Source organism: Numenius arquata, chromosome 12 (assembly GCF_964106895.1).
Source record: "Numenius arquata chromosome 12, bNumArq3.hap1.1, whole genome shotgun sequence".
NCBI classification, from domain to species: Eukaryota; Metazoa; Chordata; class Aves; order Charadriiformes; family Scolopacidae; genus Numenius; species Numenius arquata.
In genome coordinates, this window is record NC_133587.1 from 4,053,720 (window position 1) to 4,123,316 (window position 69,597).

Consider the following 69,597-nt stretch of genomic DNA (forward strand, 5'->3'; position numbering starts at 1 on the left):
TCCGTGACTTGGGCAGTGTGGTTAGGGCCCTTGCCAGTGAAGACTGAGGCAAAGAAGTCATTCAGTAGCTCAGCCTTATCCATATCCTGGGTGACCAGGTCTCCCGATTCCTTCCGGAGGGGACCCACAGCTTCCCTCGTCTTATTTTTATTTTCCTGAAGACCCTCAGGATGAGTAATTACACCCATGACAAATGGTGAGCAAAGACGTGAAAGCAGATCTTGAAAATCTTGATTGTAGAAAACCTCCTGAAGGGCAGGAAGCACCTCCCAAGGAGAAGCAAGGGGACGCTTCAGAAAGACCCCTGCCAGGGAACACGTTTCACAGCAGAATTTCCACGGCATGTTCTCCGACGTCAGGCTGTGTTTTTGTTTCCTGCGTGTGACAGACAGCCATTAAACCTGCCGTGACGCAGCGCAGGCGGCTCATCGCCACTGTAAGGAGCGGCTGTGACACACCTGGCACTGCTCTGCCCCGTCACACACGGCACAAGTGCTGCCAATTCTTAACTCGCCTCCGTCTCGGCAGCAGCTCCAAGCATGGGAAGCATTAAAAACCCTGCCAGCGGACTGATGGATATTTAGGGGTAGGAGCAGGATCTGGGGGTCAAACTCTTCCCCAGGATTCAATCAGCCTCGGGCTCCCAGCAGGCTCCCCACAGCACCCTGTTTTCCCATGGTGTCCCGATTTTCTTTGGTAACTTGAGTGAATCCCAGTGCAAGAAAATCCCTTCAGCTTCAGAGAGCGTTTCTCACACACGGAACTGCTACCGAGATCCTCGCAGCCGCCTCCCCGTTCTGGAAAGGCGGTGAATGGGATTAAGCCCAGGGTTTTGCAGCATTTACGGTGCTCCTCTCCTCATCAGAGGCGCAGAGAAATCTTCTGATGGACGTGAGTAGAAGCCAGTGGCCAAGTCATTAACCTAAGAGTAGGGGAGTCATCAACCCTATTCAGCAGGGAAGTTAGGAAATGGCAAGGGCACTCTTAAAATCAGCCAAATAAAAGGCAAGACATCGCCCCATATAGATACTTTCTTGCTAAAACTATTAATAAACATTGCACATTGCGTCAATCTCTGAAGGTCAAAGCAATCTTTTTTCCCTAGTGGAAGCTCTTAAAAGAGTTTTTTCGAGCTGCATTTTATGCCTAAATGTGTTTCTTTAATGAGTGCAATTTTACATCTGCTCAGGTAAAACGGGTTGTTGTACATTTGCTTTCTTCCACGGTTTTGTTATACCCATTTGGCTGACAACGCCGAGCCAAAAGAAATGAAAGAAGCTGGGATATCAAAATGGAGTTCCTGAAAGCATTTGTCTTCATAATAAATTAAAAATAAACAGGCATATGAAGCAGTGTGCTTCAGTACCTGTTTACTGAGATTTCACCGTATGCCTTTCCCCAATACACAAAAACACTTAACTAATATTAAAAAAACTTAATTCTTCTGCTAGACAAGCCATTTGCTTCCAACTATAACATGCAACGGAAAAACAAGATGGCTGTGACACAGACGCCCTGCTCCAGAGCCTCTTAACAAAGGTATCCCACGGCTGGGACATGGAGCAGGGAGTCAGGAATAATAAATACAGCCCAGGCCTGCAAGCGGGAGCCACTGGTGGAAACCTCTCTAAAAAACTCCGGTACGCAGTAAATTCAGTCTTACAAAGTGGCTTGTATCTCTGCTGGCAATGAGAGGGCAGCGGAGAGAGCGATAGACGAGAAAAATTCAAACGAGCTCACCCGTGAATATAATGTTAATTATGAAATATTATTGCCGCAAAGTGCCAAGAGAGGCCTGACAAGAGCAGGGCCACCACGCTGAGGCCTGCACAGCACTGAGGGACGGCCTGCCGTGCCCACACTCAAAATGTTCATTATTATTATTATCAGGATGATGATAAAGGCTCCAGGGGAGCCCAAGGGATAAGTCTGGGGGGCTGTGCAGTAGGCCGGTGGAGCAGGTGCCATGGAGGGCCAGGTCAGACCTGGCCAGGCCCTGCCGCGGCACCCACCGCCATTTCCCCCGTGACCCTAGCAACCGCCCCCTTAGCAACGCCGGGCCACGCCCCCGGACACACAGCCACGCCCCTTCCGCATAACCACGCCCTCTCGGTCACGCCCCTCCGCCTGGGGCGTCGCGCTCCCTCCAGCTGTCACGTGGCCGCGTTGCCTAGCAGCGCCGTAGCCATGGCAACGCCCGTACACAGGCGGCCGGTGCAGGCCGCGGCCGGTCGCGCAGGCGGGAAGGGGGACGGGTAAGAGCGGCCGTCGGGGACGATGGGGGGACACCGACACCCCTAAACGGCCTTGGGGGACCGGCCGGAGGGACAGAGGCCACGGTGAGAGGTGCAGAGCCGGCCTGGCCCACCGCGCTGCCGCCCCCGAGGCCTTAGGCCTCCTTGCACTGCCCTGAAGCAATGGGATGGGGGCGAGGGAGTGAAAAGGGGGGAGGAGGGAAAACCCTGACAGAAAATAATCATTTTGAGTCTAGGGGCTGCTGGGCCCCACGCTGCTGAGCACCGCGGTGCGCCAGCCAGGAAGGTGCTAGTGCTGTTGCAGTGTCTAGACCTCAAAGGAAACCCCAAATCTGTGTGTGGGGAAGGCAGGGCACGTGGAGCCACAGCGGGCCACACCACGTCAGCTGACACGGGTCTCAGTGAGAGCTGCCACCCTGGGGTGGGCAGGTGTGGTGAGGAGAGGTGTCCGGGTATGTCCCTAACAGGGCAACAGGTCCCGTCCCCAAAAAGGAGCTTCCTTTTGGTCTCTTTTTACATAAATGTATTGTCTGCATAATGCTGGGCAACAGTTATGCAGTGTTTCAGCCCAGTGCTGACAGCAGGGAGACATCTCTGTGATGCCCTTTCCCAGGACACTGAACCGTGGAGGTGTCAGGATTCAAAAGGTAATTCCCCAATGATTTTGAACCAGGCTGTGTTCCTCAATCTGTGATTTCTCCCAAGCCTTGCTGTGGAAAAAAGATAATTTTAAAAATGTATCCGTATTTCAGGCCTATTTCTTCAGTGGCCATGAGAAACTGGACTTGTGGTGGTTAAAACCAAATGCCTGCTCTTGGGGTTGTTCTCAAGAAGAGTGAGCATCGTCTGAGTCAACCAACGGGCCCTTGAGGTTGCCTGTGGTTGGCTCCGGCAATGTGTTAGTTACAGAGGCTTTCTAGAGAGCTTTGCTTTGCTGGGTTTGTTGGTTGGGTTTTTTTTTTTTTTGAGTCGTATCATGTTTTATTTAGGAGATGTACTTCCTATAAAGGATTCTCAAAATAGAAGGGGCTTTTTACTGTCAAGAGCAACATCACAAAAACTGGATATCTGCAGCCGTCGTCTCATACCCTATTCCCTTTGTATTATTGGTAATTACGTAGTGTTAAAAGAACCTTAAGAAGATGATGTAGGAAGACACAATCTCTGCTCCCAAAACCTACTGTTCTGAGTTGCAGAAACAACAGAGTGAATGGCAGGTGGCAAATGACAGGCCGGGGAGAATCTCTAATTCTATCAATTTAATGAGTTCTTTCCTTATCAGCGTCAGCCCTTGTCCAGATCTGCTAAGTGGCTTTTCTTGATGACTATGAATTAGTGTGTGGCAGCTCCTTTTGTTACACAACTGACCAGATTTTCGACAGTTCAATCTCTGAAGAGCTGCGCTGTTTCCAAAGCGTGGCTGCTAAAGTGAGCGTGCAGATGGCAGCTGAGCTCTTCTGAAAAATCAAGCCTCGTGCAGGGCCAGATTGCGAGGCCACAGGGCCTCCACCCACCCAGGCAATACCCAGGGCCTCTCAGGGTGCCTCCAAGAAGTTTTCACCCTGAGACTTCCCGGGGTGGAAAGCCAGCTGCGGGAGCCAAGGCAGCCATGATGCTCGCACTGCTCAGATTGAGCTTGTGTGGCCACATCCACACTGAAGCAGCAATGATCCAGACTGTCTTGGGAGGTGGAATATGTGATGCAGTGTTTGGGGATAAATCCACCTTCCCTTCATTTGCAAAAGTGTTTTCCATCTGGGAGTGCAGAAGCAATCCTTGTTCTCCGCTTGTCTGCCCAGGGAATGGATCTAGCCCAGGAAAGGCATCTATGGGTGTAACTTAGCCCCAGGTCTTCCTGCTCTAAAGCTCTTTGATAACTTTTAGAGTGATGTAGAACAAGGACCTCACTTGTCTCATTTCTATCATCGTGAAAACCAATGTTGTTTTACTTTGGACCACATGAATACCAGGGGCTGACCTCCTCTTGATAAACTGCATAAGTGCTAAACCTCAACATGCAACCATTATAGAGCTTTAACCCACATGAAGGCCACTTCCATCAGCAAAGAGAAACCTTGAAACTAAAAAACCAAACTGCAGGTGGACTTTGTTTATTAGGCAAAGGTAATTTTTTTTTTCAGCAGATTTGGAACCGAGTTGTATTTTATAAACTGCACATTTAAAACGTGACTATATTTATTCCTATTTGTCTTGTCCATAACATTTTCTTAGTGATGAAAAAGCTGTTTCTTGCTTCACTGCAGAAGTTGGGAAATAAAGCCATGTTTTGCATGGAAGATAGAGGCTCACAGCATGTTTCACGTGCATGGGGACAGGTGGGGCAGATGCCACTGAAGCAAGGGACATTTTGAACCACACAGCTGAGTGGGGGGTTTTCCCCTCTGAGACTCATCCCTGTGATGCTTCGGTGACACTTAGCAGGAAAATGGATGTCAGTTTTGCAGCAGGAGTTGACAGCACTGATGCATTGCTCTGTTTGGAGAGTTAAGACATATGAACAAGCTGCTAGATCTGCACTGGCTCTGATTAAATTAAGTCCTGTGGAGTCAGTCTCCTGAATTTCTGTTTGTGAGGAACAAATAGCACGGAGGTGAAAGCCTGCGTTTTGTTACAGGCTCAGCAATATAACATTTTAATCAACCATTTATGAGCAAGCCTTATGAATAACTATTTTACTCTGAGTTTGGATTTGTTTAAGGGCACCGATAGAAATTTAAGATTTTTTTGGCTTTGTGTAGCTACTGAACTGAATTTAGAGAATTGTCTAGGTTGGAAGGGAGCTTTCAGATCTTCTAATCCAACCATCAACCTAATTTAACTGCTTAAAAACTATAGATTAGCTGAAAATAATCTGAGCTACATGTCCTATACAATAAAAGAAGCACGGACATAGACTCCATGCAGAAATACACAGGCACCTTCACTGAAAGTATGCCAAATATATATATATATATATATATATACACACACGCAAATGTGTACACAGGTTCTGTAGGTGAATCCGTACGCGCGTTGTTTGTGCGTGCAGTAATTTTTAAGTGTATTCAAAACCGTAGCGAATGGCTAGGTAGAACTGAAAGTGTTTTCATTCGCAGTCCGTCGCTATCACGCCGATCACGCATGGCTGTGCACATGCAGCCTTCTTAGAAACCGCCTCCTGCAGCTCCCTGTTGAGGCGAAGAGGTGGTGTGCTGGTGCCTTTGAACCTCCCCACCACATCAAGAGCGAGAAGGAAAACAACACACCAAGGGCCTCGATAAACATGGATTATCTTGTTTACTGTAACCGCTTCAAAATGGCAAAGGCAGCCTTGAGTTCTGCAGAAGTCAAGTACTTTGCCCTGTTTCTATAATAAGGGCTTCTCACGCCTCGCCTCCTCCCCGCATGATGTGTCGTGGGACAAACAGGACTCCCGGTAGGTGGGGGCCTTCACCCAACAGCTCGGTAAGACTTCAAAAGTTTCGGTTCCTGAACAGGTTTTGTAACACCACCACCCTGAAGCAAGAGATTAGGAGACAGTTTGGCCCCATCTAGTCATGAGCCACCCGAGGCTTCAAATAGAGCTCTCCCGAGTCGCTCATGGCAGCGTGTGGTGCTGCTCCTCCTGCAGCAGAGGAAGCAGAACCGGTTCATGGTGTATTAAACCAGGAGAAAGACGTACCCTTCGATATGTCTGGCATCCCGCTTGCAGAGTCCAATGTCATCCTTGAAACCACTTCCTCCTTCTCGTCAGCAGCATCCTGTGTGATTTCCTGCATTGTTTTGTAAGAGCAGTACAAATGAAAGGATTCCTCATTTATAGAAAGCCATTTTCTGTCTTTAGCAGCTTTTCTTTTAAATTCGCTTACAAAACCCCTCTTTAAAGCATTTTTTTTCTAACAGGTTTTCTTTTTCCTTTGGGTTTTTTTCTTTTTTTTTTTTCCTTCTGTTTTTTTCTCTGGAATTCGGATTATTTCTCTCTACAGTCAAAATCCCTTTCCTGGCTTTTTGTTGGTTTGTTTTGTTGGTTTGTTGTGGTTTTTTAATACCATTATTTTTAACATAGAAACCCCAAAATTCACTATTTCTGTTACAAAATATGTTTTCTGTGATACAGCACAGCAAAGTTTTTATTGGATACATGAGCTAATTTTTCACTAAAATCACTTACTGATCTTAATAACTACAAACATCTTGGGCTTTATTTCAAAACGAAATTAATTTCCTTTCCATCCTCATCCAAAATCCACTGTGAAGAGCGGAGTAATTTGCACGCACCGTGCACCATTCCTACTATTGTTAGGATATCGCTCCCTCCCACAGGCACGTAAAGCTGCTTACTCAGTGCTTAAGTCCAAATTCTAATACTACTTTGATGGATCCTAAATTGAGGGAAGTTGGCATCTTCTGGCAGCTCCTGAAACTGAGCTTTGGCAGAAATTTAACCTCCTTTACACTCAATTAGATTCTTTTAGTCTCACTAAAACTGCCACCCACCTTCTATTGTGTGTTATAAACCTTCCAAACACCCTAAACTTTCTTCTTTTGTATTAATATGTAAATTAAATCAATTTACCTTCCTGCTAGGCATGTTCATCTGAGTACAAGTCAATCTAAGGAGAAGCCAGTGGAGGCAAAGGCAGACTGCTGAGACTCCACCATATCCTTCTGCTCTGAACATGCTATTCTCTGTGTCTTGTTGGCTTGTCTGCTTAGAGTCAAACCAATTTACTCCATCTCTTTTGTTATTAAGAACGTTGTCAATGAAATAAACCCGAGGATGTGTGTAGCATAGGCAAAGTCGAAGGCTTGTTAGCACTGTGTGCACCAAACGCATTTGTTGCTCCTGACCAACAGCATTTCCTGTGATAAGAATAGCTTCTGGTTACCACAGGCTGTCACATATTTATGCACAAATTCCAGTTTCTGAGAACTAAACAAGTAAGCCTTGGGCTGCCCTTCGTGTGAAACTTGGCAGGTTTGGTTCACACGGCTTGGTGAAAAACAATCATCTTGGCTCTCATCGTTCGTCCATGGGTTTGGACTTATTCTCCAGCAGGTCTTTCAGCTCCGGAAGGCACCTTGCCACATTTCAGCCATAATATCTGTGTTTAATCCACCTTTAGTATAATTTTTACCTGCAGCCATTAGCTGCCTTTTGTTAATCTGCAGTCAGCTATGTTTTACACCTAGGGCTGAAACCAGGCTCTAGACTTCAGGTTTTATTCTAGCATACTGGTATGACTCTAAGAAACCCGTTTCGGTAGCAACAAGCTAAATTCAACGGTAGTTTCTGTTTTACACAGACTTTTTTCAGAAGTTGTTGACCTAACCCTGCCTGTCTGGGCTTCTCTGTTGTGACGACATCCTAAATGTGAGACCCCTGTGTTTGTGCGGCCGTCTTTTATTCAAGAGCTGTGGTTTCTCAACGTCGGGATTCTGGCCAGTGCTCCCCGTGCTACAGGTACACGGCAGCAGCAGTGAGGAGCGTAAAAACTCTCTGAGTCCCAATTTTAGTATGGATGCCAATGTTTGAAAACTTTAGTCTGCTAATTACTCTTTGTGGCCTCAGTAAAATTAGGATTGTGCCACTCGGGATCTTCCCAGGCCTCTTACAAGGATCAGCTGGTCAATGTATGTGGAAGGTTAGAACGTATATGATGCTTTTTGAACAACAGATGTATTGGGATTTCTTGATTGCCCAAGTATTTGATGTCCAGCGGCTTGTACCTTCTCCATCGCTTTCAGCCAGAAGTAATCAGCACACGCAAGGCAGTGTCTAGCATATTTGCTCTTTTTATACTTGGCAAGGTCGTGGCAGCCTTTTGTGGCTTTGACTCATGCCCTCAGCTCACACTGCAGCTGGGATGGCCACTGGTGACCTCGGCGTTTGGACTGAGATTGAACCGCAGTTCCAGGAACGCTGCCTGGCCCGGCTTCCCCGCTGATGTGAACTGGGGCTGCTCCAGCTCCTCACTGGAGCTGGGCTGACTTACTCCGGCCAGTGCCTGGCCACCTGGTTCTTTCCCTAGATTTGGGGTTGTTTTAGGTCACAGACTGCCTTGGGATTGAGGAGGGCCATGAATCTCTCAAGATGCACTTGACAAGCTGATATGGCCACAGCTACTAAAACAAAACACAAGCCACGGCGGATTTTCCCTGTGATCCCTGAACATTTGCAATCTGCCTGTTTTACTGTGCAGGTGATATTATTGGTGAAATCATCCCCTGTTAAGTTGTGTTTCTGCTGCAGGTGTTCCGCTTCCACCCAGAGACGGCTTTTCTCAGAACCTGAAAACATCGTTCTTTAGTCAAACGAATTGGACTTTGAATCTCGTGAAGTGGCAGGGACTAAGTACACTGTGTTTGTAACGCCCCATCTGTCTTCTCTGAAGCTGTGCAGAGCACAGCCAGAGGACCTTTGGGCTCATCTAAAAACATTACACTCGAATGAAACCTGAACTAAAAATAGTAATTACTGGAAAACAAAGGGGACAACCTGACCCCACAGTTGGCAGTATTAGTGCAACAGCAGTGATATGTAATTGTCTGCATATTTCTAAACTACGCTTGAGAACAGCTTCCAGTAGCTTCCAAGCAGAGATGCACGCACAGCTCTGGCAGATGGTTTCTCCTGACAGGAGAGAGGGCTCCTCGGACTATCCAGGCCCCATCCCAAATACAGACCAGGCTGCTTGGCATATTGCACCTCAACTGCCTGCAAAAGCTCTCGAGTGGACCAGACCTGACTCTTTTCCCTGGCAGCAGAGGATTTGAACAAAGCAGTGAAGCTCTAAATAACCTTGATAAAATGAGACTGGGTCATGGTGCCCTTTGCGGTGGTAGAAATCCCAGCATTAGGTCATGGTCTTGTATTATTAGGCAGTGAACAGATGTCCTGCAATCAGTGTGGAGAAAACAGGAATAGTATGAGAAATGAGAAAGATTTGAACTTGCTAGAGTTAAAGGACAGGTCAGCAAGCTGCGTATGTTCTAAGCCTGAAAGCAATACTTTTATTTACTGGCCATAATAAAGAAAATACTGGTACCGTAAATTAGTACTAATGTCAGTGAGATCTCTTCTAGCCACTCACTTGGCCAGATGGCCTTTATATTTTTTTCTGTAAATTATACCAGGTAACTCAAGAAACCTCTGTCTTCATATACAAATATAATTCTCCTGTCTTCTTCCTCTTTTTTTTCCCTTTTAGGTTGCTTTGCAATTCTCAGCTGAAATAAAGATGACTTCAAGAGAGGGAGATTCACATGCACAGAGGACTATTCCCAAACCAAAAGCATCCCTCTGCTTAACACAGCCTGAGAAAGGCCAGGTATCCGGTATTTGCTGAGCCCATGCTGAGAAAATGAAAACCGTGCTGGCCTCCCACATCTTCATGATGGATAACAGTTTACTTCAGAGAAGCCAAGCCAAGCGTAGACAAAGAGAAAAGGCAGAGGCCAGGGTCTTCAGGCTGCTCCGAGCTGCAGAAGCCCACAATCACCTCGAAAGCTGTGACTCCGCTGTCAGGAGCCGGGGGTAAGTTCACCACTCACCTGATCTCTCAGCGGGGATCAGGCTGTAGCAGTGAGGGGCAGGGCTAATGAACACAGTGCATCAGACTTGTTCAGCCTATCCCAAAATGTCACTTTTCAGATGTTCTCTCTATGATTAGAACCAGGAAGAGCAGAAATAAAAATGGCATTTCTTTTTCTTCCACGTGTTCAAGTTTCTCCACTGGTTTTCATGGGGGGCACCCTCTAATCTGTGCTGTGAAATGGAATTAAGCTGAGGGAAAGCGTTTCAACAATTATCATAGATGTTTGCATGTTGCAAAATTCTCTTGCCTTACATTCGAGAAGACATGAAATTTGAAATGAAAGTTTGTACCACAATTCTATGGTCCTTTATACCAGGTTTGAGCACTACTGGATCATTTAGCAGGACAAATTCAATCCAGATCATGCCTGGGCACACAATTACGTTTCTGTTGAATTAGCCAGAGCACATAATACGGCGTTTATGCTGGCTTTATGCCGGGAGCAGGAAGAAAGACAATATCTAATCTGGCATAAAGCCTACCAATACAGACTTAATGTCATAACTTTTTGAACAATTTTGAATGGGATCAGTGCTTTGGGTTGTGTGGTCTAGCATTTTGTATGTAGGAGCCCTAGAGCCAGATTTCCTGTATCACCAACCCGTGACCATTTTTGCAGTGTTTAAAGTGTTTGTTTCTCCATAAAATTTTCTCTGGTGATGCCTCCAAACATGAGCCTCTTGTCCCATTGGAGTTTTTTGTTGTAGTCCATTATAGTGCTGTACTGTATGTAACAGTCAGGACCAGCCTTTCACCGTTGCTCCCAAGGTTCTGCAGAATTGTATGTGCATATAATTGTGTGTAGATTTTGTAATACAAATATCAGAGTTGTTTGTTCGACTGGCCCAATGGATGCACACTAGCTGTCATTTGCTTGCGTGGTTACTATACTGTTGCCCATGCAGCCATGGGAACTGTCAGCGCCGACCTCTCGATCCATCTTTCTAACGGTCATTAGTGGCGTCTGATTTCTGAAGGGACCTATCTTCTGCATTTCTCCATAATACGGAGCTCGGGCTGGAAAAGACTATGCTTGTTCTCATTCACAGAAGGTGCTGTTTTCTAAGAAAACCGACACAGTGCCAGGCTGTCATTCACTGAGGAACTTAGAATAATCTACCCTCTGAGCTGTTTTACCTGCTGACACTTCTCATCCAGTCAGTTTTAGCAAAGTAATCCTTCCAATTTACAGCTACAGGCTGGAGTTTCTCTGTGTAGTCTTTGGGAGAAAACCCATTCTGGAAAAGTTGCTTATTTTAGAACCCACAGCTTCAAGGAAGATATTTTTCCCTAATCCCAAACTAAATGATATCATACTTGGCTAGTGCTGTAACCATGGTACTGAAGTTATTTATGACTCTGAAATTAATGCTATAGTTAGCAACATTGGAACAGGGTTTCTCCTATGCTACTGTCCAACTGCCTCCCTCCCCCAGCCCGAGGCTATACTGGAAAGCAAGACAGAGCGTCTCCAGAGGGTCTTTAACTCGCAGTAAACAATGTCAGCCTTTGCTGATTTCCAAAACTTGGCAACACACAAGTGGATATGCACAAAGATGCATCTTCTAAGCAAAACAAAGCACTTGGCTATGTTTTTATTGATCTTATTTTGTTAGGAGATTTATTTGGTTTTGTTTATTTTAGTTCTTAAAGTAAATGTTAATTTCCGTGAAAGGACCTGGAACTCCAGTGTGCAGAGCCAGGACGGGCAGGAGGAGGGAGAGCTCGGTTCTACACTACTCATCAGCTCCAACATTAGGGAATCACCGTGAGGGCAGAGAGGAGAGGTCAGCTTTTACGCCTGGGACACTCTGCGAAAGTCAGCTCATAGAAATGGGTATATACAAGATATCTGGGAACCAATCCAACGTTATTCCAGTCTGATCCCTCTGCAAAGATCCCAGAGAAGGTTGGGAAGAATCCAGTAAAGTAGAGAACAGAGGAAACACAGAAAACCACACATTGCTGAATCCCTCCTGGTCAAAGATCAGGCAGCTCTCTGTTTCCATGGTGGAGATCACTGGGAGAAAAGCTCACGGCCGCATCCTGAGGTTCAGCCGCCAGCGTAGTGACCCAGGCAGCCCTGCTCTTCCAGGGGACTCGCACCAGCAGCAGTAGCTTCTGCATGCCTTACACAACAGATCACCTCTCCAGTCAGGGAATGAAGAGAAGACTGCAATAAAAACATTGCGAGTAGAAAAATAAAGGATGAAACATAAAAAGAAGAAAATAGAGGACAAAGGAGAACCGGGCAGAGAGCACCCAGTAGTGTGAAGAAGTGATGGGGTGGGATGCAGGGGTACAAAGGCAGATACAGCATAGCACTTTTGGTTGCTCATGTCACTACCATGCCTCCATTTGATATAACACTCTGATTTCATGTCAGTCCTGCTACCTGCATTAACCTTTTAATGCCTGCCTTTGAACACCAGTTGACACAGCAGTTGAATTCTGCTCAACCCCAGAATAATGAAGAGCCAAATCCCTACCCCCTGCTTTAGGGCTTTTCAGGTACTCTGGCCTTAGGCCCAATCTGATTTACAGCTAAAGTTGATGGAAGAAACTTTCAAGGCCTTCACTGAGAGGTAGATAAGGCATTCTGGGAAAATTTACTGGGGGAGAATGCAGCTTTTATTTGGGGTTTCAGTTTTATTTTGGTTTACGGTCTGAACTTCTAATTCCCAGGACCACGATTCTCCCATTGCCTTCATGGGATTTATATTGGAGTCACTTGACCAGGTTTTGCTATGTCTAACGTGTCTTTATTTTTTGCTTTTCTAATTTTTTCTTCTTTTGACCACAGGCAAAGGAAATAAATCATCTGATATCCTGCCAGCAAACTGCCAGAGGCGCTTTGAGACTGGAGGCGTTTCTCCTGCCCCGAAAGAGCATTAAAAAAAAAAAAAAAAAAGTAAAAAGTCGGCCGATAACTTGGACAGGGTTCAGGTATGTTTGTGCACATACCAGCAGTTAAACTGATTTCTTCTACTATCTTATCTGTCCATTTCTGGTTTTAAAGGGGAGGAAGTTTGGCAGGCAAGTTACTCTTGGAATGCACTCAGTAAACCATGGGCAAGAGAAGTGAAGAGCATAAATAGAAATAACCATAGGTACAGCAGCTGGGAGCCTGACTGCTGGCTTCTATTCCTGGCTTTACCCATGACTCACTTGGTGACCTTAGAAAACCACTTCACCTCTCCCTGCTCCAGCTTTCTCACAGGCAAAATCACCCATTTCACTGGTCACCCCAGGCAGAGGCACCCTGTGTCTCCCAGCTGGGTGTCTTTGGAGGAAAAGCCTTGTCCTACTCCCCCTGACAGCCCCTTGCCGTCGCACCCCGCAGGATTGGGGCATCGCAGACGTGGCGCCTCTCTCCTCGAGGGGAGCTGACAACTTCAACTGAGTGGATTTTGGGAAGCTTTTTGAGATCTTCAAGGAGAGGAAAAGCACTATAACAAAATGTTGCTAATTATAGCATGACAGCATACAACACATTCCTGCTCTGGACAGAACTCTGCTATCAGCCAACTTAATTATACATTACCTTTGCCCAGTTGCCTCCTTATTAACTGTGGCCAAAGCACTGAGCAAAGCCAATTTGCTGCTTGCTCTCCATTTCTCCTTATTCAAGACCAAATCCTTGACAGCAACAGCTAGACCGTGAGACTGTTGCGCTGGGCTGTGTCTGTTCCCCACCTGCCCCCCTCACTCCCCCCCCAGCAGCTGTAAACATGTCTCTCCACTTTACTCCTGCCAGCCTGGAGCAGATTCCTGGGATGTTAATGCCAGATACAGCCCTGGCCTTGGCTGGGCAGTCCCCTGGCTGGAGCAGGATGGAGTTGCTGGGAATCTGTGAACACCCTGGAATGGGCTACTGGAAAAGCAGAGCCCGTTCTTGCAGGAAAAGCTTGTTAGTGATCCTTGAGAGCCTCCCGTGCTGGTCGGAGCGGTGTCCCTCCATACATCCCAGCCCCGTGGCTCAAGCCATGGTGCAGGGAGGGTCAAAGGTTTGGTGTTAGCAGGAAAGTTGCAGTAAAAGCCACAGAGCCCACATACACAGTTAGCCCGTTTGCGCATCAGGACAAGCAGCAGCACAAAGGCATCCTGGATCAATCTAATTTCTGTAGAAAAACAGGAAACTGCCCCTCCCTTCGCCAAAACAGAGGAAGAGCTGCATGGCCTGTATCTATGTCACCGAGAAAAGGGGTAGGGGAAGGAGCAAAGGGCTCCCTTCATCTCATCCGGGAGCATGTCAGAAAGAGGATGCCTCAGTCAATTTGTTCTAGGGATACTTTTAAGTCTGTGCCCAGCACAGGTCTTGGAAAACGGAAAGTGAGATGATGTCTGCTCCGACAGGGCTCAGACCTCTCCTCACACCCATTTCCAGCAGGAGAAGCAGATGGGGGGTTTGCTACAAGCAGCAGGGCAGGGGTGCCTCCCCCAGACACCCTGGGCTGCAGGGATTTCATACGGGGCCTCCATTTCAAATTCAGTTTGAGCTCGTGGCAGCCAAACCCCAGTGCTATCTGATGGTTGTTCAGTGACCTGGAGGAAATGAATCCTTACATGCGAGCCCACCAGCCTTCCCCTCCTCCTCCAGCAGTCACAGCAGGGAAAGCCGAGATTGATTCAAGACTGAGGGAAAAAATAAACCCTTTCCCTTCAGAAACAGTGCCTTCCACACTGGACCCAGCATTTTAAGGCAGGGTGAGGTTCTTATTTGTGACACTTATACTTCTGTAATGAAAAATACCTTAAGAGTGCAGGGATGTCAAATAATATCTTCCCTCTGTCCCACATCCATTACAGAAAGAAGACAGTCAAGTGAGAAAGCATCTACAGTCCTTCTTTTTGTCTTTATTTCCCTGGACTGAGGTGAATCTACTACTGACCGATGTAACTTGGGAAGTAGCATCTAAGCCAACGTTTCCTCAGCGCACAGCACCGTGTTCTCCTTTACACCATCATCTCACATCACTGTTGTGTTAAAGAGGAGTCACATAAAGGCAATACTAGAAGATGAAAGAGGTGAAAAATTAATTAAAAGACACTGAAACTTTGAGGAACTCTTTGGAATAATTGAAGACAGCTGATGGATTGGGACAGAGGACCAGGAGTAGCCAGATATTTCAGGTACTGAGTTAATTAAATTCTTTCCCAACCTGTGCAACAGCTTCAGCTGCAGTAGATGGGCCTTCAGAGCCAGAGGAATGGGCAGGTTGGCCATATGAGCTGGCCCAGGATCTCTTACTAATATAAATTCTGCAAAATTCTGTTTGCTCTGGAATTGCATGCACATAAATCAAACCATAATCAAAGCTTTACCCATTTCAGTATCACCTGATCAATTAGAAATGGGGATTGTATGGCGTTAAGCCAAAAATCACACACTAAAATTGTTGTTCTGCAGATAGAAGTTGTTCTCAGCTTAGCATATAAGTGAGAAACCTCAAACCCACGAGCAGGTTTTCCTGACAATGAGCCCTGGGCCTTGCTATGTTAAAACAGAAATATCCGAATGCTGTTTGTTCACACAGTCATAACCATCATTTTCTTTGTCTGCCGTCTTGTAGCCAGCAGGTCATGTACGCTTGTGTTTAGATGTGTCCACAGAGGAATCCAACCTGCAAATAAAGAACTGCAACAGACGTTGTGGTTTTGTTATTACTGCTCAAGACTGAGATTGTGTGAGAAAAACACTTTCCAGTTCAGATGGAGGAAATGGAAAGCACAAAGATTCATTACTTTGCTATTCAACAGAACAGATTTCTAATGAATCATGTCTACCAAACAATTTAGAGATGAGGAAGTGATGGAGAGATGCTTTTCATGCAAATAGAATAAAAATCAGAGAATACAGTTCTCAGGCTAGATTGCGCAACCAAGAATATCTTTACCTTCCCCTCTTGTGCAAAGTATGTTCTTTTCATTATAGACACTTGACCTCGACTTCACAAACCTTCTCCTCAAATCCACTCTTCCCACCTCTAATCATGTACATCACCTTCCCCCTGCAGCCAAAGAGCAGTGAATTTCCACTCATTCTCCATCATACCAGCAGGAGCTTTTCTGCCTGCCTGTGGACTTCTGTGCAGAGCCCAGACCAAACCGGGCTCGTTTTTATAGGTGGAAGGTCTCCAAAGTGCCTTCCAACTCCTACATTTTAAAAAGTCAGAGATGCTTTTGAACTATCACGTAGGTTGGAACAGACTGGATTTGGTCCAGTTTTTCCCACTGTCCATCTTATGACCGAGGAAAGGGCACAGCTCTCCACATCTCCTCTGCCTGCCTTCATTTCAGCCAAAAGTAACCAGAAGAGTCCAGCCACCTCAGTTTTGTCCTTATTGTCACCCCTTCCAACTTCTTTCTGACGTACTTCTTAACAACTCTTCAGCCGTCTCTCAAACAGCGCTTAGAGCTTGAGGGAAAGTCTGTAGAAGACTTTCCCTGATGAAGACCGTAGCGGTACTGTGGATTAGTTCCCCCAAGGCCCTGCCACCTTTTACGCCCCAGCAGCAGAGCTGATAAATCACAGTGATTCCTTCAAGGAGGACATCTCTACAATACCAAAGGCAGGGTTTGGGGCTGTGCTCCTCTTCATCCCATCCTGGAGCACCAGCACTATCCCTTTTGGCTAAGACTTCTGCAAAGCTCCTTCTCCCTGCCCGCCCCCTCCCAGCTTGGCACTAAAAAGCAAACAAACGGCTCCTTGCGCTGCAAAATTTGCTGAGTCTGGCTTTCAACGGGCTGGCGTCTCTTGGGGGACTGACCTGGGTGCCTGCGAGGGCACAAATTCTGACTGAAGCTTTTCCCACGGTTTGGGCGTCAGTCAAATGTCCGATCCGTGTGGATTCTCTACTGTCTAATAAGGTCTGACAGCATGCGTTGGTCTTTCTCACAGTTGCAGCCCTGGCGGGGTCATTCTTCACCCAGCTGTTTGTAAATGCAGGGACGGAGCTCTGTACCTCTCTCACTTTTGGATAAAACTGGCCAAAGGGTTAAAAAGTTTTTAAAGAGAAGAATTTGGAAGAATATGAGTGTGCTGATATACAATGTGATTGCGTAAGCTCCGCTACATTAGGAAATCAAAATAATCGACCCTTTTCCCTCTAAATGTGGTAGAATTTATAGTCGTATCGCTCCTGCTAGTGCAAAAGCCCCTTTTAAACTTTGCTCTACAACTTGCAGGGAGCCACACTCCAGAACTTCAAATTCTTGCTTTATCTTCAAGCTAGAGTACAGGAGAGACAATCTTTACACTTCAGACCCTTCTGTGAGAAAAACGTGACCCCATCCAGAACGACTCTTAAGTCAGCACGTGAGCAGTCACGGGGAGCCAGGGAGATAGGCAGGTTTGTAGCACACCTCAGGTAGAGATCGGTATGGGAAATGTGGCCCTTACGTTCCCTGGGCCTTAAAAGAGTCAAGAGGCTATGAAGGTGCCTGGGTATTTCTCAAAAGGGAATAAATTAGCTGTAGTGGGACTGCACAGCCCAAACCAGGTATTCTGCAAAGACAGCTCTACTCTGAGCCCCACAGGGGTGATTTCTGCCCCGCAGCAGGGCTGCTCCCCGGGGCAGCTCTGCCTCCTGCACCCACACGTGCCAGCTCTTCGCACACACTCACCTCGCCGTGTCCTCGGGCTGCCCTCGGCAGGCAGGAGATGCATATTCAGGGACAGGATGAACACGACCCTTACAATCTCAGCTCTGACAAGCGCTTCCTGTGGGGTGACAGAACAGAGTTGTTTCTCCTGTAACTCCCACTTGGGCTGTAGTAGCTCAAGTGCTGTCACTTCCTCAGAGCTCCAGTCCCAGGTGCATCTTTTTTGGTCGTTCCAGTCAAACTACCCTCTGCTGCTTGGAAAGCGTTAAAAGGCCCAGGTGGCTGGTGGAAGAAAGAAGCTTTTCTAAAGCAAAACATCTCACCAGCCTCCACGCATCCCGTTTCATTACCTGCCAGCCTCCTGAGGAGCACACAAACTGGAAACACCCTGGGAGGGAGTATCAGCGAGGCTGATACTGCAGAGTGCTTTGGAGGTGGGTATTGAGCAACCGTTGACAGGATTTCTCCATCAAATGGTGCTTTGTGGACCCGTGGGGAGCCTCGCTGTATCTCAGCCCTGACATGGGCTGACTCCTCACAGATATTCATCAAAAGAGGCTTCCTGCTCCCCAGCATCCTCCCTGGAGTCAGAATCGTAGAAACGTTTAGGTTGGAGAAGATCTTTAAGATCATGGAGTCCAACTGTTAACCCAGCACTGCCAAGTCCACCACTAAACCATGTTCCTCAGCACCACGTCTACATGATTTTTAAATACTTCCAGGGATGGCATCTCAACCACTTCCCTGGGCAGCCTGTTCCAATGCTTGACAACCATTTCAGTGAAGATTTTTTTTCCTAATATCAATCCTAAACCTTCCCTGGCACAACTTGAGGCCGTTTCCTCTTGTTCTATTGTCTTTTACTTGGGAGAAGAGACCGACCTCCACCTCGCTACACCCTCCTTTCAGGTAGTTGTTACTAGAGCTCTCAATGAGGAGGAAAACAAGCTTTTCAGGCGTTTGTTTTCTGTTATACTCAGTTCATTGCTGCCCGTGCTCTCCGGGCAGAGGTCACTCCTGCTCACTCAGCACCAGAAAATTAGAGCCAAAGCCCATCGACGGCCCAAGGCACGCGCTCTCCTTTCGGAAACGCCTCTCGGGTACCAAAGGGAGGTGGCACCAGCACCCAACAGGATGGTTCCCCGGCTGCCCGAGAGCTCCTGTGCTGGAGCTGCTGTGCGACGGGCAGCGGAGACGGCCCTTCCCCTCCCTCCCCGCCGGCAGCCGGGGCCCGGGGCCGGGGCACCCGCCGCTCTCCCGGCGGAGTCGGGCGGCACCTGCGGGCGGTCCCCGCTACTGCAGCCGGGCGTGAGGGATGGAAACCCGCCGGAGAGGGAGGGCACAGGCTGGGAAAGGGTTTGGGTGGGATAGCCCAGGGGTGCGTTAACAGCTTGGGGCGCAGCCGGAGAGGATGCTGCGGGACCGGCACAGGGTGGAGGGAGTCCCCAGCCGGCGCCTCTGCCACCGACTGTCACCATTTAGCACAGAAACGGCTCAAGCAAGGTTGTCGTTTGCTTCCTCGGTGCCTCTGAAGCGTGGGCAGGACCCTTCTTGCCGTTCCCAGGAGCTCCTGCTCCCATCCCTCCTTCCTAGCACAAGCTGGCACTGGGGGAAAGCGGCTTCCAACCTCAAAGCCGAATTCGGAGCAGCGTTCCTGGCTATTTATTAGCACATTTGCCATGGCCAGAAAAGATGCGTTTCCCTCCCGAGTGTGTGTATTTAAAGAGGAGGTGTCTAGGCCGAGCTGTGGCACTGTGAGCACCAACTGCTGTGAGTTTGGCTATTCATTGACAGCACTACTTTGCAGGTGATTTGGGAGCTCCAAATTTTTCTCCCAATCCACACTTTCTTTTTTAAAAAGTGACTTCTTTTAAACCAAACACTCATGGTCTTTTCACCACCCGAAGGGACAGGCTGGCTCCGGAATCACGTGGAATCACAAGTCCAAATGTTCACGGGGATTTCTCAAAAATCCCAAACACAGGTTACAAAGCGGTTCCTGAAGATGTGGGAGCTTTTCCGGGCGTTTGTGAGCTTCCAGCTAAATGAACCGCTGAAGCAAATCGGAGGGACCGGCGGCCGGGTCACACGGCAGGAGGGAGCAGCCTGGCAGCCACGGCTCCGCACCGGAGCTGCTCCGAAGATTTGGAAAAGTTGCAAAGGGAGGAAAAACCCTGCTTCGACCGTTGAGGTCCTTGGGCAGATCCTCCCTGGGCACGCGCCTTGTAGCTCCCGCTGGAGTGAGCCGGATGAGTAAAAAAGAGGAAAATCCGGAGGATCGAGCAGGTTGAAATGGTGGGAGGCCCTGTGCGATCCCCCCCGCACGGCTGGGGGTCGGGGTTGGTGTTTTCAGCCGAGCAGTCACATGTAGGGGCCTATTTTAAACGCGTTCCCCACGTAGCAGAGTGCACGTCGCAAGGATTGAAATAGACGGTGGTTTGATCATTGTCTCTCCCAGGGAAATGGTTTTTAATGAGGTTTTAAATAATAAAGTGGGATAATTTCCCCGGCTGGCAAGATCATGAAATTTTTATGCCTCCTTTCTCTCCCAAAGTTTTATCACCCTTTATTTTTAGCGACGCATAATCCCCGTTTTGGAAAAAAAAAAAAAAAAAAAAAAAAAAAGCAGAAAACCCACTGATTTAGGGAAAGCCGCTCCTCGGCAGGGACTCTCAGCCAGGAGCAGCTCCACGGGCTGCCCTGTCCCACGCTGCAGGGACGGGCCAGGACCCTACAGGGGCAGAGGGGACATCCAGTGCTGGTGCAGGGTGCCAGTACTGGGTACTGGTGGAGGGACCAGTACTGGGTGCAAGGTGCTGGTACTGGGTGCTGGCACAGGGCACCAGTACCAAGACCAGGCTGGATGGGGCTTTGAGCAACCTGGTCTGGTGGGAGGTGTTCCTGCCCAGGGCAGGGGGGTGGAATGAGATGATCTTTAAGGTCCTTTTGAACCCAAACCATTCTATGATTCTATACTGGTACTGGTGCTGGGTGCATGTAATAGGTGCTGCTGCAGAGTGCCAGTGCTGCGTGCCCATACTGGGAACTAGTACTGGGTGCCAGTACTGGGTGCATGGTGCTGGTGCCTGGTGCTGGTGCAGGGTGCCAGTACTGGGTGTATGTTGCTGCTACTGGGTGCCAGGACTGGGTGCTTGGTGCTGGTTCTGGGTGTATGTAGTAGGTGCTGGTGCTGGTGCTGGGTGCCCATAATGGGTGCTCATCCTGTGTCCCCATACTGGGTGCCCATACTGGGTGCCCATCCTGCGTCCCCATGCTGGGTGCCCATACTGGGTGCCCATCCTGTGTCCCCATACTGGGTGCTGGTGCTGGGTGCCTATCCTGCATCCCCATATTGGGTGCCCATCCTCCATCCCCATACTGGGTGCCCATACTGGGTGCCGGTGCTGGGTGCCCATCCTCCATCCCCATACTGGGTGCCCATACTGGGTGCCCATCCTGCGTCCCCATACTGGGTGCTGGTGCTGGGTGCCTACCCTGCGTCCCCATACTGGGTGCCCATCCTGTGTCCCCATGCTGGGTGCCTATCCTGCGTTCCCATACTGGGTGCCCATACTGGGTGCCGGTGCTGGGCTCTGTATGTATGTATGTATGTGTGTGTGCGTGTGTGTGTGTGTGTGTTTTGACGTGAGGAAGTGCCAAAGCTGCAATTGCTTTAGGAAGTCAATCGCAGGGGCCGGGGGACGCCTGCGCAGTGCAGCCGCGCCGCTCCGCTCCGCTCCCGCTGCCTCTCCCTCTCCCTCCGGTGCCGAGCCCGGAGGCAGCGCAGAGGCGGCGGCCGGGGGGGCGGCAGGGGCAGCGGCGGCCGCGGACGGCGCTGCGCGGCGGCGGCGCGGATGCCCGGCCCGTGAGTACCCCGCGTCCCGGCCCCGGGGCCGCCCCCGCCCGCGGGATGCCGCGGGGCGAGGAAGGGGCGGGAGGGGGGGGGGGGGGGGGGGGGGGAGTGGACGGACGGACACATACGGACACGGGCCCATCGCCTCCCCATCGCCTCCCCCCTTCCCTCGGCCGGTGCACAGCCTCCCTCCCCGCGGGCTGCGGGCGGACCCCGGTCACCCGGGCGGACACCGCTTCGTACGGCCCCCCCCCCTCATCGCCCCCCTTTGCAGGCTCCCCTCTGCATGCGCCCCCCGCCCCTGGGCATCCTCCCTTTTCCACGCTTTCACCACCCACCCCCCCACCCCCCCCCCCCGCCCCGCCCCGGACACGCACCGAGCACCGGGGAGCGCCGGGGTTGATGGAGAGGTCGGGCTGTGTGTGTGTGTGTGTGTATGTGTGTCTGGCTGTGCGTCCGTGTGTCCGGCAGCCGCCTGTCACCAGCCCCATGTGCGAGGGCTGGGGAGGTGGTGTTGGGGGGGGGGGGGGGGAACGGCGAGATGGCCCGTGGCGACCCGCCGATGGGGCGGGGGGGAGCCCGAGCACCGAGCGGGGAGGGGGGCCCTCCCCGCCGCATCACCCCGGGGAAGGGCAGGGCTCCTGCGAGGAGGAGAAGGAGGGGAAGGATGGAGGGGGAAGGAGGGGGGCACCCTCCAGCCGCAGGGCGGGCTGCAGCGGGGTTTACCCAGCCTAAGAGGGGGGGATCTTGCAGGGAGGATCCCCCTCTGGAGGCCTCCCCGGCCCAGGGCTGCCCCAGCCCTCCCTGCACCCACAGGTGGGTGCCAGGACGACGCTGGAGCATCCGTGCACCGGCTCGGCCATGGAGGCTCCCTCCCTGTGCGCCCCCAGTGCCCCCCATGCAGGGGGGTACCATGCCTCGTCATCGCAGAGAGCAGCAGCGATGGGGAGCCCCAACCTGACCGGCCGGGGCTCAGGGAGGTTGGCTGAGGTCAGGGTGATGGCGGGCTCCGGATCCCGCCGGCTCCTCCGGCAGCGGCACGGCCAGAGGGTTGGTCAGAGTGACCTGGCTCGGTGGTGGCCAGGACGCGGCTCTCCCCCGTAGGGACGTGACATCCCACCGTCGCCCAACACCAGCCCCTCACATGGGCAGCGTCGTGGGATGCTGCGACTCGTTGCCACGTCCCCGCGGCCGAGGGATGGAGAGGGCCAGGCGCGGCCACCGGAGCTGCTCCGCCTGTGGATCGCGGTGCGTCTCTGGGCACGGAGAGGTTCCCCCGGGAAGTTCCCTCTCCCCGCCGCTTCCATGAGGCTGCTCTGGCGCGGATCCATGGCCTTATTTAAGAATCTAAACAAAAAGTGTTAAGTGAGTGGGAGGGATTTCCCTGCTGCGAGGGGAGTTCATTCCCCTCTGGATGCGTCTCCACCATCCCCGTCGATAAGAGACGCTCATCCCATCTCATGCTGGATGAGCGGAGCCCGTGGCGTTTTCTGGCCTGGTGGATATCGTTTTCTTTGGGAAAACGGGTCACCCCAGTGGGCACATATTTCAGAATATCTCCCAAGGGAGAGCGCCACATCAGATTTCCCTACAAGGATTTTAGCTCCTCCGCGTCAGCCCTTCCCCACAAATGACTCAAGCCACTAATCAAAATACAGTCGTGTTCTTGAGCAATTAAACAAACTCCACCTCATAAGATTATAGTGGAGAAGCAGGAATTTAGTGACATGAATATATCTCAATCGGGGTGTGGGTGCCCATTTTGATATTGTTATTAAAAAAAAAACAAAGAAGGAACTGAAGGCAGATAATCAGATAATGCAACTCAAATCCAGAGAGGGTAAGGGAGAAAAATATCTTGGCAGAGTAATTAATGCTGGGTCTGCCCGAGATGCGGGAGCAGCACATCTCTGCCACCTCCCGAGGTGCATCCTCTCCTGGCTTTGCTTATCTTTGGTTGTCATCTCACTTTTTTAGGCTGGACTTGGGCTACAGCATCTTCAGTTTCCACCGGGCTCGTGCAAAGGGGGTGGGCGAGCTCAGGGCTCTTCCCTGTGAGCAACAGGTCCGGCGTGGCAAAGCAGCCACCGTGTCTCTCCTCGACCTCTGCAGAGCACAGGATCCAGCTTCTGTGGCTTTTCCTCTTTTTTTTTTTTTTTTTCCCCCGAATTTTTATCCTCTGGATAAAATTATTTTGGCAACTGAGCTCAAGAGGAGGTAAGAGCCACGCTCGGTGCCTCTCCTGAGCCACCCCGAGGGGTGCCCTGCCTTTCTCTTCCCGCTCCTCCTGCTCCTTGGGCTGGTTTCTTCCACCAACCCCCCCCAAGCCATGCCCGAGCACCCCAAAAGCAGAGCGGCCGTGGCAGGACGAGGCCAGCAGGCATCGCCGCCTTCGTGCCACCGCGCCACACGCTCTCGGGGTTCGGCGCTCCGGGCTCTCGCCTGGAATAACAGCGGCTTCCGGGTGAGCCGGTGCCCGCAGCCCCCGCCGAGACTTCCTATTACTCAGTTCCTTAATCGTCTCTGCACATCTCTCCATGAGTAAAGCTCTTCGGAGAGGGGTGGGTCTAAAGGCAGTTGTTTATATATGTTATTTCATAGTTAGCTCTTAATTTGGGGGGGGAAGGAAAGATACTGGGCGTTATCACCTGTTATTTTCGTCCCCCAATGTGTTACAGCACGGTTTTCGCCCGTGGGGAGGACAGGGTGGGGGAAGAGTGTCCGACATCTTCTGTGGTGTAAGAGGGGAAGAGACCAAACCCGCCGGCTCGCGGGGACTCCAGTAACCCCATCGCAGACTGGGAAGCTGTTCTGTGGTGGCCGTCACCACCCCTGCTCCAGCCGGCTCAGGGAACGGGCATCCAGCCCCATAAGCATCTCCCTTTTCGTACCGTCCTGCACCCAGCACCACACGAGCCTCCTCCAGCTCGTTTCCATCAGCCCTGGCCTCGGCCAGCCCATTTCTTTCCCCAGCTGCTTCACCACAGGTTGCCCCGTGCAACACCTGGGGGGGTGACCTGCAGAACGTCCCAAATCCTTGTTTCCGTGGCCGAGCGACTGCAGCGTTGAGCCGCGACAGATAACTCCCCCGGCCAGCTCTCCCTGCCGTGCCCGTGAGTTTCAGGACACTCGTAACTTCTCGCAGGGATCGGATGCCTTAAATGCCGCTGTGCACGTGCTGCAGGAGCCGCCGGCCCCGCCGTCCTGCTGGGGCCAAGCTGCGGCCGTGCTAGTCTGCGAGCCACGGGGCAAGTTCCCTGCAAAGCCCCCTGGCCCGCCTGGGCTCTGTGTGGGACCTGGGGACACGGGAACCCGGTGGCTTTGGGGTAAAACTCTAGCGAAGGCAAAATCCTGGCTCTTGCTGGGCGCAGAGCGTTGTGTAAAAGAAGGCAGCCACCCTCGAGTTTCGATCGACCCTTGCTTTTCTTTGAAAGCACTCTGGCAGCGTGGAGTATTATTGGATTGCTGTTATTTTTGGCTTGAAACCCACTTGGGTTCCATTTTGGGGGGAGACCAGTGACAGGGACCTCCCACCTGTGACTCCGCACCCCCCACCACTGGGGTGGGCACAGGGGGTGATGTCCCAGCCCACCCCGTCGGCTCCTCCGGGTCCGTAGGACCGCAGCCGTCCTGGATGAGTTTACCAGGAGAGGTGGGGAGAGCTCTGCCTCTCACCCCTCCTGCCTTTGGCCATTTCATGGAAGCAGAGATTTAACCGGGGGGAGGGTGGAGCAGCAACAGCAACTCAAGCAACAACAAAGTCCTTTGGGGTTCAGGTTTAACATTCACCTTAGACATGGAAAAAAGGGGGTTTCCTGACGTCAGGAAAATGAACGGTAGAGTTCTATAGCAAGCCGCCCTTCCAGTTCTCTAACCGCTTGGAAACAGCCTCAGTCGACCTTTTGAGGGCTCTTTGCTCAGACTGTGAAGTTTGGGCGAACTGGGTTTGGGGGCCCAGCTTTGCCACACTCCAGACTTGCCTGTCAGCACTTGCCCGCTCCGGAGGCAGAAACACGGCGGAGGCTCCGGGGCAGCGACGGGATGGGCAGAGGGGGAGCAGAGCCTGCGATGTCCCCGTGTGTGTGTGGCTCTGGGCGCAGAGGACATGCCGTGGGTGCGCCGGCAGCCGCTCCCGGAGATGGATTTACTGCTGGCTCAGTATAGAGGGGGTCAGGGAGCCAGCAAAGGGGTTTGGGGTTCATGGTTTGGGTTTTCCGCTCGTTCCCCCTCCTGTAGGCATGAACCCAAACGGGGCTGAAGTAGTTTCCTCCAACAGAAGGTGAATGCCCAAGCAGCGTTTCAGTGCAAAGGGCAGGAGAAGAGCAAACAGGTACATATTGGCATTAGCGGGCAGGAACCCCAGGAAAGGAAGGGAAAGCTTCAGGCTAGCTTTGGAAAGCAAGGAAAAACAAGGAAAGATCCTGCCTGTGAGTCTGGTGCGGGTTCTGCCACGAGGAGAGAGCTCGCAAAGCGGATTTGGGGCTGGGGAAATGTATTGCCATGACAGCGGTGGCAGCCGAGCTGCTGTGTCCTCTGATGGTACCACCAAGCCCTGCAGCATCCCGGGGGCTCGTCGAAGGGCATCCCCATGGCCTGTCACATCGGGGATCTCGCTGAGATTCCCAGTGAGGGCCACTACTGCCATCTGAGCCCAGAATGCCTGCGATGGGCGTGCATCCGTGGCCGGGCTCCTGCTGGCCCATCCGGCAGCAGCGTCCCCAGTCGGAGCGGGATGCAACGGCTGTGGCTACCTGGCACTGTCCTGGGGCTGGGGGCCACCTCTGTGTCACAGGGGCCACGCAGGGTGACAGCACTTCCTTCCTCCCTGCACTGCCAGCTCCTCCCCGAGGAGGGATGGCCGAGCCGAACCCCGCCGTCTTTCTTCCCCTTCAGTCGGGTTTTAAATAACCAGCGCGGCTGGTCTCGGAGGACATGGGATGCTCGCAGAGCTCCCCGTTGCTTGTCACGTCTGGGGCAGGGCAGAGCATCGCTGCTGGCCTGGCACCAGTGAAGTGGTGGTGACCCCAGCGCAGTGGTCACATATGTTCCTTGGGATGCTCCAGAGCAGGGACAGGGTCACCAAATCCCCCCTTGTATTTGCCCACAGGACATTCTCCTGGGGGACTCCTGCAGTCCCTCACTCTTTTAACGTTGGACCAAAGTCTGATATGGGACAAAGTTTTCTTACTGGTGCAAGCGAAAGTTCAGTTCTGCAAGCTCTGGTCCCGGGGCCCATGGTGGCATTGGGTGTGGGGCCGGGGGGACGTCCCAGCCCCCCACCACCAGCGAGGCATGACGTCTGCCTGAAGCCAGATCCCAAAAGGCATCCCTCAGGGCTGGCAGCGTACAGGCAGCGGGGCCCACAGCTGCCCGGGTGGATAAACCACGGTGGGCAAATGTCCCCCAGAGTGCAGCATTCGGGGGGTGGTCCACCTTGTCCCCAGCCGTCGTGCTGGCATGGCCCTGGCCTGGCCGGTCCCACCGCTGGCTGAGCCGGCTGCTGGGCTCAGCCCTGCCCTGACCACATCAATGCCGTGCTTTGGGCAGGGAGCGTGGCTGGAAGCAGGGCCAGACCTGTCCTCGGCACAGCCGGATGGACCCACCTCCTGCCCGTCCCATCCCGGCTCCCAAACCTCCTCCCTGTGCCCAGCCGCTGATTCCCGTGCTGGTGCCGGTCTCTGGATGCAGCCGGCAGGGTTTGGTGTCGTGCTGGAGCTGGGGAGAAAATCACCCCTCGGCTGCGTCAGGGAGCGCTCGGAGCCGTGGTAAGAGACCCCTTTGATCCAGCGTTTCCCTGTGATGCACGGTCCCTCCTTTTCATCCCGATCCAGGGTTGATTCTCTGTCTGGTTCCTCATTTTCTCGGAAAGGGCAATTTCTTGTCTTCTTATCCATGGTCCTCCCAGCATCCCTATCCCCCAAATTACCACTCGTGTCCCCGGGGGACACGGTGCTGCCCGCACTGGCGTGTGCTGGGGTGGGGATGAGCAGGTCCTGGGCTGGCAACACCTTGTGGGCGAGGAGCACCCACCACCCACCCAGCTCTGCTCTCACCACAGCCGTGCCGATGTCGTATCCCTCCCTTTCCTCTTCCCTACCCTCCTGTCAGTTCCTGGGCTCCGTCCATGCCGTTTAGCCCCTGCTGAGTATTGATTACCATGATCTTTCGTCTCCTTTTGCATGGATCATTACCAAATGCTTAATAGGAGTCTGCCTTAACAACGCCACGATACCTCTACTAATAGAAACATAATTGTCAGGGCTTGCCTTATTAAATCCCCCAGCTGATTGTCGCGGGTGCTATTTTTACGCTATGAAATAATTAACTCCGTTTCAGTGCAAGAGCCGGGGCCAGAGGGGCGGGTGCTGGCAGTGCTGCGCCCATCGTTGCCACCCAGCAGCCGGTGGTGGCCATCTCAGCCATGGTGGCCGTGCCAGGGCAGAGCCACAGGTCCGCTCGCCTCTTCCCAGCAGGTGCTGGAGAGGTTGATGTGGTCCTTTTGGGAGGGCTCGCGGTGGGATTTGGCTCGGAGGATGCTACAGGCCAGGAGAGGGGCAGGGAGCAGAGGAGATGCTGCGGAGAAGGACCCCGGCATCACCCATGGGGCTGTCGGCCCTCGCGGTGCGAAGGACCAGGGAGGTGTTGGGACACGCTGCGGCATCTCCCCGTTCCCATCGCCAGGACCTGCCTTTCCAGTCTCAGGGGATGGCAGAAAAATCACTGCTCGGCAGAGGAGCTCCCCAAAAGGCATCTGTTCACCACCGCCACCTCTGCCACCACGTGTGTGGGCGCATCTGCCGGTGTTATCGGCAGCACACGCTCGGTGGGGAGGCGGCCGGGGCACAGCCACGTGAGCATCGTCGTCCCTTCGTCCCCATGGGACCTCTGTGCTGGCAGCGTCGGTGTCAGCCCAGCCCCATCCCCATAGAGTAGGGGGCGGGGGGGGGGGGGGGGGAGCTTGAGCCTCACCTCTTCAGTCTTTTCTGAATAGATTGCTAAAGAGTGGGGGAAAAAGCCGGGTTTAAAAATAGCTCCTAAAACTTCCTGTGCTGCTGGCAGGTGGCTGGGGCAGGCTGCGGGGGCGAGCGGCAGCTGTGGGGCTCGGCGGGGGTGCCTGCCCACGGGGTAACCCTGGCAGAGGGGGGCCCGAGGGGTGCTGCCCTCCCACCCACCCCCCCCGCATCTCCCCCTCGGGTTGCCTGCGGGGCTGGCCCACGTCTGTTTGCGCTCGGTGGCTGGTTTCAGCCAAATTTGGCAGAGGTCGGAGGTGCCGGATCCCTCCGGGGAGAAGGCGGGGAAGCTGCAGGCTGGGCTCAGCCCTTATTAGACACTGGAGAATCCAACAGCGGGAGGCTGGGGCTGCCGGGCTCTGCTCGCACTCATCCAGCATGGCCGGTCCCGCAGGTGCTGGGTGTTTTACAGCTCCTGGGAGGCTCGGAGAGGGGCCGGATCCAGCGCTGCTCCCCACCGAGGCATTGCTGGTGTGGGGCAGGGGCTCAGCCATGCCCGCAGCTTGGCTGGGGATGGTCTCTCCGCTGGCATTGGGGGGGGGGGTTTGTGAATCGCCCCCGGCCGAGTGATCCCTGCGGGGGTCTGTGCTGAGCTGCAAACCTGCTCTCCTGGTTTTGACCATAAAATAAGAAGGGAAGGTCCCTCCTGGAGTGGAGAGCTCATACCGGGGCTGGAGGATAAAAATATCCTCGCTGGCGGTGGGTACCCCAAGGCCGGCGAGCTGGGGGGTGCTGGGGGCTCCCCAGTGCGAGCGTGGCCGCATCCTGGCAGCCCCTGGCTCTTGGAGCAAAGGGAATCCTGGAAAACCATCTGGAAAATAAATGAGGTTCAGGTGACCAGAGAAAACAGAGCCCCGTGAGCGCTGCAGCGACGGTGGGGTGGGCGCCGGCAGGAGAAGGGGCTGCCGAAGCGGAGGGTGACTTTTGGGTGACGGGGCGGTGGGGGGGTGGTTTCCATCCAGATGGATTGGGGCTGGGGACGGTGGCAGCACGATCGCCTTGGTTTCTGGGTGCCGGGGTGTGCGGCGTTGGGAAGAGGGGAGATAACAGCTCAGCCTCCCCCGGGGAAGGGGAGGGAAGCGGCCGGCGCTGGGCTGGGCTGATAACGGGCACATGCCACGGCCGGGCGCCTGGCCCAGCCCCGGGGGACCATGCAGGGGGTGCCTGCACCCCCCCTGCCCTCTTTCTCCCCTTTTCTCCCCTTTTCCACCCGCGGCGAGCCCACACGAGCAACGGGGCAGCCACCAGCAGAGACCACAAACTGGTTTCGGTCACTGGTGTGGTGCCGGGGCTGGAGCCCTCTCTGCCCGCAGCGATGCTGAGGGCAAATTTAATCAAGGAAACAAGGTCGGGCATCTGATTTCTCTCTCTCTCTTCTTTCTTTTTTTTTTTTTTTTTTTTTTGTTTTCTCAAGAGGGGGAAAAAAACCCAACCAACTTTGTTTGTGAGTCACTCTTGGCCGAGGGAGCCGGGCTGCGCTGTGCGTGGCGGGCGGGTTGGCACATCCCCGGGCGGCGGGGACGATGCCACGCGGCGGGAGGCTCTGACTCAGCCCACCCTCGGGTACCGGCCCCCTTCCCTCACCTCCAGCATCCTTCCCCCCCCCCCCCCCCCCCGCTGCTGCTGGAGCCCCCGGGGGCGACCTGGTGTGGCGGAAAGCACCGTCCCTTCAAAGTGGCCTTGGCTGGTTGCCGGGGACCACTTTGGGGATGTATCCTGCCCACCACTCCTGGGGGAAGCCGTGCTGGCCGCTTCCTTGGCCACGGGGCTGTTCCGGCGCCGGTGTGCCCAGGCTGTCTCCAAGATGCTTGGTGGTCGCAGGCACCGCAGCGGGTGCCCATCCTGGCCGGGGAGCCCTGGTGCGGCTGCGGTGGTCGCTGGATCCGGCCGAGGGGTGGGAAGCAGGAGCACAACCCAGCTCTGCCGCCGGCGGGGCTCGCTCTGCCCCACTCCTGCCCCATCGGGGCGGCCGGCCCCACGGCGGAGCGGCAAGGAGAGCAGCCGGGCCCCGCCGGGGCTTTCCCAAAAAAGGTCTGAACTCTTCGGTTGAGTTTGCCACTTCCCTTACCACTCCCTTTCCTGTGAGAGGATGTGTTCGGCCGCTTTTCTTTTCTCTTTCTCTCTTCTTTTCTCTCCCACCTCCCTGCCCTCAGACCCGGTGATCCTGGCGATGCCGCACACCCCCTGAGCCGGCCGGGGTCACCCTGGCCGGCCACCACCGCCGCCGCCACCGCGATGGCCAGGCTGCAGGTACGGACACAGCACCGGTGGCTCCCCCCGTATCCTCCCCCATGTCCTCCCGCCAGCCACGGCACGGGGTCGGGTGGGCATGGCGGGGGGGGCTCGGCACAGGCTGTGCCCCCGGACCGGGGTGGGCACTGGTTTGTGCCCCCCTCTGCGGGGACGGGGGTGGCCAGAGGGGGATGCTACTCTGCTTGGGGCATCCTCCATGGACAGGGCAGGTGGGGTACATGGAGGGGTGTCAGTATTTGCTGTCACGTTGGCTTTACACACACACCCCCCGGGCACCCTGATGCCACAGCCCCCATTGTAGCTGGCACAGGGTGATTTTGGGGACTGCCCGGGGTGAGCAGGGCACAGGGTGCTTCGTGTGTGGCTGCACAGGACGGGGCTGACCCAGCACCCCAGCAAAGAGCAGCCTGGTGCAAGGGGAGGTTTTCTCTTCAAAAGCCATTTTGGGGAGCGCTTGTCATGTCCGGCTGCGTGGGGGGGGTCCCCTCTCCGTTCGGGGAGAGGATGGGGCGGTGCCAGGCTCGGTGGGGACGTCACGAGCGCGTGAGCTGGCACAGCCCGGGGACACCCAGTGCATGGGGACTCCCAGGCCGGGTGCTGCAGCCACCGGGCAGTGATGGCAAAGGCTCACGGCAGGGTCGGGGGGGGGGGGGGCGTTGGGGACCTCACGGGGTTGGGGCGAGGGCAGCTTTTGGGGCGTCTCTTCTCTCTGCTGGGGAAATGTCCCCTTTTTGTCATCCTTCCTCTTTTCACAACCTCGCGCGCACACCCTGGCCTTCCCTCCGGCACTTAGAGGCTCTGCCACCGCCGGGGCTTCCTTATGCACCGGCACCCACGGCAGCCGGAAAGGGGTGCACGGGGTGGGAAAACCAGCCCTGCAAATCCCGAGCACCCCAGCATTGCCACGGGCCAGGGGGACCTTTGCAGCCCCACACCTCCGGTCTCCTCCTTGCCCCCCCTAGCCCACGCAGCCGAGGTGTCCCCGGGTGGGTGACACAGCTCCCGGGATGGGCAGAGCTGATCCTGCCTCCTTGGGGGTGCTGAGTGCACCCCGTGGGCATGGGGACGGGATGCTCCTCGCCGGGGGATGCTGCCCCATCCCGCTGCCTCTCCAGGGTGTTTTGGCTGAGCCTCCTGAGGGTCTGCTCTGGCCGAGGTCGAGCACCAGCTGCAGAAATGAAGTGCCTGGGAGTCCTCCTGGAGCAATGCCATGCTCTGTCCCCACGTCCCTGTCCCTTGGCCATCCCCTCATCCGCTTGCTCCGCACCCCAGGGCTGCAGCAGAGCCGCCCTTGAGCAACCTGGTCTAGTGCCCACGGTGGGGGGGTTGGAACTGGATGATCTTTAAGGTCCCTTCCAACCCAAACCATTCCATGATTCTATGAAACGGGGTTTTCCCAGCCTTCAGGTTTTCCTCCTGCTCGCCCCATTCCCATAACCTCATCAATGCTTGCTGTAATTAGTGCCGCAGCCCCGCTGGGAGCTGTGCCCGGAGCCTGGCTCCCCCCCGCAGCACCGTGGGGCTGCAGCCCCCCGGCAGCGCCAGGCACGGCAGCATGGCTGTGGCACCGGGGGGCAAGGCGGGGTTGGCAACGGGATGGCACTGACAGGGGACAGGGGGAAGAGCGGCCACCGGGAGTGGGAGACGGTCGGTCCAGGGGTAGCAAAGGAACAGGAAAAAAGCCGGGGGTTAAAGGGACCTGGGGGCAGCGCGGTGTGAGAGGGAGCGGAGCCTGCTGCTGGGCAGGGTGACAAGGTCACAGCCATCCTGCCAGCACTCGGGGCTATAAATAGGGACAATTGGGAGCGAAACGCAGACTCTCTCCTTTTTCGTTCCTGCGGGAGCGATGGGAGCCAGCGGGAGGGTTTGCAAGGGCCCGGGTGAGGAGCTGATGGGAAGCGCTGCCAGGCGATGGCCGTGCTGGGGACAGCCCTGTCCCCAGCTGGGACCCACACCCTGGCTCTGTCCCCTTCGCTGAGTTTGTGCAGGGCTCACACCCGAAGTGATGAGACCCGGGGCAGCTCGAGACAGGGATGCTGGGGCTGAGGTGGCCGGGGGCTCTCCTTGCCCGCTGCCCCCCACTTCTGTTTCTCCCTTCTGGCAGAGGAAGGACCGTGATTGCTGCCCATCGCCCTTGGCAGGACAGACGAGGCAGAGCTGGCCCTGACCACCACGTCCTTACCAGCACCCCGCGCCGAGGTGGGCACTGAGCCCCCATACCCAGCACCGCTCCTCCCCAGGAGCATCCCTGCTCCGTGCTGGGCCAGTGGTGCAGGCAGGGACAGGCAGGGACGGGCAGGGCTGAGAGGGGACCATTCTGCAGCAGCGGTGCAGGGAGCTGGACTCGGCCAAACGTTTGCCATGGGGCAAGTTTTGGTTTAGTGCCTGGAGCTGTGAAAACTCCCCCCCTCCCTTCCTTCCACCCACATGATGCCGTGGAGCAGCTCCGACTTCCCCATCCCGGACCCGAACATGCCACGGGGGGTGGGGGGGGTCCATCCGTGCTACCCCACAGCATGGGGCATGGCCAGGGGGGGACAAGGCCAGTGCTGAGCCCAGCATCCTGCTCGGCAGCACCGAAAAAGCGTGGGAGGGGGTCCCTGGTGAAGCGTGGGGCTGGCAGAGCATCTGCTGCCACGTCTCCCCTCCTCCTTTCCTTCTCACTTCCTTTTCTCACACACTTTCTGTCCGCCTGCCATGCCCCAGCTCGCCGCCTGCAAAGGCCTTTCTCCAGCATGGAGCAGCCCTCCCCGAGCCGCTCAAAGCCGGGGGGTCCCTCTGCAAAGGTAACGTGGTGTCGCTTCTCCTCCCTCCCCACAGGCTCCATCCAGGAGGCGGCAGGGACATTAGCCGGGGGGTCTCGGCCGCACGGCTCACCCGCGGGCTGGGGGGAGCGGAGAGTAGCAGAAGAGCCCCCGAAGCACGACCCAACCCCGTCCACCGTGTATGAGGCTGGGACGCAGGTGAGATGCTGACCGTCAAGCGGGAGCCAAGAAGAAATCACAGCGAGTCACTGAAGGGGGGTGGGGGGTGGGGAATAAACCCTCGTTTACCTCCGGGTTCCTGCACATGACGGGGGTAATGCACTGGTAGCCCAGAAAGCCCCCAGCATCCTGGGCTGCATCAATAGCAGCGTGGCCAGCAGGGCGAGGGAGGGGATTCTCCCCTCTGCTCCGCTCTGGGGAGACCCCACCTGGAGTTCTGCTTCCAGCTCTGGGGCTTCAGCACAGGAAGGACATGGACCTGTTGGAGTGGGTCCAGAGGAGGCCGTGGAGATGCTGCGAGGGCTGGAGCCCCTCTGCTGTGAGGACAGGCTGAGAGAGTTGGGGGGGTTCAGCCTGGAGAAGAGAAGGCTCCGGGGAGACCTTAGAGCCCCTTCCAGTCCCTAAAGGGGCTCCAGGAAAGCTGGGGAGGGACTCTGGATCAGGGAGGGGAGCCATAGGATGAGGGGTAATGGTTTTAAGCTGAAAGAGGGAAGATTTAGATTAGACAGTAGGAAGAAATTGTTTGCTGTGAGGGTGGTGAGACCCTGGCCCAGGTTGCCCAGAGAAGCTGTGGCTGCCCCATCCCTGGAGGGGTTCAAGGCCAGGTTGGACGGGGCTTTGAGCAACCTGGTCTGGTGGGAGGTGTCCCTGCCCAGGGCAGGGGGTTGGAACTGGATGATCTTTAAGGTCCCTTCCAACCTGAACCATTCTATGATTCTGTGATTCTGTAACCATCGGTAGCTCGCTGACCTGCTCCCTGCCCTCCTGCCTTTCAGTACGCAGGACCCGCGTCCGCAGAGACACCCCTTCCGATGTCCCGGCATGAGACTTCTCCGACAACGGTGCAACCCGCCAGCAACCACCGCCCCAACGCCTGCTGCTTCTGCTGGTGCTGCTGCTGCAGTTGCTCATGGTACGTCCCACCGCCTGCCCCAGCCCCAGGCTCCCGCGGGGCCACCCAGTGTCACCCACCCGCCTTGTCATCTAATAGTCAAGGGTCCCCTAAGGAGGGGAGATGAAAGGGTCGGCCGCGTGTTGCTGATCCTCTGTGCTTGGGGCGGCACCAAGTGCTTGGGCTCCTGCCCAAGCAAGCGCCGGGGTTGAAGGGAAACCCACCCCTGGGTGCTCCTCAGCCCCTCGGTGCAGCTCATGGTGTCCGCGGGGGTGGGGGGTGGCTGGGATGGAGCCGTCCTCGCTCACCGAGCCTCCGGGCTGCTGGTGTGCTTGGGTTGGGGACTGAGAGCAAAATGGGTGCTGCAGTTAAAAAGGGTAAAATCGGTGGTTGGGAGCAGAAAGTGGCACCAGGAACTTCCCTCTGGTTCTCCTGGGGCTGGACATCCCTGGCTTGAAGGTGGAGGCAGCGCCAGTGGCGCAGTGGGGTTCTCGGCTGAGCTGCCCGATCTCTGCCTCCCCAACCCACCCTCCCCGGGCACCCGGCTGCCCCCAGGCCGGGCAGCAGGACCCCTGGGCACAGCGCTGGGCAGGCAGGAGGGTTTTGCTGCCAGTTTCAGGCAGGGCAGGAGGAAAGCTGGGATTCCCTGCTCAGTGTCACGGGTGCCTGCCCGAGGGGGATGGCCCTCGTCCATGGGAGCCCTCCCGGGCAGCTCTGCCCTGGAGCAGCGGGTGCAGAGGCTCTGGTCCGCCAGCGCTGCCCAAACCAAGGACATAACCAGCCGCTTGCCTCCGGTTGCATCTCCCACCCTCTCCGAGGATCCCCGGCTCCTCGTTCTCTGGATAGCCCAGATTTTGGAGGGCCTGTTTGCTCTTCTCCATCCTCAGCATCAGCCGGCTCTGAGATTGCTGGTGGGGCTTCAGGCTTTGCAGCAGCTTTGGGCTTTGCAGCCACCGACGATGCTGAGCTTTGGAGGAGCAACAAACCCTGGAGCTGAGCCCCGGTGCATCCCCAGTGCCGATGTCAGCCTCCTGCAAACCCACGGTGCATCCCCAGTGCCGATGCAGACCCCCGCTGTGTCCTTGGGGACCCATCTCGCCTGATCCCCTCTCCTTTCCTCGCATTGGCAAGGCAGCAAGGGCAGCGATCAGCTCCCCCCACAGCCTGCCCCGACCGTCTTCCCCCCAGACACTGAGTTTGGTGGGAGGTTGCCCATTCAGCTGTGGGCAGGGTGACCCTTCACTGGGTCCCTCCTCCGTCTCTGCAAGAGCCCGTGAGGAGAGAAGGGACAGAAATCCCTCTTTACCCCGCTCCTGGAGCTGGCGTGGGCAGGGATGTGCCCGCAGCTTCATCCCCCCGCCCCAGCCGCCCACGCCACCCGGGGAGAAGTTTGCACACTTAATCTTGTGCGAGCGGCGAGGGATGGTGTCGCAAGCAGGAAACACTGCGGTCGGCGCCAGGCGCCGAAATTCAAGGGTTCGAGGGAAGTTGGCTGGAGGCCGCTCTCCCCTTTTGCTGCCGGCACCCCCAGGGACAGGGGGACAGGGGACCCCTGAGCCCTGGTGCCACCATCCCGTACTCAGCATCCGGGCTGGACCGGTGCTGGCATGTCCTGGAGGTGCAGGGTCCTGCCCTTTGCGTCCCTCCATCTACCGTGGCCACCGGAAGGGCGAGCCAGGGCTGTCACTGGCTGGAGATGGTGATGGTGATAACCAGGCGCAGGGGACAATGACATCGTGGTGCTGAGCCCCGACAGCCACAGCCCTGGGTCCTGCAGTGGGGTCTGGCTGCGTCCCCAACGCCCCTGACTACCTTTCCCTCTCCCCGTTAGGAACGAGGACCGGGAGCGAGCGTGGAGGGCGTCCCGGGAGACCAAACTGGAGACCATCCCAAACTGTGAAGCGTGGTGAGTGTGGGGGCAGGAGGCAGGGGGGCTGGCACGGCACGGTCCCCGCTGCCACCCTCCATGGCACCCAGCCCCGCATCCTGCCCGCTGGAGCACACACGGGGAGCAGGATCAGGGCACCAGGGCTCGGGGGTTCCTGGTGCTCCTTCCAGCGGCGTGTCCCCAGTTCCCACTAAGAAACGGGGAGCCCAGAGCCATGGGCTGCAGCCCTTGTGCCCCTTGCAAAGGGAAACTGAGGCACACAAGACCCTCGGCAGCTTTCAGGCCATGTCCCGAGGGCAGAGCCTCATCCTGCCCTTTAGACCCTCTGTGAGAGCACCTTATAGCCAGGAATGCTCCGCACCCAGCACCCACTCCGTGGAGACCCCCGCAGATGACCCAGCCCTGGCACAGCAGGATTAGGGGTCAGATGTGCTAATTAGCCACGGATAATGATTGCTCCTGCCCTGTTTTAGCAGGTAATGAGTGTTTGCTGGGGAGGAGGCTCCCTCCCGCAGCTGTGAGGGATGATGGACTGATGTCGGGCTCTCCTTGGATGGCTCAGAGCTTCCCCAGGGAAGGGTTTGTGCTGCCTTTAGGGTCTGTGCAAAGCCAGCAGCAAAATAACATCTCAGCCGGGGAAATTCAGCTGAAACCGAGCCCAGGCTCCAGCCCTGCTGAGCGGGGCCAGGACAGACCCTGTGAGTGACCTCCAAAAGCCTCCATGATAACGAGAGCCCGAGCAGGAACGGCCTCGGCGTGGGCACGGGGGGACACGTTCGGGCACGGTCCCTCCGTGGGATGGGACCAGGGATGAGCGGCGTGGGGAGGGACACAGCGAGGACCTCCCCCCCACCCCAGCACCACCACGGTAACGTTGTCCCCTTGCCTTCCCCACGGGGACCCGGCAGCGCCAAACCCACCCCGGAGGAGGTGCGGGGCTGGGCACAGTCCTTCGACAAGCTGATGAAGAGCCCGGCGGGTCGCAACGTCTTCCGGGAGTTCTTGCGGACTGAGTACAGCGAGGAGAACATGCTCTTCTGGCTGGCGTGCGAGGAGCTCAAAAACGAGTGCAACAAGCACACCATCGACGAGAAGGCCAGGATGATCTACGAGGACTACATCTCCATCCTCTCGCCCAAGGAGGTAGGGGGCAGAGCCCCTCCTGCGGCTCTCGGGGTGGGGGGTGGCTGAGCCCAAAATGGGGCTGGGGACGAGGGGGGGAAGGTTCTTAGGGAAAGGGCTCTGTTCTGGCCGGTCCTGCAGCCCTGTGGGAATCTGGAGATGGAGGTGGGTGGTTGGGGATGGGTTTGGCAGCATAACGGGTTCACGGATGGTGGTGGGGAGGGGATCCCCGGCCCCCCAGCACCCCCGGGATGCAGCCGGCAGCCGGGACAAGGGGCCGGGTTGTGCTTCGGGGCCGAAACCTCAGGAGGGCACCAGCGGGCCGAGGAGATCACAGAACCATAGGGGTTGGAAGGAAGCTCTGGAGATCATCCAGTCCAACCCCTTCTAGAGCAGGTCGCACAGGATGGCGTCCGGGTGGGTTTGGAATGTCTCCAGAGACTCCGCCACCTCTCTGGGCAGCCTGTTCCAGGGCTCTGCCACCCTCAAAGGAAAGAAGTTCCTCCTCATGTTGAGATGGAACTTTCTAAGTTCAAGTTTGTGCCCGTTACCTCTTGTCCTGTCACTGGGCACCACTGAAAGAAGAGAGATGAGACACTGCATCCCGGCTCACAGCATCCCCAGAGTGGGAGCACCCCAACCCACCTCCCTGCACCCAGAAAGGGGACACGGGGAGGACCCGGAGACCCCCCCGTGTTTCTCCCTGCAACTCCCCAAAAAACCCTGGCAAAGATACTCCGGGGGCGGGAGGGGAGCACACAGAGCACCCCACGGTGCCCCATCGATACCCAGTTTCCCACGAGAGCTTGCACAGGGGTGGGTGCCGGGATTTGGGGGTTGTCACTGAGGGGGCTCCCTCAACCTCCTTCCCATTTCTCTCCCTGCCCCTCCAAGGTGAGCCTGGACTCGCGGGTGCGGGAGGTCATCAACCGGAAGATGCAGGAGCCGTCCTCGCACACCTTCGACGACGCGCAGCTCCAGATCTACACGCTCATGCACAGAGACTCCTACCCTCGCTTCCTGAACTCTGCCATTTACAAATCGCTGCTCCAGAGCGTCTCCCGTTCCTCCTCGGAGTCCTAAGGGCACCCGCCGGCCGCGGGGGACACCGGCGGGGGCACGGTGGCCGGGGAAGGGGGGAGGAAGGAGGAGGGGGCTCAGTGCCTCCTGCCCTCCCTGCCAGTCCCCCCACCCCCCCCAAGTTTTTAGCTTTTTACCTATGAACCGTCACCCCGGTTTCTGGGCCGCCCTCCAGGACTGTCCCCCGGGGGCTGGTGTCGCTGCGGCAGCACAGCCCGGGCTGGCTCCTACTACTGAACCCCTGCCCCGTCCCCGCCGCTGGCCGGAGCGAGCCGGGGGGGGGCCCCGCTCCCCCTCCCCGGCTCTACCCGCACCCCCTTTTGAAGAGGTCACTTTATCCCCCCTCTCCGCCACACCTGGGGACACGGCCTGTCCCCGTTTCCCACCTGAGACCCAGTTGGGGACTGGGTTTGGGGTTGGTTTTTTTTTTTGGGGGTGGGGGGAGGTCGATTGTTGTTGTTTTTCTTTTTTTTTTTAACTTTTTATTTTAAATGCTTTTTTTGTTGGCTTTTACTGGGGGACTCGAGGGGCGGGAGGGGGGGTGAGAAGCGTCTCTGTACATATAAAAACTTGTCAGGTTTACATCGCTCCGTCTGTTTGAAGTGGCCATGGGGCAGGGGGTGGCAGGGGGGGGCACAGAGCTGCACCCCTATCTGTATTCCCAGTGGATCCGGGGGGGGGCTAGCAGTGGAGCTGGATGGAGCAGAAGGCAAGCAACCGCCCCCCGTCCCCGGTCCCCCCCCGCCCAGGGAGACTCAGCCCCCCCATCTCCGAGGGGCCAGATGGGACGGTGGGGCCACAAGGATGCGCTCAGAAGGGGAGACGGGGGGTACCCCACTGCTGCCTCCTCCACCGGTCCCCATCGCACTGCCCTAGCCCTGGGGCACCCCCCCCCCCGACTGTCACCCCAAACCCAGAGCATCCTGCACCCTCGGCTCACAGACCTCATGGATGGGGAGAACACACGTCTGAGCCAGGCAGGTATTATTTACCCTCCTGTGGGCACCGGGACCCCAAAAACAAAGGCTCCTGCCTGCCCCACCATCAGGGAAAAGCCCCTGGGTCTGTCCCGGTCCCTCGGGAACAGGTTGGCACAGGGCAGGGAAGGTTCCACAAGGGCTGGGAAACATCACAGGGAGGATATAGAATATCTGTGTGGTTTTGTATGGAATAAGGAATGATTTACTGGAGCCCCAGCACCCAGAATTAAAGCATTTCTGCCGGCAGCTCCTTCCCTCCCTGGGGAAACGAAGCCAACGCTGGGGTCCTGCTGGAGAAAAACCAACCCTCCTCTTTGCTTTTCCTGCCCCAAAACAGCCCCTGGTCTCCTATTTATCTCCCTCTTCTTCTCTCTTCATCCATTTCAAAGAAAAAAAAAAAAAGAGCACTGGTTCTTTTTATTGAAGATATTTTTTTTAAACAAAAAAAAAAAAATCCCCCCCCAAATTTCTCTCGGCTTCTTTTTTTTTTTGTTTCCTTCCTCCCTTCCTCGTGGCACGACCCTGTGGAAATTCATGTCAGTAAATGTAGATTCGTTTGCCAAGCTGGAAACACGCTTCAAGAAAATGTATTTTTGAGAGAGACCAGAGATAGTTTGTTTGCTGAGAAATGTCAGAATCGTTATTCTTTGGTTGTTATTGGCAGGTTTCCCCCCCTGCGAGTGCCCAGAGTCTGCACCAGTTACAGCCCCGTGGCATCCCCGCCCCGTGCTGGGGAGGTTTCAGTCCTGGGTGACTGGTTTGCTCTGGGAGGAAAGGAAATAGCTCCTGTGGCCTCAGCCCAAGGCTGAGCATCCCTGAAGCCCTTCAGGAGGGGGCGGGGGGGGGGGTGAGAGCCCTTCTGTGCACCCCAAAGGGCTCAGCCCAGGGAAGATCCCGCTGCCATTGGATAATCCAGTCTCTTTTTCCCCAATCCTAGCACTTTTACATACCTTATGAGTGAATTTGTGCCTTCTGAGACACCTCTTTATCCAGCAGTTTTTCCCCTCACTCGGTGTTATCCCAGGAAGTGGCACAGACAATGACTGGAGGGACTCCTCCTGCCTGGGACTCTCCATACCTACTCCAGGATTGTCGGCAAACTCTACCTGAGCTCAGCTCCCTCCTCACAGCGATACAAGAAAAAAAACAGGCAACAGCAACTGGAAATTCGCTGGCTCCCGGCACACGAGGCAGAGTTGCCTCAGCCAGCTCAGGGTCCAGATCCTGAAGGGGTGGTGGTTTTTTTTTTTTCCAAGCGTGACTGCAAGGACACCGTCCCCTCCCAAGCCTGGCTTGAATCATCCCATTCGCCGCAAAACTCGTGAGGTTTAAGCGAATTGTCAGCATCTTTGAATCTTTTCCTTCTTGGGAGACTTGGCCGCACCCCCGTGAAGTGAAAGCCCTGAGCGAAGGATGCTGGTGGGATCCCCGCCTCCGGAGGAGCACGGTCCCCGTTGCTTTCATGTGGCTGCTTCGCTCCTCTCTCAACATCTCCGAGGCCTCTGCTGAATGTCTGCTGCCTGGCACGCTGAAAAGCCAGTGGAAATACTTGGGTTTTTGCTCCGGAAGAGGGGAGCGATGCCATAAATGTGACTGCAAATGTTCCTGCACTGCAGAGGATTTCTCCTGAGCAGCCTCAAACTTAAGAGCCCTTTACTGGGGTCCCCCGAATGCTGCGTGACCCCAGTTAAAGGCTGGGAAAAGGAAAGAAGAGGGATTTTAAGTCTCAAGGTGAAAGCCATTGGGAGGACAGACAGAATTTCCCCATCAGGTTCCAGTTACCTCCCAGAAAGAACCAGATGCTGCAGGTCCCCATCACAGGGCCGAGCACACCTTCCTCTCCCTGTCCTGCTCCCCCAAAATCAACCTTTTGGGTTGATTATTTGTGGCTGGTGTCACCCTGCTTTCAGCCTGTTACAACCCGGGTGGCACATTCTCATCTTCTAACAGCCCGTGCTGGTGGTGTTGAAAGGCCTGAGATGACAAGGTACATGCAAAATCAAATCAGTGCTGCCAAGATGGAAAACAGCATCAGATCTGTGCCCCAAAAACTGTGTTCCATCAAGAGGAACCCTCAGCCAGGTGACGAAGACCAGCAATGCCCACCCCAGGACTTGGCCCAGTGCGTTAGATCTCATGAGTTAAGTAGGAACAAGCCCTCATGCATGGAGGAGGTATCTACAAGCTGCTTCTCACTCCCTGGTGGTCCAGGCACTGTTCAGTCCTCGTCATAGAATCACGGAATGGTTTGGGTTGGAAGAGACCTTAAAGATCATCCAGTTCCAACTCCCTGCCCTGGGCAGGGACACCTCCCACCAGACCAGGTTGCTCCAAGCCCCATCCAACCTGGCCTTGAACCCCTCCAGGGATGGGGCAGCCACAGCTTCTCTGGGCAACCTGGGCCAGGGTCTCACCACCCTCACAGCAAAGAATTTATTCCTAATATCTCACCTAAATCTCCCCTCTTTCAGTTTAAAACCATTACCCCTCATCCTATGGCTCCCCTCCCTGATCAAGAGACCCTCCCCAGCTTTCCTGGAGCCCCTTTAGGGACTGGAAGGGGCTCTAAGGTCTCCCTGGAGCCTTCTCTTCTCCAGGCTGAACCTCCCCACCTCTCTCAGCCTGTCCTCACAGCAGAGGGGCTCCAGCCCTCAGAGCATCTCCACGGCCTCCTCTGGACCCACTCCAACAGGTCCATGTCCTTCCTGTGCTGAGGACTCCAGAGCTGGACACAGGACTCCAGGTGGGGTCTCCGTCCATCCCTCAAGCTCCCAGGCCGCAAAGCAAAGCGCTGCACACAGACGGAGTTCAAATAAAAGTCAGAAACTGACAAAAATGTTTAATATTAGTTTGGAAGAAAAAGTGAACCATACTTGCTTAGATGAGAAAAAGAAAAAAAAAAAAAGAATAACGACTGAAGTGTGTTTAGTGAGCTCTCCTGCCAACCTGTCAGCCCACGGCTGGGGCTCTCCAACGAGGCCCAAGCGGAGAGGGAGAAGCACACCCCCCCCCGCCGCTGCCGGCTCAGCGTGTGACAATGCCAACTCACTTGGGACACGGGACACAATTGCGGCGGGTGCTGGCGTATGGAGGCTGCGGTCTGAGCTGCGTTTGGCTGCCGCTCTCGGCTGTGGCACGTTATCAGCAGAACTGCAAGAGAAGGGAGTTTAAACCCCGGTTAGAAGGTTTAAAAGCGCCAAGGGGAGTTGCGGGTCATGCGTGCGCTGCCTGGAAAGCAAGTTATCCGGGGGGTGGTCTCATTTCTGAAGCTGGTGAAGGTTCGGGGGGGGGGCTGCGGAGGCAGGGCTCAGCCCCCGGAGCAGGGGGACAAACGGAGCTCCCGTCGGAATCTCTCGGCTGTGACTCTTTGGCACTTGGTAGCGGAGCCATTTCTGCTCGGCATCGACCGGGAGATTTCCGCTCGGCATCGAGCTCTGTGTGCAGCATAAAAAAAGCTGGTTTAATGTCATCACCACCATCTCTTGGTGGGGGGGCAGAGGGAAAGCACTGTGAAGCCGGTCACAGCAGAAGAGGGGATGTGAGGAGGGAGGCAGGGAATGCAAAAGAGACTTGACCCCAGCTTGTCTGCAGAGATGGGATGAACCCAGGAGCTCTTCCCTCCGTGCTGGGAGGAAAGGTCACTTGGCTAGAGCCAGTCAGCGTTTGGCAAGCACCTCTGAGGGCGGCAGCTGAGCCTCCGCAGCGCCCTAACACCCCTCAGTGCCAGCAATATCCTTGGTGCGCTACCTTCCAGCGATTCCCACACTCGTTGCACACGACGAAGGTGGTCATGGGCTCGTCGGAGCTGCGGGTCTGCACCTGGGGGAGGACAGGAGGGAAATGAGAGCCCAGCATCACACAGGGCCCCGTGGGGGGATCACGGGGAGCTCCCTGTCCCTCGAGCCACCAGGGATTCATGGTGGGGGTCACACTGCCAGAAATCAACGAGACACCGAGGCTTGGGAGGGCAAGAGGAGCTTCCCTGTAAAAGGAGTCTGGTTTTACACACAGATAAACACCTCTATGTATATAGAAATACGGCCCTCTCTAACCTGACACTACCTGCAGCATGTTTTGGGGCAGCAGATTCTCCTCCTCACCCCTTCTGCTGCCCACTGGGGGGCTCTGGAGGTGGACGTACCCACAGCCAGTCCCTCCCCGTACTGTCGCCCAGGGCAGGGATGGAGCTGGTGGTGCAATGACAAAACCTTCAGCCCATCAAGCACACGCTCCACAGCGACACGTGAAAAACCACTCAATCCATTCTTTTACAGACCCGTCCTACGTCCTGGCCTCAGGAATACACTCTGAGTTACCAGGTTCTGCACATTCCCAGTCTGTTTTGCATTTGAGCCATTAAGAGACTCCGATATTTAACCCAGATGCGACCGCTGCCTCTGACCGGCTCCTGCCAGAAACACGTGCTTTGCTAGAAAAATCAGATTTCCATGGCATTTGAATACCACAAGGCAGATCTACACTGAAAATACAGGCACTCCCTGAGCAAGTCAGACAGCAGAACTATGTCAAGGGGTAATTATGGTGATCTACATGTGTAATTACCCAATATGCAAGAGTCACAGTATTTGCATGATGCAAATTAAGCGTGTTTTGCAAGCACGCTGGATAGCTAAATTCTGTTATTCTCACACAATATCACTGCCTGGCTTCGAACCCTTTCATAAATGCCAGTTCATCCACTTGGCACTTACAACCTCTCACCAAATAGTAATTTCACTGGAAAACTAATTTTAAAAAAAAAAAAATAGAGAAAACCTTCTGATATTTCTGTTTAGAAGACACTGTCGCCACCTGCCCCAATCCCAGGCAGTCGGATCCCAGTCTGCTGCAGGTGGGGACAGAGTCCCAGCGCCGCTGTGGTGAGTGAGACAGCCCAGGCAGCACTTCCAGTTGACTTACTGGGAGTGAGACCTCTTCCCGGAGCCAGCCTGTGGGATGCAAGGCTGCTGCGGAGCCAAAGGAAAATCCCTGCTCAGCCGCCTGGCTCCCGTCTGCCTTCACACGTCACGTCCAGGCGTACGAAGGAGTTTTCACTCGGTGCTCGCACACGCAGTTTGCACACACCCACTCAGTAGCAATTGCGTGGTCGCTGGTGCATTTTTGGGTATCTGCACATTCTGAAACACTGACTCACAGCAAAGGCACATTTATCTCCAGATGCCTGGCACAAACACGGGAACTGGTAATGCGCAAGGCTTCCAGCAGCTGTCCATTGAGAAGAAAAATCCCCTCTGCCTGCTCCCATCACTGCTTCGTTTATTCCTCATGTTTCACCTGTTTCATGCTGTTTGATTTTAAACAAGTTGGGATTTGTCCAGCCACAGCTTACCTATTCTGAATTTGCACTTTTAATACCACCAACGTGCCTGCCTCAGTTTCTGCAGCCTCTCTCCTCCACACCACCCGCTCCTTTTCTCGTCCCAATCCCCACATTCCCAGCACCTGCTTTCCATGTGCCGCTCAAAAGCTTCCTTGGTGCTGCACAACCCCTGTACAGACAGGCCATAAAAAAAAGTTACACAAGCTCCAAGGAAAGATGGGTGTAAAATCACTGCGTTTTAGAAAGCCTCGAGTGTACAAAAAGGTTCTCTTCACCAGTGGCAAACTCTGTGCTGTGCTGTCATGGAGCAGTAAGAGCTTGTGACCACGACGGACCGTGTCCTGGGGGGGAATGCGGAGGCTGCAGGAGCAGGAAAACCAACCTGGGTGTAGGTGCAGTTCTTCTTCTTGCATTTCCCACAGGTGAAGAGGTCGGTCTGCGTCCCTCCTGTCTTGGCCATCTGATGCTCCCGGATTGCTTCTTTCGTCATGGCTTTTCTGATCTCCTTCAGCTCATTACTGGCCATTTCCTTTAAAAAAAAAAAAAAAAAGGCAACAAAATCACATCTGTCCAGTTCTACCACCACACCCACTACAGTGAAACAAGTCAACAGAACAGGGCGGCCCACCAGAAGACAGAAAGCCTTTAAACTCCTGGTTTCTCGTTCATACCTAGCCCTCCCCCGTGATGATCCGAAGGTCCAAGAGTCAACCCTCCACACGGCAAACCCCATTGCTAACTTGCTCTCCGTGCCCTCTGCTGAGAAATCTGCAACCCTGGCAGCAGACCAGCCCCTTGCTTCAAGCTGAACCATGGGACACATCTCCTGTGAGAAGCAAACCCTGCTCCTCAGGCTTCCTCACCTCCGAGGTCATCACCGCGATCTGCTCGGGGGTAATCGCCCCACACAGCACGTTCTTTTTCAGCTCAGGGTTTTTGGAGTCCTTCAGATTGGAGATGCGGCTCCTCACTCGGTTTTTGTACTTCATGTCGGTGTTCTTGACATCTTGGTATATGCGTACAGGGCAGTCAAGGAGTCTGCGATCAACCTAGAGGCCTCCAAGCAATTCCTACACCCCTCATGAAGAGTGAGGAGGGTCACCCACTGCCAGGACACAGATGAGGGTGCTGGGACCCAACAGCAGCATCAGCTCTGGGAGGTTAACACTGGATTTCAGAGCAGGCTCATACAGAGTCCAGGGGCTTTCAGTTCTGGCTTTTTCACTCTGCTGGAAATCTCTACTTTCAGTTATTCTCAGGTTCTTCAACCTGCTCTTTCTCTCAAGAGGGTGGCCACAAACCCCTCCACTAAAAGAGATCAGCTGCATCTCCAGCCCCACAGCCCCCAAATCAAGCAAACCCCTGGCTTATCTCAAACAGACACGATGCCCATTGCTCCATTTGGAACCAGAGTTGAGAACAGGAAATGGCATTTGGATGGGAAGGACAATCTGGGGATTACAGTCAATTATGGCGTGAACAAGAAGGAAATAATCATGTATCACACCAGTGAGGGCTGTGCCCTGAGCTCCCAACAGCCCACCGGTGCTTCCTTCATGAGACAGAAACTGGAACCAGACCCAGAACCCCAAGAAGCGGAGTTGCAGCAGAACATTTATGCAAAGAAAGACCATTTTTCCCTCTGAGCACGTGAACTTCGTGGCCTGGAGGCCTGCAGGCCCTTGAGGAAGCCCCGTAGGGTAAGGATATATTCTTCAATCTGGGCTGCTATGTGCTCACAGTCGGCGCCAACAGAAATATAGTCATCTGTAAGACAGGAGAAACAGGAGGTCAACGGCTTCCAACCAGGCAAGGGGTCTCCAGGCTCATTATTTCTGAGATACAAATCCAGATAGTTTGCTATTTTGATTTACATGCTCTTCCCATCAAATGGCATCTTGGCCTTTGCTCTAGCTCTCCCCTGGCCCTTTCAAAAGGGCAGCGATGAAAATAGACCAATCCCACCAGTCTATGCCCTCTGCCTCTCTAGGAGATGGACTGCCCTAGACAAAGCTGCCATGAACCCGGCCCCCAAAACGCAGTTTTTCTATATATTCTTGGTATAGTTGAAATTATATATAGGCGGGAACCGAGTCTCAAATATCAGTGTCAGTGAGAAGTAGCTCGACTCAGACCAACAATCTGGCAGGGCCCAACATCGTGCAGCATCAGTTAAAGCTTCATTTCTCTTCCCAGCTCAGGACTCTGCCCCTCTCCTTTCACACGCTGCTTCTTGCCAATTAAACAGCATCATTTAGAACACAATAACCGCTACGAGTTTGGACGCTGGGTATGGTAACCACCACCATAAAGTAGGGAACAGGGATAAGCTCAGAGAAAGACTCGAGGGGACTGTTTCCCAGACTTCATCTGGAAAGGCTTTTTCTAAGAGTTATAAAAAATATTTAATGCAGCATATATGTATAAAAACACACGCACGCGCACGATAAGGCTAGAATTAAAGACACTGTGAACTTCTCCATCTGCTGTCTACATTCCTTGGCTCCAAATTAATAAAACTCCGCAGTGCTTAGGTCCTAATTTTCCAGAGGGATCTGCAATTTGGACAGAGGAAGCATGTGCTCAGCTTCAGGTGTTTAAAGTCTGACTTTCAGAGATGCTGAGCACCTGCAGTCGCCTCTCATTTGAGATGGCACAATCTGAGTGTGAGAGAGACCTAATTCCACCCCAGATCCAGAGGACCACAGGATTTAAGAGGCTCCAGTCCACAAAGGCAGGGGAGCCAAGGAGCAGATGGTGATTGGCATAAGCCCTATTAGCAACAAATTCCACATATTGAGTTACAGCTTCATTTTGTGCCCCAAGGGTAAGCAGAGACGACAACAGGGTTTCCTCCGGCACTCACCATCAGCCTGTAGGGCTGTTGTCAGCATTTCCCTGCATTTGTTGCGGACAGCATCGCAGGTGACAGGCGCCGGAGGGAAGGTGGTGATTTTGGGAGTGGTGGGAGTTTTCGGAGGCTCCTGCCTTTTGTTGGAGCTAAAAAGAGAAACTTCACCTGTCAGAATGTCTCAGTTGGGGTGACTGAGAGCACAGAAGGGATCAGCAGGTGTGGGGCCGAACATCCTGTTAATCATAACACAAAACCAGTCAGAGGAAAACACCGCAGAGACCTGTCCTGAATCAGCATATAGTACAACAGAGCAACCAACACCATCAACCCGGACACGAGCTCTCCTCTGGGCTCTGCTGGCTGCAAACGGAGGGTTAATCCACAAAGCAGGTGAGCCAGCCACTTCTGTTATTGAACACGTATCACAACTGGTGAAATTGGGCATTAAGTGAAAATATTACAAAGCTGTTGGACACCATCAGTAACTCAAATATATTCAAGGACTCCCCCAAACCTCTCTGTCTGGTATTGAAATGGACAGAAACATGGCACTTTATTCCCCTCTCTCCTCGAAGGATACAAAGTCCAGAACTGCTCTCAGCAGAAAAGGAGCAGAAGCCACCACCAAGGTTAATCTCCAGGTGCTGGAGCTGGTTCCTCATCTCTCATCCTTTATTACCAAGATGTCAGCAGCAGGAAAGAGAATAAAAAAGCACTCTAGCTCTCTGTAGCCGACGAGGCATGCAGCATGCTGCCTTCTGGAGCAGGAATCAGAGAAGCCTACACCAGCCCCTTCAGAAGAAGGGGCTGCTGTGCTAAGAAGAAAGAAAATGGTTCCTTCAGCTCTGATATTAAAACAAAAAAACCCAACAACAAAGCGTAACACCTAAGAGGATCTTCCTTTTTCCTGCAATCTATACAAGACTGTGATTACTCATCTCAGATCACCCCTACACAGCCACACACAGCTCACACAGGTGCCAGGCTGCCAGAGGACTAATAAATACTGCTTCACTCACAAAAATAACTTCATTTCCACCTGCAATCAATCACGGACACAGGCAAGGGAATGCAAACACCTGCCTCGGCCGGGTCATCTGCAAGGGGAGCTGCTGGAGAGTCCCAAGGTGAAGAATCACACACAGAGGTTTGTGTGCCCGAGGAGGAACCTCACCAAGCACCCACGGTGAGACATCTTGCCCATAAAGCCTAACATCTGCCCACAGAGTCAGTTAGCCCTGCAAACACTGCTGGTAAAAGATTTGGGCTATTATGATTCCCAGATGATTTTATAGAGCTTCCCTCCCCCCTTAAATCCTTAAAATTTAGAGCTCCCTTAAATCTAGGCAGCAGAACAGCAAATTTTTCAGCAGAGATTGCTCTGACTTTGGTGTTTGGGCCATAAAATGTACTGTATTTATGGGCAATAGTTGGTAACATGAATGCAGTAAGAACAAAGGAAAAAAAAAAATAAAGAAACCCCGATATTTCAGCCATGCCCATACTGGCTACATCTCCTTTAAGATAAAGTGGATTGACAATTACTTTTAAGCTGGGTCACTACTGCCAGTTCTTTGCCATCAAAAATAAATCTGTTATGAAAAGGCACTTCCACTACACGGTCCTGGAAGGGATTTGTCAGCCCAGAAAAACAGGGCTGAGCTGGAAACCTTCCGAATCCACTGCTGTACAAACGGAGCCAGGCAACTTCAGGGACTGGTCCTAGGAGTCCCCGATGCTAAGTTCAAATCCAGTCTCTTCAGCGCCTCAAGGCCTGTAGATCATTAGGGCTACTGGATTTCCACAGTTCAAAACCTTGCCAGGCCCTTTTAAAAAGCACCCACCAGTGCATCTTCAAAATTGTTCAGCTCAAACCGTAGCAGAAGAATTATTTCTTGCTCAGATGAAAGAGATTATATTGTGAGCTTTCTTTGTGTTTCTCTTGGAACACTTTTTACCAGCTAGTTTTACTGGTCAGCACTGCAGGACGTTATTAAGGAACAGATTCGTGTCCAAACAGCTCAAAACATTCAAGAGGATTCACACTGTACATATTACAAAAAAAAAGAAACAACAACTTAGCTCACAAATAATCAATTAGATGACCTTCTCCCATCCAGGATGTACAAATCACCACCAGGTACTTCTGGGCTTAAAAAGCTACACACAGAGCCCAGGCAGCAACACGGGGGTGTTATACAGCAAAGCAAATACAACTCAGGAATAATTCATCAAGAATTATTACAAGAATTATTAATAATACATCAAGAATTCCAAACATTCAAGAGTTTGGAAAAATGAGCCTTCCCAAAGGATAAAGGCAAAAAGCCTAGAAAACGTACCTACAACAAAAGGAAAGACTGAAGGAATCGGAGCAGTTTGCAGCAAGGAAGACCTAGAGGAGACAAGTCCTGAAATACTGGAAAACTTGTTACAAAGGAGGACAGTAGGAAAAATCCTCCATAATTCCTAAGGACAAAAGCATGAAGAAATGGTCTGAGCAAGACAGGTTTTGATTGAGAGCAAGTTCCAAATTGTCAAGGAAGATTCCGCCAAGGGCAGCTGTGGAAGTGTCTTACCCTGAGATTTTTTTTAGGGTTTTCAAAGACGAGCTTGGAGAAAGGCCTGTCAGGGAGAACTTGGGCTGTCCTGGGAAGGGGCAACAGGAGAAGCTTCCCTCAACGCTCTTCTCACTTTAACTTTTCTCTCATTTTCAAGTAACAGTGACACCAAGGTCTCCCAAATCAAAGCACTGTGTGTGAACTCTCAATGCCTCCACCACATTCAATACTTAACATCAGGTCTTCAAACTAATATTTGCACAGGTAATGCTTGATTTTCAGGAAGTTCCTACCTACAAATGCTATTGACTTAAATATTTAGGATGTTTACTGCCCAGAGGTGAAAGAAAAGCTAGGCAAGATGCGTGGTTATCCCACTTCTGTTACCTGATGAGTAAAGACATATTTGCCCACATACACACGTCAGACATGCCCTGGGATGACAACTGATCGCTCACAAATTAGATAAAACAGACTTCTCAGCCATTCCAAACTGTACAGAAAATTACTTATTAAGCTTTAGAAATTAGTTTGTAGTTAGAAGAGCTGTGAAATAGACCTCAAACACACCTAGAAGGCTTATTTCAGGAAATCCTTGTGGTTCACACTGTTCCTGTTCAACAGGAGAAAGAGCTTGTAAATCTATCCAGGCATCAAAAATTCACACATAAAGGCTACGCTGGAATGAAATGGTGGCAAAGCAAGAGCCAGGGACTGCAAGCAGGACTAGGGGCTGCACTGGGAGAAAAACCCACGCAAGAGCTGAATTCAGGCCACAGATCCAAAGCCTCCTAATGAAGACAGTTTAGAGTATCCTGGAAAAGAAAAAGCTCGTGCTGCCAGAGACAGAGAAACATTAGACACAGCCCATTAAAATGTACTACGCTAATGGTCTAAAATACTACAGCAGGACAGAATATGCTTTGGATTACAGTAACACAGCGTTAACTGTGCAGGTGCCAGCTCCACACTGGCTGGCGCGGAGCCTTCAGGTCTTGCAGTGCTCGCTCTCCGCTCACCACAGAGGGATTTCTTACATCTGTGTTCCAGAAAGCAAGGCATTTCAGGCCAAGAGCTATTCAAGTATTTCTCCCTGACAAAAAAAAAAGGAGGAAAGTCTAGCCAAAATCTATCAGACTAAGTGGCTGAAATATCTGAATACGAGCTGAGCTCTTTGGTGTCTTGAGAGCAGCCTCATCTGAACCAGCAAGCACACACCGAGCAACTGGTCAGACTCCCTTCATCGCAGCCTGCGTGTCAAAGAACAAAGACTCTTTGCTGCTAATAAATTATATTTTTGTCAAGGCAGATTAGTATTACTTTGCAGCACTGGAGAACGAGCTTTCCTGTCTCTGTAAAGAGAGCCTGGCTCAACAGACTGACACCAGGAGCGAACCAATTCCGCCTGCCTGGGCTGAGCTAACCTATCATCTCTGTTTATCCTGCACAACCAAGGGGATGCTTTGCTTTTCAGAAGATGGAGGCGGAATATGCACAGAAAGCATCAAGGGAGAAAAAAAAAAAAACCTGCAGTAGCTGCAGCACACCCTCAAGACACAGGGGAGGCTTAGCAGCGCAAGACAAAAAGCTCCACTCCACCTACCCCACGATAACTGTCTGAAAGCAAGGAGACAGTGGGGTTTTGCCTCTCTACCTACAGCCAGGATCCTGCTCCCAGTGAAATCACTACGAGCCTCAGCCTTCAAACCAGATGCCCCAGCAGGACCAGCTAGTTTGGCTCATGAAGTATCTACTGCCACTGTGCCCAGGGAATGTCTCACACTTCCCCCCAGGCTCTGCATTTCCCAAGGTCAATTTTCCAAAAGTTAAATCGGAAGCTTCCCTTTTTCTTTGAATGGCGATACTACTGCCTAAGTTAGTCATACATGTCATCTTTCCCCACCAGGAACAGCCAACACATCCTTCCACACAGGCTTCTGCCCTTTCCCTGGAGGGAAATCATAGAATCATAGAACGGTTTGAGTTGGAAAGGACCTTAAAGCTCATCCAGTTCCAACCCCCTGCCCTGGGCAGGGACACCTCCCACCAGACCAGGTTGCTCAAAGCCCAATCCAATGTGGCCTTGAACACCTCCAGGGAAGGGGAAGGAAATCTGCCTCCCCTCACCAATAAGGGCACACACAAAGGCTCTTGCCCATGACTGACTCAGTTTCTACCCTCATCAGCCCTAAAACTGATCCTCCCCATGCCCACACCCTGGAGAAGGCAGCACCGCTCTGTGCTTTAGAGCACAAGGATCATGAAGAGAAGGTATTTGCATCACGAGGCTGGAGATGCTGCTCCGACCAACTCTCTCCGCTCACAAAGCAACCCTTTCTCTTATCACCGATGGCTCTTTGGCCTCCAACCCTCAGCTCCCCTCAAGAGGGCAAAGGAAAAACCACATGGAGGGTTCCATCCTGCTTTTACCCCCCCCGAACCACTGTCAGATACCAGACTGCCACTGGATGTGTCACACAGCCCTACCTCCCGTGTTGCACTACATCACTACAAGATTCAATTCCAGCTGTGAAGCCTCCCCAGGACTATTTCTAATTCTTTTTCATATTTTATACAAGTCAAATATAACCAAAGATGCAAGTCAAAGTTACGTAGCTCAGCATTGCTAGCTTCCTCCATCAGAGCTCTGTGCAGAGCCACAAAGGCTCACACCAAAGTGTCAAACCTTGAGAGATCCCAGCAAAAAAGGAAAAGCAAAGGGTAGAGTGATAAAAAAGCGACCAGAGACAGGCTGCAAATGTGGAAGAGCCTGCAAACCAGCAAGTCTATAGCCATAACACTAAATCTTCTGGCAAACCTGGGCAATTGGCTATATCACTTAAGAGTCAAACCTATGAAGCACCCACCCTCCTGGGATCTGAGGCTGAGAAGGCTCTCTCCAGAACAAAGCTTTAAATCACATTTGCTCCCGCTTCTTTGATCACTGCCTCCACTCATGGCTGTCAAAATGCAGTTGCAGAGAGTGGAAAGAGGATGCAACATTCAAGGCATGGCAAGAAGCAAGCATGCAGCAGACCTGCTGGATGGGTGGACACCAGTCCCAAGTGAAAAAGAGAACTTCTGCTGGGACAAAGAAATGGAAGTTTTACTGTAGCGATGCATGAATCAATCCCATCCATCACTTGAGATTGCAAAGGCCAAAAATAATCTTCATTCTAAGTCCAAGGTTAGAAATAAGCAAAAATATATATAAAAATGCAACACAGAATCAGAACAGAGGAATGTTTTACTAATAGAAAAATCAACACAAAACCAAGAGTAGAAACACATGAAGTAAGATGTGAATAAAAATCAAAAAACTCACTAAAGCCATTGGATTTTGTAGATGTCTATTTCTGCATTAGATTTTATTAGAACACCACACAGGTCCCCTCTGAAGAAGTCTACTCTTCTGGTCTTTCTGACCAAGAATTTGATTTCACAAAATTCACAACTCAGACACTTAAAAAATAAAAATTAACCTAAGGTGCCTTAAGAAAATTCAAATTCTGTAGCTGTATCATCTTTGGTTAAAGGGAAGCGTTACCTTTGGTCTCTTGAGTTACCGGTCTCCTTCAAGGAAGATGTTGGCAAAGACAGGCTTTTCTTTTTCTCCTCACTTTTTTCCTCAGAAGCATCTGTATTCAAAAAGAAAAGGATGCTAAAGGGTTCAGGACTGGTCTTTATGCTATAACCCCACATACACTAATCAATGCCTTAACACTCTACAACGTTGGCCTAGGGCAAGTTATTATTCTCCTAAAAGGAGAAAGAACACCTTTATGGCCTCTCATGTTTTCCAACAGACCTTTTGCTGGCCTCTAAGTAGGAAGTAATTCAAACAAAAGCTTTCCTCACCAAACTAAAGAGCAACCACCTTCCCTGCCTGGGAGATAAACTTCCTCACAAGACATGCCTCATCACAAAAGCTTCTTTCATAGTACACGTTGGATCAAATTCTCTAAAGCACCACTAAAAGCACCATTTCCGGCCAACAGCACCTCAAGGGCCAGTACGGGCTAGTCCTTCTGGGAACACAACTTCTAGTGTTTCCCAAGTGCTGTTGGAAACCAGTAGCGCAGCCCTGGAGAGGCCTTTCATCACTCTGTAGAACAAGTTTGACCCAGAGATAAACTGTCTCAGCCAATACACATCCCCCCCTAAGGTGGAAGTGACAGTCTCAGCCAGGACAGGAGAACACTCTTCTAACACCCATTTAGCTCATCAATAAACACCGAGCCCTGGGGTGCAGACTAGAGCCAGCCACACATTTCACTTTGCCTCAAACACAACCTCCATCTCGTTCTTTTTACACACAGCTGCCCCAAAAGTCTGTTTAAAAACAATAAAGAGTGTTTTAATTCCACATTGGGTTACTTTGCCACCAGGAGACAAATGGTCTTGCTCGCAGGACACAGGTAGAGCTGCCCTTCCGATCTCAGCACTGCAGATGGCTCATTCTTTTATCACAAAAGTAACCTCTAAGACCATATTTGTCATCCCTCCATCTGCAATTTGACATTAGTTTGTGTTATATCAGCATTAAGATTCCTCAGACAGAATTACAAGCTTCTGCTTCTCAGCGTTCATCACCATGGAAGTCTTCCCAGCAGGAAACGCTCCATGTAAATGCAGCTACAAGATGTTAAACTAAGGTCCTTCTCCACCTCATCACCCAAAACACATTCCAGCATTTCTCTTTCCGAGCCATTGCACAAAGCTGACAGCACACGCTCCATTAATGTCACAGAGCACAAGGCAGGGAGGAGGGTTCAGGGTGCAGATATTGTTTCTGCAAATATCCCTAATTGTTATATGGACGGGTACACGTTCAGAATAGTCCTGAAGCTTTTTCTTCTTATAGTCCTTGAAGCTTTTCCTGCTCTTTCAAGGATGAGCACGATAAACAGGAGCTAAATCTAGAGGAACACATGACAGGAGACAAAACTTGAAGGACAGAGGGTGCAATTGTAAAGGCTGGTTTCCTAGAATGTTCTATTCAGATCAAGAAATAAGTTCTCCTGAGAAACCCAACCTCCCGCTGAAACCAGCTCCTTCACAAGCTGAATTTGACAGGAACATGCTGATTTTTCTTACCTAGAAGTTTTTTCCAAGATTTGATGAGGGATTTGGCAAGCGCTATCACTTCTTCATCTGTGCTCTGCTTTCTCAGTGCGTTTACTGACATCCCGATGCGGGTGGACTGCAAGTGAACATCCAAATGAATCATTCCAGAACAGAATCGTTATTTGTTACTAACTGGAAATCAGAAATAAGCACGAAGTCAAAGCAGTGACCAAGATATGACGTATTCAAGGACTTGCAGAATGATTATCTCCTTATAACTTTGGAAAAGCGAGGTGACACTCTCCAGCTTTCTCAAAGTGATGAGAAGCTCAACATCCCATCACCCACAAATACCTTCTCCACACACCTATAACTGACACTCAAGCTTAGAGTGAAAAAATCCAAGATGCCTATCTTAATCTCCCAATTGTAATTCCATTCACACCTCCCCAGCGTCCTGAATATCACCATGACAAAGACTTAAAGAACTTCTCCCTTGACTGCCCTTTGTCTTTGCTACATTAATCTGGGCTTTCCTCTTTTTGAAGCCTAAGAAAGGATTTGAGCAGCGACTCATTTGCCTTATCAGCTGTGCACAAATTTCAGGCAGCTCACGGTGGCCCAGAGCTATTTAATGGCCAGTCCAAAACCCAGGTTGAGTACTATTTTCTGGATTTAAAGTTTATTCTGATGTTTTGAGTGAGGCAAGAAGCGAGAGGAAAACTATTATGTTTATTTAAACAACATTTTGAACTCATCCGGATGCAGACTTCAGCTTTTCACCCTCAGTGTGCAACTCACCTGCAGTAAATCCAAAGTCATCGGCATACTTTTCAGTTCTTTCAGTAAATCCATTGCACCGTCCTGGAGAGGAAAAATTAAACAGAATGAGTGTCACAGCTTTTAGTAAATAAATGCAACAGCTTGGGAATAAATTCAGAAAATTGAATTTAAAGGGAAAAATGTCCCTAAAGTGTCAGCAAGATGACTGCTGGGATTGCTGATCCAGACAGAGTAGCCCCTACGATCTGGAGGCACCTGAGATATTGGAATAGGTGAAACAGAAGAGCACTGGAGCGCCACAGATCTTTGCTGGTGTATGGTACAACTGCAGCATTAGCTTATTATCCTTACCTGGTAAGCTTAACATTTTTAACACCTGAAAAATACACTCTGAATCACAACTGTCCCCCCAGCACACACTTGGGGAGTAATCCTACTATTAAACTCACTGTTTTGAGATACCCTGATTAATGATATTGGCTCCCAAGAACAGATTTAGCATAGTTGCAAGAACTTCAGTCACCCACCTAAAGTTCAAAATCACTGTCCAGAGCCAGAGCTAAAAGCATCCCCTTTCTACAGCATGAAACTTACTGTAGCTGTTTCCAGTTTTCATATTAGTACCCAACTCTGCTCAGGACTAGAGCTGATACCAGGAGCAAAGCCATCAAGCAGTGACACTGAGGAGCTGTTCACCTGAAACTCATTATGTGAAGTTTCTTTGCATCAGCTTTTCAACCCAGAATGAGAAAAAAGAAATCTGAGTAGACAGTCTATAATACCTAAAATTCATAGTCACTCAAAGAAACAGCAGGGACAGAAGCACTAGTGTCCCTCCGGCAGCCATCAGCGGATCACAGCCTGGAGTATGTCCATCTCCATTCAGCTGGCTCCTTCTTCTCATCCCCCTTCTATCAAACAAGGCCTTCCAGTGTTCACATTTAACAGCTCATTTAAAACACCAACACTCCAAGCTCATTTGCAGCACAAGAACCAACAGAGCCTACGATTGTGGAGAAGCAAAGCAGCCTGCACTGACGGTCCCCGTCCTCCCGTTTCCGAGTCATGGCAGGACGCAATCCAGCTGCTGCCCTACAGAATAGATGCTGAAAAAGCCAAATCAAAGCCAAATCAAAGCTTTCAGCGCACACACAGGCAACTCACACCAGTATAAACCACACGTTACCATACCCAGAATGAGCGACTTCCCACTCGGGCAATTTCACACCTTTCCGCTCCTCCAACAGCCAAAGGGACTGCGTTAAATCCAGCCCTTATCATACAAAAGGACCGTGTGATTCCCGTCTCCATTATCAGAAACGGAGACACTTGGCACAATGGCAGAAAACGGGGATCCACGAAAAAACTAGAGCAACAAACAGGTACTCCAGGCAACCGTCCTGCAGGGAGAGTTCACAAATTAGCCGATATACAATAAACACGCCACGGTTCAGTACCATACAAAATGCCAACCAAGAGGAAACATTTCATACCGCTCATTTAAGAAGCTGCCTCTTTCTCAACGAAGCTTGGAAACAAATGCCGCAAAGCTGCTCCTTTCCTATTTCAACAATGGCGCTGAAAAAAACCTGCCATCAACAGGAACAGACATCACAAGCTGTGGTTTAGCCCAAACACACCTTCCTGGGCTGTCACAACAGCTACACAAGTGCCAGTGCTCACCCCTATCCACAGCTGGCAGAGCCAGTCCAGCAGCCAAAAGTTCAGGTGACAATCACACCCGGCACCCCACCACCCAAATACCACACTCCCCGAAGACCCTTCCCCTCCTCACCCATCACTTCCCACTCCCCACATCCTCCCTGGCCCCAAAAAACCCTCTCCCCCACCCCGAACACAGCCTACCTCTGTCACAAACCCTTGTCACCCAGCTTGCTGCCTTGGCACTTGGGTGACGCCGTTTGTACTCACACAAACGCCAACAGACATACCCCATGAGGCAGGGAAACACTTGCTACTGGATTTTATGTGTCACAACACAGTCACACAGGTTACAAGCCACCCTGCGAGACCCCCGGGGTGCAGACAGCAGCAAGGCCAACCCTCCACACTCCAATGGAGAACGAGAAGAAGTGGTGCTTGCACGGGACAGGGACGCAGGAGATAAAAACAGCAGCATTTAGGGCTTCTCTGAGGGCAAAAGAGAGCCCCAGGTGGGGGGATGCATGAGGATCCCCCTTCCCAGGGAGAAAGGGGAGGAGGGCTGAGGACCCCCTTCCCCGAGGGCTCCCGGGGGGGGGGCAGGGGAGGAGGGCTGAGGACCCCCTTCCCCGAGGGCTCCCGGGGGGGGGGGGCAGGGGAGGAGGGCTGAGGACCCCCTTCCCCGAGGGCTCCCGGGGGGGGGGGGGGGGCAGGGGAGGAGGGCTGAGGACCCCCTTCCCCGAGGGCTCCCGGGGGGGGGGGGGGCAGGGGAGGAGGGCTGAGGATGCTTCCCGGGAGGGGAACACCCCCGCAGGCAGCACTGGGTGAGCCCCAGGGTGCTGAGCTGTGGGGCAGGGGGTGCCTGTGGGGTAGGGGGTGCATGAGGCCTGAGGGGGGGGCACAGTGAGGGGAGGAGGGAGGAACATGGAGCTGCCCACCCCAGTAACGGCCAGTGGGATGGAAGGGGCTGGATCCCACACCACCGCAACGGATCGGGAAGGGAGAGGGAGACCACCCCACTGCAGCCTGGCCTGGGGAGGGAACCCCACCTTGATGCGGGGTGGGGGGGGGCGGGGGGAAGGCCTCTGGCTCCACCACCATAACGACTGCATAGAGCCCCAAAATGGGAGCCGGGGAGGCCCCCCCTTCCCGGGGAAGGGGGAGGATCCCTCACAACGGGCACTGAGGGAGGAGCAGGGGGGTCCTACATCCCGGCAGCGAGGAGGGGGACCCCGCGGAGATGGAGGCCCCGGCTGCCCAGACCAGGAACGGGGGAAGGGGGAGCCCCCCCACACCCCAGCCCAACCGGCCAGCGGGGGCCCGGCCGTCGCCACTCACCGCGCTCTTCTTCGCCACCATCTTGTCCAGCCGCCTGGCGATGCGCACGATCTCCTCCTCCCCGCCCATCGCGCTGCTCCCCGCGGCGGCCGGTCCCGGGGAGGGCCGGGGCGGGGGGGGCTGGCGACGGCTGCCCGGTGCCCACCACAGCCCCCGGTACCGCAGTCCGGGCGGGCGGCGCGCGGGGCACGACGGGAATTGTAGTCCTCCGAGCGCCCGCCCGTCTCTTCCCTGCGCGCCGCCGCGCGGCGGGACTACAACTCCCGGCGTGCCTCGCTCCCGCCCTGCCCCGCCGCGGTGCACGCTGGGGGCTGTAGTCCGTCCACCTAGGAGCCGCAGGCCGCCACCCTGACGGCTGAGCCCCGCGGTCTCTCCCTCCCGCGGTGCCGTTTCAGGGACTCCCCGAACCGGCGGACGCCACACGCGTGTTCCAATATGTCTTCGTGGCGGCTGAGCCAGTCCGGCTCCCCCGCAGCCTTGCACAGCATCCCCATGGCGGAGGCAGCCCCATCCCTCAAGGATCCCCGCTGAGGGCTCACTCAGCTGGGCCCCCGGTGGCCAGCAACACACAGCCCAGCCTGGCTGGGAGCAGGCAATGGCGAGCCCTGCCCTTTATAACCTGCCCGGCCCCTGCCACAGGTGGGCCCCGCTTCGCTCCCTGCCCCAGCCACAGGTGGGCCGATGCCCACGGAGCCGCAGGTGGGCCGATGCCCATGGAGCCACAGGTGGGCCGATGCCCATGGAGCCACAGGTGGGCCGATGCCCATGGAGCCGCTGTGGCCCAGGCAGCAGCACCACCTGAAAGAGGAGGCAAGTCAGCAGCCGGGGAAGCGGCTCCAGCAGCGATCGAGCACTGCAGGAATATCACCCACGGCCGCAATCACCCAGCGGGTTGCCCTCAGCGCCATGGTTAGCCCCGTTGGCCTGGCTAAACCGAGATGTGGGGCCATGCAGACGGTTCGGCACAGCCTTCGGGACTTGAGACTAATTAACGGAAGAGTGAAGAGGGGACGGATGGTTTGGGGGTGCCCAAGCCGGGGCGTGGAGCCCCCCTGTAGGTGGCACTCGTACTCTGTGCGAGGGCGGCGCGTCCCCCCCGGGAGCTGCGCTGTGGGACTCGCCGCTGAATATTGTTGCTCTCTCCAGCTGGTTCCTGGCAGGGGGAGAACTCCGATGCCTCCTCCTGCACAGCCGGCTCCGCAGCGCTTGCCAAGCGCGGATGTTTTGGAGAAGGCCCTGACTGTGCTGGTAAAGAGCGGCCGTGTCCTGCCCCGGCGGGGCTGCAGATCTAGCAAAAGCATGCAGATGTGCTACGTGTGGCCTCAGGCTGCAGAATTAGGTGTTGGGAAGCAGGGCTCCCTGAGCTCAGCTCCAACCCTGCTCTGTCCTGTGGCTGCTGAGTCACTGAGGGCAGATTTTAGCTTTACCAGCACACAAAGGCGAGGAGTATTGAACAGGTCGGTGCTAAACCTCTGCTGGGTGGCTGTCCCCCAAAACCGCCCGCTAGGTACCTAAAGCTGCCAGTTTGCTGTTCTTTATGGCAGCTCACATGGAGTTGGACACAACTGTGGGATCCCCTCGGGGCAAGAGCTGCTCCCCAGATGTGCGAGACATGTTTTGACTCATCCCCAAACCAGCAGAGGTGGCCCCAGACCAAACCTGAGCCCCAGAACTGCTCCCTGGCATGACGCTTGGAGCTACCTTGAAACTTCTTGGCTTGGCCCCATGTTTGCAAACGCGAGCTCCCTCCAACCCGCCGTCTGGAGCCTCTGCAGCATCTGGAAAGCCTCCATCCCTTGGCAGGGTCTGGCCGTGAAGTCAGGGGGTGCCATTTTGAAGAGGCCCACCTCTGCGAAGGAGGAGGAAACAAATCCCAACAAGGGGACCTTCTGGAGGTCCTTGGAAATGGGCAGCTGCTTGTCCCGTGTGTGGGGTCGGGTCACGCCGGTTCTCGGCGTCAGAGGCGCGCTCGAGCGGCACTGCTGCCACTGTGACTGTGGTTTGTATCACTGCAACGCCAAGATGGTTCCTGACCACAAGTATGGCCGGGGACGTGTCTCGGATTCCAGAGAGCACAGTCACCGATGCCGAGCGCTGTCACCCCGTCGCTCCCTGCCTCTGAGCAAGAAACCCATCACGCCTGCCAATGCCGGCCTCCCACCGCGGCCAGCCATCCTCGCCCAGGCCCCACGACTGCCTGGTTGGCAGCAGGTCCCCGAGGGACACGACGGCATGGATTCCTCACGCCGGCAGCCCCGTGAGGGTAGGAGAGGAACCCACAGGCACAGGCCAGCTCTGCAGCCTAACCCTGCCCAGCCCGCGGCTCCGCTCTTCCCAAGGGTTAACAGGACAGGCGTTTGCGGAGCGGGGAGGGTTTCTGGCTGACCTTGGCTGGGAAGCAGCGGTGGCGGTGGCGTCGCTCAGCCCAGCCCCCCGAGCGTGGAGACGGTGGCCGGAGCGCTCCCCAAGCCTGGGTGGAGGTAGATCCAGAGGAAACTCCACCTCCGCGGGAGCCAACCTGCTATTGCAGGAATTCCCAGAGAAATTCCCGCTTGGGCTGATCTGTCAGCGGATCCATGAACTTTGTTTTACCTCTTGTGAAAGCAGCTACTTGAATGTGCTAAAAACAGAGCAGGGCCGAGTCTGTCGCTGGAGCTGGGCTCGGGGGAGAGGTTGGGAAGGGGTTTAGCTGACCCCTGGACACCAAGAGGCACCGTGAAAGTCTCTGTACGTGGTGCCTTGCTGGCAGCTCCCCTCCGCAGGCAGAGCTGGTGGACCCAGGAGAAGAGTTTGCTGCAAAATAAAACCCCACAAAATCTCACCTGGTTTTCCCATGAGCTACAGCGTTTCCCAAGTGACTCTCAGCTGATTTGGCCCCAACGGATGGGCTGGATCAGGTCAGATGAGCTTTCCTTGCTTCCAGTATCCCCAGCAGATTCAAGTCACCATCATTCATTTGGAGATCGGCCACCAAACCCCACCCTTTTTGTTGCTCCCAACCACCAGAGGCTCAATCTGGGCCACTTTTGGAGAAGGCAGAGACGAGAAAGCCCTCCAGGGCCCAGCCTTGCCCACTGACCCACCACGAGACCTCCGGGGAAGCACTGTCCTGAGACACCCCCTAAGTTCAGGTATGCCCGTGTCTCCAGGATCTCAGTTTTGGGGTCACAGGTCGTAGCGACAGGAAGGTTGGCTGTCCCTGGGTGACACACTGGGCTCTGAGCTGGTAGTGAGAGACCCCATGCAGGGAACAGCGGACAGCAAGTAGACCCCAAGCCCTCATCCAGCCCCAGAACAGAGGCAGGGATCCTGCCTTTTGTCCCCCTCCTCACTGCAATTGTCTGATGTCCTCAGTCTCCTGGCCCTGGCACCAGGGACATTTGACCCTGGAGGCCAAAATGCTTCATCCAAACACTTAAGAAACCTGGAGAATTTGGCCCCAATAGTGACTTGCATTTCTGTCTTGCAGACCATCCTGTTTTCTCCTCTAAGGAGTCAAAGGACCTCTCCGCACCTCGTCTCATGGCACAGACCCTCCTAATACAACAGAAACCGCCGTGGCTCCCGGGAGATAACGCAGACTCCATCCCTGCCACTCCAGCAGAGCAGCCCACAGAGGCTCCGTGTCCTCCGCTCCCCACCGCATCTCTCCCAGAGCTGCTGGTGAGCAGCCCATGCCTGGGGACACTACCATCTGGACCTCCTGGGACAAGTCCCGCACCATGAAGGGCTGCAGGATTTGGCTGCAGCGGGCAGCAGCCACGGAGGGGAACGTGGCCAGGACCACCCTGTGTGGTAGCCCAGCCTCTGCCACCCTGCAAAACAGGGGGAGCATGGAAGGGAAGACGCGGAGGAGATGATGGTTCCCCTGGGCCCTGCTCATTGCGAGCGCCAGGGTGGAGTTTGGACCTCCAGCTTTGCAGATGCTCTTCCGAGGCACTTTGGATGTTCCCTAAATCTCCTCCTTCTAACGATTTTAATTATACTGGCTGCTGTTCAAAATGAGAATGGCAGGGGGAGGACGGAGCGCTAAGCAGCAGCCTGTCAGGCTTTGCGAGGTGTTCTCGGGGGACACTGGACCAGACAAGCAGCCGACCCAGAGCCGTGCCAGCCAAGTGGGTGCAGGCTGTCGGGCCACGCTGGCCACCAACGGGCTCTGGGCTGACCCGTGCATGCGTGAGAGCGTGTGCAAGCGCTCGGGTCTCCTTTCTCTCCCCCTCTCTGTCTCTTTTTATTCGCCTCCATAAAACATAGGAAGTTCAAGCCATTCATTTTGCTATTTGTGTCTCCCTCCCCACGCCCCGGTTCCCTCCCTTGCCCCCTGCAGCCTCTCGGCTCGCTGCTTGCCCAGCATCCTTGACCCCGAGAAGTCTGGTGTGTATGCACTTCCCTTTTGGCCCATGGAAAGCGCCACTTCGAACTGGTGCCTTGATAAGTCTGCTGTGGGAAGGCAGGGGCTCCTGGGCTCTCACACAGGGCTTTCCCGTGTAGCATTTCCTATGCTGTCCCTGCTCACCGGCGCGATCTCCAGACCGGGGCGGTGGGGAAGCTCTCCGGATGGCGGTGCCCCTCCGTGGCAGCAGCTCTGTCCTCCTCCAGCTCTGTGTCAAAAGCCGTGGCGCCTAGATGGAGGCGTCCTCCTGAGGAGGAGGATGATGGTTAGCTTCTCATGGGCTAACGTGGCACCTCTCAGCTTGCCCATAGCAAACGATTGCAAAGGGTTTTGAACCCCCCCCAGCCCCTTCCTCGCAGCAGTTTTGCAAACAGGGCTCTGATATTGTTTCCCACAGAGTTTGGGATCGACGGGACCTGTGTCCTCTCTGCAAAAGGAGCAGGCACATGGCAGAGACCTCAGAGGAGCTGGAGACAGGGATTGACTGGCAGAGAGAGAGGAAGGACAGGCTCGTCCAGGAGGGCTGGGAGGTCACAGGGGGGCCTTTTCTCAGAAACACCCTCCCCTGAGCTGCCCTGCCGAAGCACAAGGCCTTGGCGTTTCAGCCGTGGGCTGGTGGCCGTGGCGGTCCCTCCATCACCACCACCATGGGGACACAAGGATGGTGCCCACACAGACACATCCTGCTGCCCACCAGCGAGGCAGAGGGTGACATCCAGGGAGTGTTCTGCCTCCTCCATCCACGGCTGGACCAAAGCTGCTTCGGCACAGCTGCAGGGAGCCCTGGGGGACAGGTTCCCCCCACGGCAAGGGCACCCATGACCTAAAAGCTGTCAGGGGTCCTAGGACTGCTCCTAGGTTGAGTCACCATCCCTGAATGTGTTTAAGAGTCATTTAGATGTGGTGTTGGGGGATATGGTGTAGGGCAAAACTTTGTAGAGTAGGGAAGATGGTTGGACTCAATGATCCCAAGGGTCTTTTCCAACCTGAATGATTCTATGATTCTATGGACTGGGATTCATGAACCTGAGGGTTCTGCTGGGCGAACCGGGTGAACTGGGAGGAAGAATCTGCAGGGCAAGCAGCTGCACCGTGGCGTGCTGGGGGATGAAGACTGTGTCTGCCCTACCTTGCTGCCTCCATCACCCCCTTTGAATCTCCCCGAAGTGCACAGCGAGGCCGAGCAGAGCCAGGTCATGGGGGTTTTGCTGTGCCATTTGCTCTCCAGCTCTCCCTGCAGCAATGGGATGGCGGAGAAGAACCGTCTCCCTCTTATCGCCCCATCGGTGGCCCTGCGGCTGGCTCAGCTGCCCCACGGCCGAGCAGCGAGCCCTGATCTCATCAGCGCCGCCGCACACTTGCAGCTCGAACAATAACCTCCTTCCCTGCCTGACACAATTCCCAGAAATGCACAGCCTCCTGCTAAAGCCTCCCCGGGGGAAAGCATGCCAGCCGGCCTGTCGGCACCAGCACGGACATCCCTGCCAGCCGCTGGCAAAGGCAGCTCTCCGCGTCCCCGGCGCGGAGGCACCTCTGCGAAAACAAGGGTGTGCTGGGTGGGGTGGAGGGAGAGGCCGAGCTGGAGTCCTTGGGGCCATCCTTTAGCTGGCCCCGCTCAGGAAGTCCCTCTCCCTCTGGGCGTTCGCGACCAGGCGCCTTGTCCCGTCCCAGCCACCCCGTTCGTAGCCCCCCGCTTGGCCACCATCACCCTGCATGCTCCCAGTGCCCACTGGGTGCACGGGGACAAAACCAAGCCTTGGCTGCCCGGGCTGGGAGAGTAGAGAAGGGACTCGTGCCTCCCCTCGCCCCACTGGAACCCCAGCCCGGAGAGGCTCTTCTGCATAGAATCATCATAGAATGGTTTGGGTTGGAAGAGACCTTAAAGATCATCCAGTTCCAACTCCCCTTCCATGGGCAGGGACACCTTCCACCAGACCAGGTTGCTCCAAGCCCCCTCCAACCTGGCCTTGAACCCCTCCAGGGATGGGGCAGCCACAGCTTCTCTGGGCAACCTGGGCCAGGGTCTCAGCACCCTCACAGCAAAGAATTTCTTCCTACTGTCTAATCTAAATCTCCCCTCTTTCAGTTTAAAACCCTTCCCCCTCATCCTATGGCTCCCCTCCCTGACCTAGAGTCCCTCCCCATCTCTCCTGGAGCCCCTTTAGGGACTGGAAGGGGCTCTAAGGTCTCCCCGGAGCCTTCTCTTCTCCAGGCTGAACCCCCCCACCTCTCTCAGCCTGTCCTCCCAGCAGAGGGGCTCCAGCCCTCACAGCATCTCCGTGGCCTCCTCTGGACTTGATCCAACAGCTCCATGTCCTTCTGATGTTGGTGGCCCCAGAGCTGGAGGCAGCACTGCAGGGGGGTCTCCCCAGAGAGGAGCAGAGGGGCAGAATCCCCCCCCTCACCCTGCTGGCCACGCTGCTGGGGATGCAGCCCAGGATGCCTCTCACAGCATCGCTGAGCGCCTCAATCTGCTGGAGCTTTCCCTCGGCACATTTGAGTAATTGCTGTTGCTGCTTCCAGATGGAATATCTGGACACGGGGCAGGCACAGCTGGACGCTCGAGGTGGGTATTTACCCTGCCCCAGCTGAGCGGGGAGCGGGAGAGGGCCAGACCCGCGGCTGGCACCATCATCCTTTCTCCAAGGGCTTCCTCTGGGGCTTGCCAGCACGTGTCCTGCCGAGCCCAGACGTGCCATGCAGGGAGGCACAGTGGCAGCCCGGTGCAGGCTGTGACAAATGCACGCCGCGTTTTCCTCCCTGCAGACCTCGCAGCGCTGCTGCAGCCACGCCAAACCCACCTGCAAAAGCTGCAACGCCGGCGCCGTCCCGCATCCCACCTGGATGGGGAGCAGCACCCCGGCGCCGAGCAGTGGCCAGGGTGCCAGCGCGGCTGCAAGGTGGCCACGCTGGGCTGGTGGCGGGTACGGGAGGGCCAGCCTCGCGGCGTCTCTGCCGCGGGGTGCATTGTTCACGAAAACACAAGGGGAAGGCCGGGGAGGACAGACTCGCTGGCTGCGTCGGGCTTCCTGCCTCCCGGCTGCAGCCACCGCCTGACATCATTGCTCCCGGTGGGAATGGCTGCCCCGGCCCCGCTTGGACCCTGGCAGCAGCCAGTAAGTTCCTGACCTCCTGCCCGCCTTTCCAGCTTTGTCCAGTCCTGCCGTGGTGTGGGGGCTTTTGTGCCTCCTGTCCCCCTGCCACCATGGCATGACAGCTGGCAAATCTGCATCCTCTTCCTCACCGCTGTGGGAATGGCCGAGGCGATGCTCCCTGTCACCTCGCCAGCCACCTCTGGGAGTGCAGGATGGCACCGAGATCAAGGCATGGACACATCTGCTGACCACCTCTTCCTTGTCCTCTTCGAGCCGGGTGGCCAGAGACCCTCCGTCTTGCATTTTGGGTCCTGCATCCCTTGAGCACCCTCTCTGTGCCCTCCCCGGTGTGTGGCATCACGGATCAGGACCTTGCCTGGTCCCGGGAACATGGCACGGCACCGGGGCCAGCCAGGCAGAGCCGGGGGCATATGCCAGCCCCACGGGGGCTACTGCAGAGGGCAGGACAGTCTCCCCATCCCACTCACCCTCCCATCCCACACATCCACCCCAGCCTGGGAGTGTGTGTGCTCCAGAAATCCCTCGTTTGGGTTGACAGGGGCCCAGGAAGGCTGAGGAGGAAGAGTGGGGGGGGGGGTGTGACACAGGGGGTTGGAAGGATGCTTCTCCCTCCGGAACGCACAGGTACTGCGTGGCCCCCATGCACCACCCCCCGCGGGGGCACCGACCTTCTCCCCGCCACCCTCCTATCTGCCCAGATGACAGCAGGGACTGGGTGCAGCCTGTGCCGAATCCCCCCCTCCACCCTGTGCACACCGGCGTGGGCTTTTTCAAACATATGGATTTTACAGCGAGAGGGTGCAGAGGGATCCCACAGAGGTCCCCGTGGGAACCTCCCTCGCCCTGCAACCCCTGCTCCATCACGGACAGCCATGAGGTTCTTCCCTTCCCACGAGCCGGCCGAGCAAACCTGCCTCCTGCCCTTGCCCAAACCCGCTGCCATCAGCACTTTGCTGCAAACGCTTCCAGCCCTGCTCAAAGAGTTTTTTTTCCTTGCAGTCTAACCCCCCGCCTTGCTCCCCCCTCCCCTCCCCCCCCCCCCCCCCTCCGGCCCCGGCTCCATCCTTCTGGCTCCAGCCCACTGGGGATGGAAGGTTTCTCCTTCCCGAACACAAATATAACTGTAATCTGCTAAACCCCGCTGTTGATCCCGACTGCATCCTCCTGTCCTGCGCTTTCCTACAGCGCGCCTTTTATACCGGTAATAGCACCAGGCTCCTTCTCCCATCATTGTTGACTCGACAATGAAAACTGTTTGTATTATTGTGTCCCCGAAGCTTTGCCAATAGCACATGTGTCCCGAGCTGATAGCAACAGGCTTTGGCAAGGCTGCGGCTCCATCAGATAAGAGCCTTTAACCTTATTTCTCCAGCTCCAGCACGCCACGGAGGGCTGGTCCGTCGTGAGCTTATTCTTCCCGAGCGCTTTCAGATCCCAGCAAGGCTGAACGGGCCGTTCAAGAGGGTTCGTTAGGAGGAGGGCAGAGGTGGAGGTGTTCGGGGCGAGCAGCCTGGGAAACATCCTCGGATTCGGTGAGAGAGGAGCACTGGAGGGAGACGGAAAGATAGAGCCGCTTTCCCAGGCAATTTAAGGGCTAAATACGCGGCTGTCCCCTGCCTTCCTCGGGGACCCGCTCCACCCCGCCGTGCTCCACCTTGGCCCGGCTCCCGCGCACAGCAGGAGCGAAGTGGAGGAGAAAGGCTGGAACCCGGAGGCCCTTGCACGCTCCCGGCTGGCCCACGAACAAAGCCTTCCCCTTGGAGCCTTTCCCTGCCGCCTCCCTCCTGCCCCCGGCCCCCCGCACCCCACCAGCCGCAGGGATCCCCGGCATCGGCGCAGCCTTCATCCCTGGGGGTCCATGCCATCCTCTTCCTCCCACCCTGCATCCCCACAGCATCCCCCAGCCCCAGCTCCTTTGCTGGGGGATTTTCTGCCCTTTTCCCTGAGCTGCAGCACAAAGGATGCTCTGAAATCAGAAAGTGAAGAAAAAGGTGCTGTCTATGGCAAGCTTTTACATCTCATTTTTAGGCCAATTTTGGGGGGGGATGTCCAGCAGTTCTTGGGGTTTTAAGCTGCAAATGCAGCACGTTCATGCTCATTTCTCTCCCCTCGATGTCCCCAATATAGCACCAAAAAGGAAAATTTGTTGCTCTGCTTTCAGGGAGGGAAAGCACTCAGGCCATTTTCTTTATTCTTAGTAGTATTATTGTAATTATTATTGTTTTCTCTCAGGAAAGCAGCACTCTGTCAGAATTACCCTGATACATCCTGCCCTTTGACAGGGAGACTGTTGTCTCCGTAGGGCCCGAGAAGAGGGGGTTGCCCCATGTCCTGCACAGCACTTGGGGAAACTGAGGCACAGAGCCACAGCAGCGTCCAACCCCCTCTGAGCCAAAACTCCTCTATTCCACGTGGGTTTGGCACTGAGGGTTTCCCTGACTATATGAAGGTGAAGTTGCTCTCGGCAACATGCTCGTCCTTTCTGCTGGGCAGTGAAAGCCTTGGCAAAGAAGAGAGGTGGCTACGAGACCATGTGTGCAAGGAGCTGAGCTGTGAGCTTTGGCAAAGGTTGTTGGTGCCAGGGATGCTGGAAAGGGCTCCTCTTCCTCCAGGGATACTGGAAAGGGCTCTGCTTCCTCCAGGGATGCTGCAAAGGGTACCCCATCCTCCAGGGATGCTGCAGGACTCCCCTTCCTCCTGGGATGCTGCAAAGTGTACCCCATCCTCCAGGGATGCTGCAGGATTCCCCTTCCTTCTGGGATGCTGCAAAGTGCTCCTTTTCCCCCAGGCCTGACTGGGGTGATGCTTAGAAACCAGGCAAACATCTCCCCAGGATCCTGTGAGCAAACAGGCCACTTCATGGAAAATCCGAGTGGAAAGCGCTGGGTTCAGGGGCTGCAGACGAAGCGGGGAGATGGGAGAGGGGAGCGCGGTGCAGCCAGCAGCCATCTGCCATCTGCCA

The 69,597-nt window shown here is 54.5% G+C and overlaps 2 protein-coding genes across 5 annotated transcripts; one reads left to right on the forward strand and one right to left on the reverse strand.

Annotated features, from left to right (window-relative positions):
• Positions 1–34,370: 34,370 nt before the first annotated feature.
• On the forward strand, positions 34,371–38,543 carry RGS19 (regulator of G protein signaling 19). Its single transcript, XM_074157264.1, has 4 exons — positions 34,371–34,471; positions 36,282–36,356; positions 37,247–37,481; positions 38,355–38,543. The coding sequence occupies exons 1-4, from the start codon at positions 34,371–34,373 to the stop codon at positions 38,541–38,543; spliced, it is 600 nt and encodes a 199-aa protein (XP_074013365.1).
• A 3,780-nt stretch (positions 38,544–42,323) lies between these two features.
• On the reverse strand, positions 42,324–59,283 carry TCEA2 (transcription elongation factor A2). Of its 4 annotated transcripts, none has more exons than XM_074157040.1 (11): positions 57,620–57,715; positions 57,318–57,526; positions 56,145–56,207; positions 55,374–55,479; positions 53,824–53,914; positions 47,728–47,861; positions 46,572–46,628; positions 45,725–45,879; positions 45,244–45,390; positions 43,268–43,339; positions 42,324–42,670 (listed from the first exon to the last, which is right to left on the reverse strand). In XM_074157040.1, the coding sequence occupies exons 1-11, from the start codon at positions 57,624–57,626 to the stop codon at positions 42,662–42,664; spliced, it is 1,050 nt and encodes a 349-aa protein (XP_074013141.1). In that variant the 5' UTR covers positions 57,627–57,715; the 3' UTR covers positions 42,324–42,661. The 4 variants fall into 4 exon arrangements, with proteins under 4 accessions (XP_074013141.1, XP_074013143.1, XP_074013144.1 ...); XM_074157043.1 differs by lacking the exons at positions 57,318–57,526; positions 57,620–57,715 and adding exons at positions 53,685–53,697; positions 59,127–59,195 and having other exon boundaries at positions 42,330–42,670; positions 53,843–53,914; XM_074157042.1 differs by lacking the exons at positions 57,318–57,526; positions 57,620–57,715 and adding an exon at positions 59,127–59,283.
• Between the last annotated feature and the right edge of the window lie 10,314 nt (positions 59,284–69,597).

Bases quoted from the DNA above. Each gene is read 5' to 3' on its own strand.
- RGS19 (XM_074157264.1), top strand. From the start codon at position 34,371: ATGTCCCGGCATGAGACTTCTCCGACAACGGTGCAACCCGCCAGCAAC. The intron at 34,472-36,281 runs GTACGTCCCACC...TCTCCCCGTTAG, and splicing joins TGCTGCTGCAGTTGCTCATG to GAACGAGGACCGGGAGCGAG. The intron at 36,357-37,246 runs GTGAGTGTGGGG...GGGACCCGGCAG, and splicing joins ATCCCAAACTGTGAAGCGTG to CGCCAAACCCACCCCGGAGG.
- TCEA2 (XM_074157040.1), bottom strand. The intron at 56,208-57,317 runs GTATGGTAACGT...TTTCCTCTCCAG, and splicing joins TGGGAAGTCGCTCATTCTGG to GACGGTGCAATGGATTTACT. The intron at 45,391-45,724 runs GTGAGGAAGCCT...TTTTTTTTAAAG, and splicing joins TCGCGGTGATGACCTCGGAG to GAAATGGCCAGTAATGAGCT.